The sequence below is a fragment of the Prosopis cineraria genome, unplaced genomic scaffold (assembly GCF_029017545.1).
Source record: "Prosopis cineraria cultivar Desert tree isolate PC_DT_omini unplaced genomic scaffold, ASM2901754v1 PC11, whole genome shotgun sequence".
Lineage (NCBI taxonomy): Eukaryota > Viridiplantae > Streptophyta > Magnoliopsida > Fabales > Fabaceae > Prosopis > Prosopis cineraria.
Window position 1 is genome coordinate 742,529 of NW_026555342.1, and position 72,089 is coordinate 814,617.

General features: G+C 29.3%; 3 protein-coding genes and 1 long non-coding RNA gene across 10 annotated transcripts; all 4 read right to left on the reverse strand.

The window, feature by feature from the left end:
• Nucleotides 1–617: 617 nt before the first annotated feature.
• LOC129287293 (uncharacterized) lies at nt 618–3,570 on the reverse strand. The gene is made up of 2 exons (XR_008587636.1): nt 3,068–3,570; nt 618–920 (listed from the first exon to the last, which is right to left on the reverse strand). It is a non-coding gene; the product is annotated as an uncharacterized LOC129287293 (long non-coding RNA).
• A 5,412-nt stretch (nt 3,571–8,982) lies between these two features.
• Nucleotides 8,983–22,327, reverse strand: LOC129284886 (MADS-box protein JOINTLESS-like). Its single transcript, XM_054920386.1, has 9 exons — nt 22,232–22,327; nt 21,823–22,010; nt 16,970–17,051; nt 14,768–14,826; nt 14,568–14,667; nt 12,020–12,061; nt 10,384–10,422; nt 10,235–10,290; nt 8,983–9,241 (listed from the first exon to the last, which is right to left on the reverse strand). The coding sequence occupies exons 2-9, from the start codon at nt 22,002–22,004 to the stop codon at nt 9,226–9,228; spliced, it is 576 nt and encodes a 191-aa protein (XP_054776361.1). The 5' UTR covers nt 22,005–22,010; nt 22,232–22,327; the 3' UTR covers nt 8,983–9,225.
• A 7,813-nt stretch (nt 22,328–30,140) lies between these two features.
• On the reverse strand, nt 30,141–36,386 carry LOC129285966 (MADS-box protein JOINTLESS-like). Of its 2 annotated transcripts, none has more exons than XM_054921980.1 (9): nt 36,298–36,386; nt 35,482–35,670; nt 34,641–34,716; nt 33,687–33,748; nt 33,489–33,588; nt 32,338–32,379; nt 31,155–31,193; nt 30,935–31,044; nt 30,141–30,321 (listed from the first exon to the last, which is right to left on the reverse strand). In XM_054921980.1, the coding sequence occupies exons 2-9, from the start codon at nt 35,661–35,663 to the stop codon at nt 30,303–30,305; spliced, it is 630 nt and encodes a 209-aa protein (XP_054777955.1). In that variant the 5' UTR covers nt 35,664–35,670; nt 36,298–36,386; the 3' UTR covers nt 30,141–30,302. The 2 variants fall into 2 exon arrangements, with proteins under 2 accessions (XP_054777955.1, XP_054777956.1); XM_054921981.1 differs by having other exon boundaries at nt 35,482–35,673.
• An 8,035-nt stretch (nt 36,387–44,421) lies between these two features.
• On the reverse strand, nt 44,422–51,923 carry LOC129285970 (MADS-box protein JOINTLESS-like). 6 transcript variants are annotated; one of them, XR_008587440.1, is made up of 9 exons: nt 51,761–51,923; nt 51,213–51,255; nt 50,947–51,138; nt 50,111–50,186; nt 49,211–49,272; nt 49,013–49,112; nt 47,337–47,378; nt 45,355–45,613; nt 44,422–44,737 (listed from the first exon to the last, which is right to left on the reverse strand). XR_008587440.1 is itself a non-coding variant. In XM_054921985.1 (6 exons), the coding sequence occupies exons 1-6, from the start codon at nt 51,126–51,128 to the stop codon at nt 45,542–45,544; spliced, it is 534 nt and encodes a 177-aa protein (XP_054777960.1). In that variant the 5' UTR covers nt 51,129–51,923; the 3' UTR covers nt 45,136–45,541. The 6 variants fall into 6 exon arrangements, 1 of the variants encoding a protein (XP_054777960.1); XR_008587439.1 differs by lacking the exon at nt 51,213–51,255; XR_008587438.1 differs by lacking the exon at nt 51,213–51,255 and having other exon boundaries at nt 50,947–51,167.
• Nucleotides 51,924–72,089: the final 20,166 nt, after the last annotated feature.

Here is a 72,089-nt window from a genome sequence, read left to right on the forward strand (position 1 = left end):
TTAGCTTTCAGAAATAAAAGTTCTCAACATTTTTTGTTCCCCCTTTTGCCTTCGGATAGCATATCTTTGTAAATGTTTGTTGTATGTGCAAGTTATTTGCAATTCCCATGCCGCTGTGAAATCTTTTTAGTACTTTTTTTTATAAAATAGACAAGTAAAAAAAAAACTGAGGTGGATCATTTCTTAAACTTGAATAAAGTCCATTTGTTTAGGGAAGTAAAAGCCATAGTAGCATAATTATGCAATCAATAATAACGTATATATACCAAATAATAACCCATCAAGCATAAAAAGTTCTTAGTAACCAAAGTTTTCCACCACACAATAATATATATATCCACATGTATATTCAAGTAATACCTATTTCTTTCTAAGTCTCAACATAGAGATTGAAAAAACTACATTCCAAGTTTAGTACTTAAACCAATATGCTTAATCGTCCCATTCCAATCAAATTCCTCTTCTAACATTTTAACAAATGCCTTATATGTGTTACTTGCCAAACCAGTCAATCACAGCTCTCAAGCTTCAAATCTCTTACCCAAAATCTCAAAACATCAATATTTAAAACTTATCATGCTACCTAGACCCAATTCCCCATCAAGAAACAACTTAAGTTCAAGAAAAATTCAAATCCACATCTATTTTCCTCAAGCATCAACCAAGCAATAATCCAAATTGCAAAATTCACACAAGATCAAATCAACTAGAAGCTCAACTCCTTCTAACCAGCAACTAAGTTTATAATAAAATAAGGATCCTAATTATAACTTATATGGAGCACCTAACCATACTTTCAAAGATAAAATACATAAGTATTCATATTTACGTCAAAAGAAAAGAATTTCAATCAAATCTTCACCCAGCACATCTAAAAGCCCCTTAGGAATCAGCAGGAGAATCAGCATCAGCCAAAATATCTGAGATCAAAATAATTTTACAGTGAATAACATCCCAATTTAATACTTAAGAAAAATAAAGGACTATAACAATGGTGAATTAAATAAAAATAGTAACATACTAAAACTCTTTTGCATAATTCAAAAAGATCATACATAAATACATAAAACAAATATATATTCAATTACAAATGACAGAGTATCAAGTTCAACAATTATTGTCTTCTAATTAAGTTATATAATTCAATCTTTAAAACCATATATGCTCAAACAACAGTTTGTTTAGAAAGAAATAAATAAATAGATAAAAAATTTTTAAAAAAATAAGTTTCCAACAATTCACATTTTTAGTGGGACTCTATCAAAATGATTATGAAGAATGGACACAAAGTCCACAAGGATAAATAACTAACAAGCGTAGACACACAATCTACGAGAGTGTAAATAATCAAGTGTGGTTGGAAATCACGAAACAAGCACAAGCATGAAACCCACAAATAACAAGAGCGGTCATAGGGCTCACGAAACACGCGCAAGTACGATACTCATGAGTTCCAAGCTAGCTAGGATTTAATCACGGCATGCCAAAGGCTAACAAAGCTGCCATTAGCAACCAGCATTTTGAAATCAGTCTCTCAATTTAAACCAAGTATGCAGGGATCTAAAAGGAAAATAAATTCATTTACCCCTTCAAAACATAATCATCATAAAATGATTTCAAATAATCTCCCATGCCTGAATCATAAAATAAATCATTTCTCAAGCCATAAAGTCAAACAATGTCAAGATAATAATTACTTGCGATTACATACTTGAAAAATAACTACAACTCTTTATACAATTTAATATAATGGACATATTTCCAAACATATTAATAATTAATAAATTTAAAATCATAATGATAAATCATTCTTCAACCCATAAATCAATCATTATCAATTTGTTAAAAAATTAAAGATACTCAATCATAGAATATTTCTTTCCTTTCCTTGAAAGCCTAGTATAAATAAAATTCAATTTGAAATAATTAATATTAAAATTTGAAAAAATTAACATTAAAATTTGAAGATCATAATTTAACAATATTTGGTAAAAATAATTTGGCTTATAAATTAATTGAAACACTATTCATTTACCTGAAGGGTTTCAAAATATAACTTGCTTCCAAGTTAATCTTCTAGTGGCAAAGCTTAGCTTTTTAAATTCCTATTGTCCAAGTAACACTATTGTTATTATTTTTTTTTTATAAACTTTATTATTCAATCCAAAATTCCAAAGAGATATCACAAATAAATCTTCCCAAACATTTTTACTTCAAATTTTAACTTCCCTTATGAAAAATAATTAGCTTCCATAACAATTTAGTAACCAATAATACATTCATCCTTCACCTTCAACAAAACCCTTTTCTTTCAAGCATCTTATTGAACATTTTGTAGACACGAACTCTTTAATAAACATTGGTTTTCTTACCCAAATCTTATTCCAATCATTTTTCATAAATTTTTCAATATCAACATTTAAATTAGTCAAACGTCTCCTTCATCATAAATCAACTTTAATACTCAAAGAAAATCATCTCCTAATTCCACATTACCCACGGTAGATAAAAAAAGAAAAAATAAAGAAAGAGAAAATCCATAATCTTAACCAACAATTTCTTAACAACCATATATCCCCAACAAATATTTTCACAATCAAATTCCCTCACAACCTTCAAGCTAAACCCAACTGAATAGAATTTGAATCAATCATGCTTCTCACCATAATTAATAGAATTAAAAAAATTTACAATCAAACAAAATTCTCCTAATGGGCATTCTAACAAACACCTTGCAGACATGAATTTTTTTCAAAATTTAATACTAAGCTTTACTCTTCAAATTTCATCCTAATAATTTCTTCTAAGAATTCTACAGTACCAATACTTGAACAAATCCAACTTGCCTAAATCTCTAGCACCCACACGTTCACAGCACATAGAAGTGGAGCGGAAGGATCAATTCACAACAATTGATTTTTACCAGATGCACAGATTCAGTAAAGAGAGGCAACTTTCACAATTTCAACCATTTCAACACAAACAAGAGGAGAATTTGCAACTTCAAGCGCTAAATCACGCACACACATTCACAAAAATAACCAGGAAAGAGGGTTTGAAGCCTCACAAATCAAACAGCAAAGACAGGGCAGAGAAACAGGAGGAGGGAAACGTCCGACTCCCAAGCTCAACAATGGTAGTTCACAGCGAGCACGGAGAAAAGAAGAAGACAAAGCTCACGACTGCATAGGGGAGGGAAAGACTCGGGATCTGCACCTCAACACGTCACAGCAGAAGTGAGCTTTGCAAGGAGGAAGAACGGAGTAGGGGAGAGCGGATGGATCTCAGCAGCGAGCGAAGCTCCAGCTCCCGTCGACAGTGTGATGAATGGCGGAGGACGGAGGTGGTTGGGTCGAGAGTTTGAAGCTTCTGAGCAACAAATTTCTCTTGCTCTCACACGATCCGGGCGCCAGCTAGAACAAGGAGGAAGAAAGAAGTCACGGTTGCCGGCGTTTGCCCGCAATGGAGGAGGAAGAAGACAGAGATCAATGGAGGAAGGGCTAGGGTTTTAGGTGTTGTTCTCTGCCTCTCTCTCTCTCTCTCTCTCTGCAACTCAGAACGGGATCGAAGATGAAGAAGAATTGAAAAGAATGGGGTGCACATGCTTTCAATTTCCGATGCCTTACCTTCCTCTTTTTTTTTTTTTTAAGGGGTAAAATAGTAATTTGTTAGGGTCTAAAGCTAAAAAATTGATATATTTTCCTTTGGCACTGAGAGGGTTTGAACGCTAAACCTAAACCTAAACATTTACGATAAAAACTACAGAGCTGCAACTCCTCATCGACTCTACTGTCAAAATAACATATAAAAAAATCAAATCACTTAATTATTATAATAATATTTTTTACCTTAAAACTTTAGGTCTTTACATCTTCAATTAGAGGTTTTAGATAAATATTAATATCATTTTTAAATTATTTTTATCTTAAAATTAACATGGACAGCATCATATACTTTCATTTTATGCATAATCAAGGTGATAGGTTATAAATCATTAAAAGAACAAGCTATGAACTATATATACCATTAAAACTATTGTAAGAATTCATTCCATTGGTAGAAAGTTCGAGCCTAAGATTTTTTGGCTCATTACTAAATTCAAAAATAAGTGATCAATTTTTTTCATTGAGTAGAATCTACTAGATGTCAGAGTTTTACATCGGATATCCTTTCATTTACATGCCCCCTTAAGTTCTTCACATTATTTGCATTTGAAAACAACCATTTGAATTTTGATATAATTGAAGATACCATAAGACCTTTATAAAAGCTCTATTTTTTTTATATCATGATACTTCACATTTTAGATACTTCTCTTCTCCTTTAAGCTCTTTTTTGTATAGCACACAATTATTAAGGTAAGTGTGTATCTTTTTATACTTCATACCCATTGGGCACAATCTTTGTGGTATCATAGTAACAATTTGGTAGTATATTTTCTTTAAGAAATGTTATTTGGAGCAACCCTAGTAACCATATAAAACTCTTGTCACTCCACCTAACTCTTGCCTTTAAGGTAACCAATTTTAACACCCAAATAATAGACTAAAATTGGTGCACCTCAAGTGCAGAGGCTTCTCCGCATGCACAAGTTTTTTATACACATGTGCTTGCTCAAAAGCCTCTTCCCCAACTTCACATATGATATCTTCTAATTGATCTGTATCCATATATACTTCATCATTAATATTATCAACTTTCACATATTGAAACAAATTATAGGATTTAATTGTTTACCATACCAAATCCATATAGTATAATTCTTGCAAGTCTCATTGCAAATATAATGCTCTTTTATTTTGACAACATCTAGTCTCTTATCATTCAAGCAATTAACATAAGAACAATAGAACCTTTCACTATTATCAATAGCATTTTTCTTAATAAATTCCAAAAACTTTTTCACCCAGCTATATCATACTCATTGCTTGATCTTCTAGCATTCATCCAACTATAATCCATATGTCACTACCTAAAGAAGAAGAGAACAATTGTGCATGTTATCACCTTCAAACTATTTCAAAAATATAAAATCCTCATTCACCTAAGATTTGAAGTAATTAACGGAAAAGAATAAAGTTAAAAAAATTTCAACAGAGTCTCCCCTAAAAAATGGACTTTCTAAGGCCTTGTAAAAAAAATTTACAAGAGAAAATTTTAGATTCGATAATTTGGACTAAGTCTAATGGACTAGCCTGAACTTACTTGAAAAAAATGTAAGGTTAGGCCCAAAAAATAATTTTTTTTAATTTTTGGACCTATTTAGGCCAAGCCTGAGCCCATACCCGAATAAAAAAATATTTTTATAAAATATAATAAATATTAATTAATTTTTAAATTTTTATGTTATTTTATATCAAAATACCATATATTTGAGTGCATTGCTATAGTTATTTTTTAAAAAATTAAAAATATTAATATTTCATATTTGATTATTTTTAATCAATAAAATATCTCAAAATAATATTTAAAATATATTTTAATATTAATTTTTATATTTTAAGACCGACTTTTTTTAAAAAAGTTTTGATTCCTATAAATCATTTGATACCCTAAAAATATATTCTACATTTCTTATAAAATAAGATAATTAATTTTAAAGTAAAAAATTAAATTAAAATAATTTTAAAAATAAAATTCAGGCATGTATGAATTTTAGGCTCTACTACTATATACACATAATAAATAGAATAATATTCTTGGATAATTCTTTGATTATTGTCAATGTCAAAATTGGTTAAAAATTAAGAATAAACTAGAGTAAATACCTCTTATATATAGGGGTTAAACAATATAAAAATAAAAAAAAATTTAAAAATAATATTTTACTCATAATTAAATGATTTTGTTTTACATGATATAATGATGATTATTTTTTTATACCTTTAAAAATGAAAATTCGCTACAAAAAAATAGCTGATTAATAACAAAATAGTGAAAATTTTGTCACTAAACGGGTTTTATTTGTAGCATAATAATAAATTATTAAATAAATTATATGTAAATGTATATTATAAATAATAAAATAAAATTAAAAATAATTTGTGATGGAATTAGCAACGGAATTATAATAAAAAGCTTTGTGATAGAATTTTTCATCACAAATTCTATCACTAAATTGGAATAATATATCCTAAAAATTTGTGACAGAATTTTCTATTGGTAAATTATTTTGATGGATTAGTGATTGAATAATGATATAATTTTAGATATGGACGGAATTAGCAATGGATTAGTGACAGATTAGAGTTGAAAATTTATTCCATCACTAATTTGCTATTTTTTTGTAGTGAGTACAGTTTATCCAAAAGTTATTAAAAACTTTAAATTAATTGAGGCAATGATTTTAAGTTAGTGGTATAGCCGTGATTGAATTGGATCAACTTAATCATCATTAAAATAATATTATTTAATTAAAATATATAAAATATTTATATATGACCATGATAAGAGCAATTTTTAAACAGCTATGACCTTAATTTATAAGTAAAGGAGACATTCATGAATAAATTATATAAAATATAACAAAATAGTAACATAGTTACTTAAGTACAAGATTGATAAGTTATAATTTATTTTTTCTTTTAAAGTCAAAATAATATTTTATGCTTAACAAAGTTACTTAAAAATTAAAATTGGTTCAAAAATAGAGAAAAATTTTTTAAAAAGTTTTGAGTATTTAAGAAAGCCTGAATAAGCACTCGAAGTTCAAAGATATTAAGGTTGGGCTTAGTCATATGAGCTTTTCATATAAATAGGATATTTTAAACCCGGCCCACCTGAATTACTAGCTTGAGAAAATTCACAATTCTATACTAAATAAATGAGCATCAACTTAAGGCCCAACAACATTCTAGCAGTAATTAATATCATTAACAACTAAATTTGAAGTAATTTAGGGAAAATAATGAAATTAAAAAAATTTAGCACAATCTCCCTTAAAAATTGAACCTCTAAAAATATTTTATAGGCAAAAAATATATAATTTTAATCCTAAACAATATCAACAACAACAATTTAATTACTTGCAACAACCTAGAGCATTAGGCTAGCAACTAACAGCACTCCCCAAACAACTAATATAATATTCAATTATCATCATACTCAACTATCATCTTCATCACACACACACACACACACACACACATAGCCACTAACTAATAAAAGAATTAACAAAAAAATACCATCAAATCAAACTAAGATTAAATTAAATGTAATTAAATTCAACCACACACACACATTAAAAATTAAAATTTAAAAAAAGAAACTGGAGAGCATACTAAAAAAATCTTCAAGAAACCATGAGTGGAGGAGGGGGGCAAGGGGGGAGAAGGAAGGAGGAGGCCAATGTGGGGAAGGAGGGACGATTGAGGGAGGAGGAGAGAAAAGGGGAAATGGGTTTTGGGAGATAGTGAGAGGAGGAGGAGGAAGGAGGACAACATACGGAGGAGAAGGAGGAGATTGACGACGAGCCAAAGGCAACAAAGAATGTCAATGGACTAGGCAAAGAAGGAAGAGAGGTGACACGAAATGATAGAAATGAGAAGATGATGGGTCTAGGCATAATTTTGAATGACTTTTTACATCAGATGGGATGCACAACTACACTTTCTACATTGGATTCTTTCCTACCCAATGTAGAAAGTTCAATTTCTACATTAGTTAAATACCATTTGATATAAAAAGTGATTATTTTTTTATTTTTCAAAAATATAAGCACTTTCTACATCTTGTATGGACAACCTAATGTAAAAACTATCAAATTCTTTGGCACCCAATGTGGAAACATAGTTTCTACCTCAATTGGTCCACACCTGATGGAGAAAGTGAATGGTCAACAGCCAATATTATAAAAATGCCATTGCTTGGACTTTCTATATCATTTTCTTACCAACTGATACAAAAAGTCCCTTATAAAATTCACAATTTGTACTAGAGAAATGTTCCTCTAAACTTCAGTTGTCTTTTACGAGCTTGATTAGCACTAATGTCTCTAATGTAGTTCAATTTTCTTTCATTATCATGTGCTATATAATAGATTTAAAATATAAATGAATAGAGCAAATTGATGGATTCAAAATCTCAAAGAACTTACAAGTTACAATAGCTAAATCTCAACCCTAATATTTGATTCCTTTAAAATCATAGTAAGGATTTAAGGAATAGAAGCAGGATTTGGGGATTCAGGGATTCAGAAGAGTGGAAGAGGGAAGGAGGGAGTAATAAATACTTGAGCAAGGAAGGAGGCTGATAGTTGAGGTGGAAGGAGGAGACATCGAGAAAAAGCCAAAAGAGTTTACATTTGCAAGCTACAACTATGTGAGGTTGCATCCGCATTTTTGAGGCTAACAATAGAGTTGAAGGGAGGAGTCGTGCAACTATAAGTCTGAACTCTGAAGGTAAGCAAGAAATAGGTGATGCCATGATGGCGAAGTCTCTTGAGTCTCGGCTCTTGAAGAAGGAAGAAGAGAAATTGAACAAAAGTCTAAAGAAATTAAGGGTACACAAGTTTGGGTGACTGACTATATCTAATTAAAAATAAACAACATAAGCATATATGAGCAGGTACAGGCCACCCAAGATCTTACCCATTACCCACTTGTTTTTTCCCACACGGGTAGCCACTTGCCCGTACTTGTTTTTCTCCCTTCATGTACAGTTATGGGTTGACTCGTTTTGCAATTAGTCAGGTTGTTTGCAGGTAAAATGTTCACCCTTACTTTTCACCCAATATAATTTTTAAACTAAATTCCAATTCTTTTTGAATTTGTCTTTGTCCAATAATATAATCCAAACATCTAATAATTCTTTGGAATTATTTAATTATATTTTAGACCAAATTAAAATTTTGATAAAATAATCTTTCTATTTGTTGTCACGAGGTAATCTTTCCCAATTTAATGCCTATTAGCCTTTAGAAAACTTTACCCAAAAAAAGAAAATCTTTAAAAATTCATGCCATCTCAATACATTTTCCTTGAACTTTTATTTTCTTCACGAACAATGCAAAACAGCATAATTCAGCTAAACAAACTGGTTTGTCCACCGGCCTTGCAGACCTGGAATAACTAATTAAGTTGAAACAGAGCTGTCCACATATATATAACATTATCAGCCATTATTCATAATTAATCAAGCACTGTATTTTAATTTTCAGTGCAAATTGTTTTGAACATAAAAAAAAATCTGGCATTGCTCTTCTTCCTTCAAAAGCTTTAATTTGATTTAGGGAAAGAGTAACCTGCCATTCAATAAATAAAATAATGATTAATGAAAAGTGATAATCCCAATTGTTTAGCTAGTGTTTAAGTATAGATAAACTCACCCATATAAATCACAAATCATATTCATGTAAGCCACAAGGGCTTAACATCAAAAATTTCATTGTCATGTACAACTATACTAATATGAGGTTAACAAAATCATATCAAATGTTTGTATGTGTAAGTCTAGGAGTTATTCACAAGTTGTAAAAACTGATGTTTAGCTTGAGCTCTAGGCCAATATATTTTCATTCCCTCACCTAATATCCTAGAAGACCTGGGGTATTACTACCACTTGTTTAGACTAACCTGAATTCTTGCTATGTGATATCGTTGTTACCAATGGCGGGTCATAGGTACATTAGGAAATATGAATGCTTTTGACATATTTATTTAACGAAACTGCATATCGCAGACTTGAACTTGAGACCACAGGATAAATTAATTCAACTCTCTCAACTAATTGAACCAAATGCTCCTTAGTATCTAAGACAATTTTTATACAATGCAAAATCAAATAAAACATGTTTTTGAGGGTCTGAAATGATAAAATGTAACTTTTAATCCTTGAATTTTTTCTCAATTTTTGATTCAATTTTTGAACTTGGACTTGAAACAACTCAATCCTTTTAGTTTCTTGAATTGGGACAACTCTGTCATTATAATTGCTTGACTTTAATCAATCACAAATTTCTTGACTTGGAATGATCCAATCATTATAATTTTTGATTTGATACAACTTAATCCCTATAATTCCTTAACTCAATAAATTGCAAGGATTGAATTGCAATAAGTTAAAATTATATTGAAGGACTAAGTTAATAATTGAGAGAAAATTTATAGACTAAAAATTATATTATCCAGATTAAAATAATTAATCTACAATAACTGGAAACCTGGCCTATAATCATGACCATAAAAAAAGTAAGTAATAAAACACAGCTCTCACAGAGGAGGTTATGGCAACTTACCTCATTGTGAGAGAAGTGTCCAATGCCTGGCCTTGTTCATGCTCAAACCATTGGGCCTATTATCAACACAATTTTATTTCCCAGTTTGATACAATTTCCAGATAAGAACTGACGAAAATGAGAAACATAAGAATCTAAAACCTGAGTACCTGATCTAATCTCTCGTTTTCTTCCATGGATTTGATTTCCTGAATTGGAATTAAGTTTAAAAGCATGGAATATGAGATATCATTACCATGAAGACACATTAATAAGAAATTAACAAGAGAATTCATGACAAGAATCTGACCACCTTAATTAGTCTCTGGTTTTCTTTCGTGAGTTTGGCTTCCTTTATTGACATCAAAATGAAACACATTATCAAAACAAAATCAAAGACATGAATGAAGACTCACAATGTACTAAGCCCACGTTGTTCCATTGAAGAAAATATTCCTACAACCATTTCATATCTATTGTTACTTAATGTTATACACAAAGATTAAGAAATCTTTTATTAATGTAAAATATTACTATACATTGACTGAAATGCCCTCATTCAATCCCCTCGTCATATGAAAGAGAATGAGAAATAAGATTAATAGAAGAGAAAGATAATAGGTTAGAAGAAATAGTGGTACTAAGAGATGTACTACCTGCTTGCATCTTGTCATTAATACTCCTTCTGTCTCAATTTATAAGACAGATTTTGACAAAATTATGCATATTAATAAAATTTATTAAACATACTTTACAATCTTATTTTTTTAAAAAAAATATAAATTTTCAAAAATACATCTCATTTAACCTAATTGATGAGACATTGAATATATATATATATATATATTTTTATTTATAATAAGGAGGAAACGGTAGTACTGGAACAAGTATAATTAATAAAATCTTATTTTTTGTCAAAGTATATTGTATTTTGGATCTAGTTGTACTTGATTAGATGATCACTGTTTAGTTTTTGTGCATATTTGAAGTGTTGACTTTGTGTATTTAGAAAAATGTATGAGAGTCTTAGTTTTATATGTGAGTTTATGAAGTTTGAATTTATGTATCTTGGAGTATGTGATTTGTGGTATTTTGCAATCTCTATTAAACAAGAGCTTATTTGAAGGGTTAAAGAAATGATTTTGTTTTTTCTTTTTATGCTGATATGGACTTAACACCGTTAAACCATGAAATAAATGAAGGGAGTGCCTTAGATATTAGGCTAGTAATAAGGACCATGAAATAGTCAAAATGGTGTTACTTTTTGCTAAGATAGACTTAATGCTGTTGAACCCATTAGATGACTAAGTGATGGAAAACTATAAAAATATATTATAAGGACTAAAAATAAAACTTAATTAAAGTATAAAAAAAACCTTGCATGAAAGATAAAAAGAATAAACAAAGTAGCATAAAAAAGTTTAGTGGTTTGTGTTTTTGCTGCACAGGTGAGGAGTTTGAAAAATACATTGAATCCAATTAGAATATATATATATATATATATATAAGATTTTTAGAAGACTTATATGAAAAGATAATTATTCTCTCTCTCTCTGACAATTATATAATACATATATTTCATATTTTTGGTCCTTAATTTTTTTAAATATATACATACATGCATATATATATATTTGCCAACCAAATTTGATTTAAACATCGTATATGTTAGCAAACAATAGAAAAATTAAAATTTCTTAATGCTAATGACCCTAAAGATTATCAATAATTTCTTATTACAATAGAGAGGAAAAGACAAAATGCAGAGGATGCTTTAATTCTACCAAATAAAACATTATTTCTAACCTTTTTCTGAAGAATATTGATCTCCTGCTCAAATACTTCAACCTGAAATGCATGGAATTAATTTCAGTTTTAATTATTACCATGCCGTACACATAATTCCATAAATTGCTTGCTTGGTTTGGATAGAGGGAAGTTTAAAAGTAGGAGGAAAATAGATAGAAGAGAATACTAGGAAGTAAAACTTCTAAAAATAATAATTTTTTATTCCCACTCTCTTTTTTTCCCTCCATCCAAACCAAGAATAAATGAAATAGGAATACATGAAAAAAGTAGAGAAAATGTTGTAATGAATAGCAAAAAGTATCAATCTGCTCTAATTTTATATTATATATTGTCTTTTGTAGGTTTTAGTAGTTTGATCTGGAGTGCCAAAAATTAAATTTTAATTATTACATCTAGAAAATTTTCAGACATTTAATTTCAGTATTTTTAAGAATCAAAGAGCTTTAAAATGATAATGATACTATTTGGCTAGATTATTACATAGTTTAGATTCTTTTTTAAAAAAAAAAATCCATGCGAGATGGCTAAAAAGGACTAGAGAGAGCAATTGACAAGAGTTGGTACATTGTGACAAGAAATCTAGTTTTCAAAAGAGTAAGTGAAAACCACGAGTGGATTAGTAACTCTCAGTTGCCCTAAACCATAGTGGTTGTGTTAACTTTGAACATACAATCAATTAGTTGTATATATCTTGTGCAAATTAAAAATGAATTTGTTAAGTTAATGCTCAACATTGTTATTTGAACATACCGAGTTCTCATGCAGGAACGATATTGTACTCATCACTTTATTATTAATGTAACCTATACACTTATGGTTTTCACACAATCACATTGTGTCGTATTAGGGTAAGCTTATCTATGAGATCCTGTGGTTGGAGGTGAGTTAGGAAACCATGCATTGTTGATGAGCACAAGATAAACCTTCATTTGAGTTCATAAGTTGTACGATAGTTGAAAATTGCGAGCTGCTACCGAGCGAGCATAAGAAAAACCATCATTTTTAATCATGTTTGTTTTTAGTAGGAAAAATTAATCTCTCATCTCTCAAGTAGTATTCTTTAGCAGACATGGCAACAAGACTAATAAACAAAGATAAATCTCATTATTTGATTTGCTCTACCTACTTTTACTATTTTTTGTTATTGCGTCTTAGCTTTAGGCCAAATGAATCACAACTGTAAGGAACCTACATGCTATTTCACAATTTACATGTTTCTACTGATAAATTAATGGGTTCTTTGTTAGCCCACGAAAGTAGCCTAAATATAATAGACCCCAAGAAACGAGTACAAAGAAGGCAATTCAAGTGAACAAATTAAATGTTCCTTTTCTCACAGTTTTCTATGCTTTTGTGGCTTTCTTGTGTATGTCTCCAACCCAACTTCTTTTGAAGAAGCAATAGAAAAATTGGGATCATCACAAGGTGATATGATAGGGGAGATGCAAGACATTCAAAAAAGCCAACAAGGGAGTTGGATGATGTTCTTGAAGGCAAAAAATGTTACAGGGCTCCAATATAATGGGCATTCCAAATGATGAAGTATAACACTAATGAAAGCAATTAAGAGCACAAAGCTCACCTTGTTTCTAGAGAATATTCACAACAAGAAGTGAGGATTTTGAGGAAACTTTTCTCATAGTTTCTCAACTTGAACAAACTGATAGTTTTGCTTTATTTTTGATTTCTTAGTCGTTGCAATTACCTGTGTATTGATGATTTCATGTGAAGTTTGCTTCTTTTTTTGGTACAGGAAGTTTTCTTTTTAAATAGTGAGTTAGAAAAGAGGATCTTTATGTAACATTGCAAAATTCCAAAGGGATTAGCATGAAAATTCATAGGGATCAACATGTAAAGAATTCTACAGTTTTGTGGTTTAATCAGAATCAAACAAAGTTAAGGGAAAGTAGTAGCAAAAATATATAATATCAGAAGTTTTGGTAGAAAAAGGCCACTCAACATCAGCATAGACCAAAAGGGCAAATGATATTTACATGAGATTAAATTACTCATATATGGTTATCCTCATATATCTGAATAATTCCTTTTAGAAAAGATATTTAATTTTAAATTTTTAATATACTAACGATTTCATAAAGTGTATATATATATATATATATATATATATATTAATATATTAATAATTTCACGAAGCAAACCCTACCCTTTATAAACCCTAGTTTTCTAATTCCTTTTCCGCTTAGAAGAAAGAAGAGAAGAAGCAACGATAGCTTTGATAGGAGGCAAAGAAGTGTAAAAAAAACAACAAAAAAAAACTTAGAGAAATGGAGTAAGTTCTCTACATCACTAGCCTTAACTTCTTCTCTCTTATAATTCCACGTGATCTAATCCCTCCTTTATATTAAAAATTCAATATTCAATTTAACCTTTTGAGATCTTCACCATATATAATTTTTATGTCATTTATTTCTCATATTTTATGCTGCTATATTGAAAAACTAAAAAGCCGAGAGATCAAATGCTGATAGTATAAACCATACAAATTAAATAAAAATACTGCTTTAAAAAAGGGAAAAAGACAAACCTTTGCTTTTGAAATTCGATGCAAGCTTCTGCTGAGTAAATCTTCTAGTTTTCTTAGGTCTTTTAAGGACAAGTCTTGTAGTTCTTCTCCATTGAGCCGTCTGTAATTAGATGTAGAACAACATATTTGAATCAACAATAAACAAATTATAGCATCTCTGATTATAAAAAATCTCTAACAGCATATAAATTAATTAATACCTCACTTCAAGAGTCTTATCTCTTAGTTCCTTGTTTAGCTTGAAATATTCACCTTCAACCTGTACAATTTCCCAAAAAAATAACAGAACTACTATATATTCTTTTATATCTCAAAATTTCTAGAAGCCAATATGTAATTTAAAGGCTCTATTCATCACTACAAAAAAATAGTGAATTAGCGGCAGAATTCATTACTAAATTACTGATAGAATTTGGCGACGGAATGTTCTATTGCTAAAATTTTATCATTATTCTGTCACTATTTTAAAAATAATTTATCTACAAAATTTACTGACAGAATATTCTGCTGCTAATTTTTAAGACATCTTATTCTAATTTAGTAACAGAATATGCAACAAAAAATTAATCACAAAGCTTTCTATCATAATTTTGTTACCAATCCTATCACAAATTATTTTTAATTTAATTGTATTTTTTATAATATATATTTATATATAATTTATTATTATGCTATATTAAATAAATAATTTAAAAATTTTATATTAAAAACAATTGAAATTGTACACTTAATTATTCTTATTTAAAAATAAAAATAAAATAAAAGATAATAATAAAAAAATTTAAAAATTTAAATTATTATATATTATATAGATACAAATTATAATATAATATATAATGATAATAAAATACTTTTAAATTTAATATTAAATTGATTATCAAAAATAATTTTTAAAACCAAAATATAATAGATATAATTATTATATATAACTTAATTTTACCATATTAATAAATATAATGTTAAAAAATAAGTAAATTTAAATAATATATTTATTAATATATATGTGTGTGGTTAAATATTACATATTTAATTTATCAATTAAAACTAAAGATTCCTTTAGCTCAACCAGCGATAAGGCGGACACAAAAGCATTGTGGGTGGGAGGTTGTGAGTTTGAGCTTAGTCAAGACACAATTGAAAGTAATAATATTTGACATAGCAGTAACAAATAACGTTATGATGAGGCAGTGGTGAGGTGGTGCTAAAGCGGCACTGGTCCACTGGGTAATGTGGTAATGATATTTTGATCAACCTAAAAATTATCAAGGGAATAAATCCTTTGAACAATTTGCGACGATTCAGAATAGCTTATTCTTATTTAGTGATGAAATTGTATCACTAATTCCACTACTAATTAGCAACGGAAATTGCAAATTTTATTGTTAATGAATTAGTGACAATGTTTTTACTTATGAAAATATTTTGTCGCTAATTATATTGCTAACCCATTTTGAAACAGAATTTTTACTGATTAGCAATGAATAATCAGCTATTTTTCGTAGTGTGTTAGTTATAGATTGAAAATAAAAAGAATAAAATATAAAATGATTTGGTACATGAGAAATTTCTTTTATGTTTAGTTTTTTTAAAGAACGAAGATTGAAGATGATTACCATGGATTATAATATTGTATCCATCTTAGTTTTTTAAGACAAATTTAATTAGGTCAAGTTCCTTTATAACCATCAGGTTCATTTATCCAATCAAATTGTGCCACATGTTTGATTTTTTCCACATCATCACTTAACTCCTAAAGGAAAAAAAATAGTAAATGTATTAATTCTTGAATTGAATAAATGGACCTAATCGTTATTAGGAACTTGACCTAAGCTTTATTCAATCTTTTATATGATGAAAATAAGTATCTTTTGTTTTTATCTAACCAAATAAGGCAATCCGAAATTGTAAATATTATATTTAGATAAAAATAATAAAATTTTGAAATAAACAAGTTAATGCCCAAAAACATTTTCCACTCCCAAGGCAACAAAATCTGCCTGGGTAACTCATAACATCACATTAGAGCAAGAAAATGGTAAATGTGTCTAAACTTCAATTGTTTCATTATATAGTATTTAGTTTATCACACCTTAGAATAAAATAATTACTTTTTTAATGTACTCTAAGAATTTAATTATGTATATAAAATAATTAGAAAAACACAATTATTGATCTCTATAATTTTATCATATTTTGCTTTTAATTCTTGTAGTTTTCAGTTCCTATATTTTCAACAAGATTAGGTGATGTTTGTTGCTTAGGTCTCTATAGTTTCAATATTTTTTAGTAGTTTTAATCCTATAAAAACTTAAAACATTGAAACAAAATTATGAAGACTAAAAATAAAATAAATTTAAACTATTGAACCAATAATTATGTTTTTCCAAATAATTATTTTGTACCTGCAACTCCTGGGATGGCTGGCATGACTTGGCAAGGTTCACATCCGAGTACAAGTTTCTCCTTTCAATAACCTGCCTCATGCTTCAAACATCAAAAATGTTGCAAATTAGTTTCTATTATATTATTATGTTTACTATATTATGGTAACTTAAATAATATTTTTTAATGCAAAGGCAAGTACACATCTTGAGAACAACAACAACAACAAGCCTTATTTCATTAGGTGGGGTCGGCTACATGGATTATATGACGTCATTGTACTCTATCATTTATTAAGTTTTTAGGAATATTTTTATTAAAAGGTTTCGCTCAACAACCTTTAAAAATGTTCTCTTTAGTCTTCCTCTATCATTTTTGACAGAGCTCAAAGTTATATGTTCTACTCTCCTCATAGGTGCTTCTCATGGTTTTCTTTGTACATGTCGGAACCACCTCAAATGACACATATAATATTTTGAAAGGAGAAAATACTTGCATATAACATTACTTACTCTTGGTGAGTTTTGAAATTTAAATCCAGTTTTGTGCATAATTAAACTTTTACAATTGGTTGAACAAGTTGAAATGCTAATTAAGGAAACAAAAAATGAATTATAGCTAGATAGTACACTTCAATTTTATGCACACCCAACTAGAAACTTAAGTCATATTTGGCATAATGAAGAGGTTTAAGCTATCTTAATAAAAAGCTCCTTCCCATGTTTGAGAGAGCTGAGCTTTCCAAAGAGCTATATATTATAACCTACCAAACACACTAAGAGGAATTTTATTATCTCTCTCCTCCATTTTTGAGACTGCTTTATTTCAACCAAACATGACCTTAATGAGTTAATTTTGTGGCTCTATCTTGTTGGTTATAAGTAAATTTACTAAATCAAGTATAGTGTGTTGGTCTCAAATGGAAAATTTATCAAATGAAAGAATATGGTTGGAAGATATACTGAATGATAAGAGACAACCTACTCAGTGGTCCAATTAGAAATTGATTCCACATTTTTATACCTTAAGATAAAAATTAGAGTGAATTTAGATGAATTTTTCTTATATTTCTCCACTAATCTTTCTCTATTCTTTGTCCACCAATAGCTAAAAGGTTCAACATTGCTCCAATCTAGTGGTATAAGACCTCAACCATCTTTGTTATAAAAAGAAATATGCCACGCCATGCATGTCATTGTCTAATTTCCTTGATTTACCAAAGATACTACTTATGGAATTTGGCATGCTTGTGTAAAATTCAATGTTTTAAAAACTAAACCACATCGGCCGATTTAACCGATTAAACTGGAAACTAGCTCTTAGTTTGATTCGGTTGACTCTTCAAAACCGGCTACAAGGGAATTGGTAAATGACCCAAAAAGTCAATCAAAAGCTAGAAAAATTGGTTGGAAACCAGATCGGTTCCCTTAAAAATCGGTCTAAATTATTTAAAAATTTTAAAAAATTAATTTAAAATTAATTAAAACAAAGAATAGCCAAGAGTAATTAATATTAATCATGTATTCATTAACAATATATCATTTTACCAAGCATTTATTAATATTTTTCTTGAAAAATATAAATATTTGTATATATTTCTTATTTAATTATGATACATAAATTAAAATTTATTAATTTAATGTCATCTGGTTCAACTACAGTTTAATCATGATTGAATTAATGAACGTGAACCAGTGACTAGTCCGATTTAATAATCGATCCAGTTTTTAAAACTTTGATAAAATTCTACTATAGTCTATCTTGATCAGCCAGAGATGGTACAAAAATGTTATGAAGAATCTAATTAAAATAAGGGAGAGAGTTACATGTAAATCACATGTAAAAAACAAATTAATTACTTATAGGTCCCAACTATACTTGAAATAAATAATAACTTTTGACATGTAAATATTGAATTTTGACTTGTAAATAAGCTGAAAAAAAATTATTTTTAATTTTCCCCCAAAATAGGGCTTCCTTAAGTACTACACAAAGGGAGGCTATGGATATGATGACAAGAAAAGATTAGCAATCTCTTACTCTCATTCAGCAACTCTTAATTAAATGACGTCATGTTTGCTGCCAGATTATATACTATAGGTGGAAAACTATTTTTACCCAAATTATATGGGATAAATATGATTTATCCTAAATTTTATAAATTTTTATTTGATCAATTAAAATTGGTCATCAAATGTAAATTTAAATGGAAGCCATATTTAATTGGGTGAATTTGAATAAAGCATTCATTTATGCTTATATATGCAATTAGTCATATATCTATGCACCAATTTCTTCCAAAGGGCTTCGCCAAACGTTACAGATAGATGTTTTACTTAGAGATAAATACGTGACAATGTGTAATATAATTTGTCTAAACTGAATCTTAATCCAGCATGCATAGGCTCATTCAAATATAAATAATAACATTTAAATATTTAATTTATCTTAATTCGTAAACAGCCAAAAGATCAGCTTGATCATCATATTTTGGACTCCATCAACTCAATGAACATTAAAGCATTCAACTCATTTAATAAATGAGCCAAGCATTGCACAATAATCAGTTAAGATCAATATATGAAGACAATAAGAGAAACGTCAAGAACTATAACATACAAATATCAATATTTTTTAATATAAGCTGATATATAGCCTTAGAAAATTTTAGGTATCTTCAAAACAAGAATGACCTGACTGTTCTAGTAGCATGTTTTTATAACCTCTTTGGAATGTTTTAATCTAGTTACTCAACAAAAAGAAATCATGAACCAAAAATTAAGTGTGGATCTACCTCTAATATATTAAAGGTATGCCGGATTTGTACTTTACTGCTTAGGAAGTTTAAGTTAATCAAACTAGACGATTCAAATGTTCTGATCTTTTAATATTTTTAATTTTTACGAAAATAATGTACAAATAAACACAATTTTCTACCAGAATTATTGAAAAGTAACTTTAAAAAAAAGTAAAATAAAAATATTAAGATCAGAACAATGTGAAAAAAAAAAAGATAGATGCAGCCTATATGTCTCAAGGATATAGAGAGGAAATGCAGTACTAGTACAGCTTGAATATAGGTTTGAGGCCTTGTTTCTTTTTTATAATCTAAGACAAACAATATTATTCATAACTAATAAATAACATTATTTATGACTTATAAATAGTGTAATCTTTCACAAATTTAGAAAAAACTTCATATATTTACAAAAGACAAATTACATCTTGGAATAAATAAAAACCTATGGATTGCTCAGATACATTTATGAAATTCATTGTTCCTACAGACATCTACACATATATATAATATACTCTCTCCGTTTAAAAATATAAGGTATTTTTAATTGAATTTTATCCTTTAATAAATTAGTTACTTACTTTTAAACTAACACTATTTTTTCATATTTACCCCTATGAAACACCTTACAATAAATATAAAGTTATTCATCAATAGGGATACTAAAAAAAAAGACAATTGTTATATTTTAAAAACTAAAAATGCCTTATATTTTTTTAATGAAGAGAGTATATGAAATTTTCGTTAATTTCTAACCACTATTTTGTAGGATTTGAATCTTTAGAAGTTGATACCACACATGATTTTACATAAACATTCAACAAATTCCATAGCCCGTTCAAAAACTAATGTAAGTTAAGCTGACATTTCCATGCTCAAACTCTATGTCCACTTCAGAATTTATGTAGCAGTAATTAACCTCAAGACATTGCATACATAAGAAGTTGAATTTGCAAGCAAGACAAGCAGTCATGATGAAATTACTCAGTATTTTCAAAGCCAATATGATTAATAATTCTAAGATACACCGATACAGTAACTCGAGCCAAACCCGAACTCACTCAAAAAAAGTTAGATCCAGACTTAATTATATGGGCTTTTTTTAAGAAAATATAATACTTTAAGCTCGATCTAAATAAACTCGGCACGAATTGAGCCCGACTTGAATAAGCCGAACTGTTGGAATTTCCAACTCTATATGTATATAGAGTTGATAATTTTGCCGCTGAAAAAAGTTAGAGTCGAATTTGATTATATGAGCTTTTTTGTACTACTACAAAATACATATTTCGAAGCGTGTCCTTAAGAGTGCTTAATCAAAAAGGCACTTTGAAAAAGTGAGGCAAAACATATCAGAGTGCTTCTTGAAAAAAGTGCTCCTGTATGTTAGGCTTTTCAGAGCACTACTTTAAAAAGCGCTTAGAAAGAGTAAAATAAAGTAAAAAATATTAATGTCCTCAAAGAGCGCTCCTAAAGGACTAATTCTTCCATAGTGCTTTAAAAAGGATTTCAAAAGAGTAAAATTAAAAAATTAAAAAAATATTGATATCTTTTAGGAGCACTCTTTTAAAATAGCACTCCTGAAGGACTAACTCTTTTAGAGTACTCTTTTAAAAAGTATTCTAAATGAGTAAAATAAATAAATTTAAAAAATATTTATATATTTTAAGAGTGTTCTTATATAGGGCTAACCCCTTTGAGTGCTCTTTTAAAAAAACACTTTGAAAGAATAACATAAAAAAATTAAAAAAATATTTATATGGAAGAGCGCTTCTAACAAGTTAACTCTTGCTCTTTGAAAAAATAAATTTGATTTAATTTGAACCCAACACAAATAAATTCGGTCCACATGAATTAATGACTCCACACACACATGAATAAAGACGCACAAAAGCATATGGACGATATCACACTTTTTTTATCAGCATATATATGTATATAAACAGTTCAGGTTTTTTTTTTTTCCCTCACTGTAAGAAAAAGTACAGTGGAAACAATTTGGATCTGAATTATTTGGTCTATCAAGTGGCTCTCAAATGTCGAGAAAAATGAGAGAGAGAGGGAGAGAGAGGATACCTTGTACTAGAGTAATCAAAGAGTTTGCCAGAAGCAGAAAACACGAAGAGTGCAATCTCAGCGTCACAGAGAGTAGAGAGCTCCATGGCCTTCTTGAATAGACCTTTCCTTCTCTTTGAGAAAGCCACTTGCCTCGCTGCTACGTTCTCTATTTTCTCTATCGCTATCTTTCTTCTCGTCATTTCAAACTAAACACACACAGAGTCAAATCAAAATTATGGAAATTAGGGAAATCTACAGAATAATCCAGCCTCATAAAAAGAACAATTATGCAGAATATTATGCTCTGCGCGTAAATCGAGACAGATAATCATATAGAGAGAGAGAGAGAGAGGCCGGATATAACTGCAGATCTATGAAAGGAAAGAGAAAGTAAATAAGAAATGGTGGAAAAGTTCTCAGTTCTTACCAGAATATTCTGTAATGGGATGACTGTGTCGAGCGAGAGAGAGTGCGTCTTGGAGAGGAGAGCAAACGGAACTTCTTAGTGAGATTGAGGAAACTGGGTCCCGCAGGAGACGGCAGACAGGCCTTGCCTGTATTTTTTTTTTTTAAATTTTAAATCTTGCCACCTTATCTTCACTTTTATTTTTTTCCTTTTGAGTAAATTAATTTCATTAATTGCAGCTTTATATGGGCACAGGCATTGCCTTTTAGATAGCCAATCAATACAAGAGAAATCCCTGCCTTGCATGCGATTGGCTTAAAATAAATTATACTATGGTAGTCTCAGTTTTGTAAAGACACGAATTATTTTGTTTTAAATTAAAATTTTTAAACTATTATAAAAAATAAAAAATATTAAAAAATAATATTATATATATTTTTATTTATATCTTTTATTTAAAATTTATTATTTAAAATTTTACTTATTTTTATTTATTATATTTTTATTATATTAGTATTAATGAAATGGATAAAAATATGTTAAAATAAAAATGAAGGAAATATTATTTTATATTTGTGTGTGCGTCGACGTGTACCAGTTTGCTGTTTTCTTTAACTATTCAGACGTGATGGCCCAGATGGCGTTATTATAAATAAGGATATTTATGGGATGTAACAAGATTGAGAAACTCTTATCTCATGTTCCATTCTAAAAAAAAAAATTAGAATTGAATTTTAATCTTGTGTCCTGTCTCGTTTTAAAAGTCATCTCATCCCGTTAGAAATTAGGACGAGACTAGAGTAAGATTGGGATATCTTGCCGTCTCGATAAATCAAATAATATTAGAGAATTATCTAAATAATAGCATTCATTAAAATTTTAAATCATATAATTTATTAAGTTTAAAATTAAAATAATATAAGTACATAAATCACAACAATTTGAGAGTAACAACAATAGGCAAGCCAAGCATAACATAAAATCATTGTTTTTCCACTTTAGTTGAGATGTATTAAGCTAATTACTCTTTCAAAAATAAACTAAAAAATACAATATAAATAGAAGTTATTAAGTATATAGATATAAGAATAAATTATATTAATATAATTAATATACTATAAAAAAAATTTTGTCATATTTATTCTATGTCATTAAAATTATTAATATACAAAATTTAGTTTTATATAATAATTGTAAATATTAAAATTATAATTGATATAATTAATATAAGTATAAATTATATCAGTACAATTAATATATTTAATGTATATTTTTTAAATAAAAAATAATATATATAATATTTGGGACAGGACAGAACGTTCCGATGGTAATTTCATGTCTCGTCTCATCTCGCAAAGTCCTGTTCCGATTGATTTTGAGTCGGGATGAGACTTGTCTTGATATGATAGGGATGATACCGAATCAATCGAGACAGGTATAAGCTAAACATTCCTAATTATAAATAGCTACATGTGGTCCCCACACGGCTGGAGAAAGTTTAATTGTAGATTGGGTTTAGCCTCTTGTAGGAGTAAGTTTAATTATATTTTTCTTTTTCGAATTATAAATAAACTCTATATTTTTATTAAAAAAATGAATAATTAGCAATGTGGTAACATGCGCTCTTGATGGGCCTAAACAGGAAAGTCTCTGCCGCCATAACTATGTCAAACACAATGCAACAATAATCATGTCGTTCACGTTCCGTCGTACTAATTTTTGCTTTCAATCCATTTTGCACGGAATTTTAAATTCAAATTAAAATTAACCAACACACGCAATTGCGCTGTAGTGTACGGATGTTTGTTTAGTTTAGTTTAGAGTGGGGTCAAATTGAACTTGGATAGGACTGATCATTTGCTAGTTAAATTTTAAGAAAAAAATGATTTTAATGCAATGGATTTTTTTCCCCTGAACCAGCAACCACATCCCATAATCAAAAACAGAAAGTAGAAGTAGAAAAGAAAAAACGGTATTAGGAAAAAAAAAAAAAGGTGGCTGGCAACAGCAGAGCTAAAGGACTGATGGAACAAAGAAGACAGAGATAGGAATTCCTAGCCATAGATGCTGCGAGGGGACCAAAATGCAAAATTACATATAGCGGGGGTAAGAATTAAGTTAGCATTTTTTACAAGTGAAAACTAAATAATTTTGGCAAAAATTTTGTGACATCCAAATCCTGCATAAACAAGCCATTAGCAAGGATATTTACCAAGGGAGAAGGGGTTGTAATGCCAATCTTTTCCATACTTTTTTTTCTAAATGTAGGACAATAGTTTTATTATAAAGTATTAGAATTCACTCGAAGTAATGGAAGTTAGTCAAGAGTTTTTTCAAGATTAATAAATTCCTCCACTAAAATTACACAACCCCAATCAAAAAATTTCTTATTTAACAATATGAACTAGTGGAAGATAAATTAGAATGAACCAAAACCTCTATAAGACCATCCTCAAAACAGCAATTCAAACCAAAGTTTAAAGCAAATACCACAGATTGAACAAAGAATATTCGACCAAATCACCTCTTTCACTTAGCCTCTCATTTGAAGATTCCATTAATCCGCTATATGAACTCTCTACATTGATTCTTGTTCTTGACCCAACAATTAGCCATCCAATATGAATCCAGAGAATCTGATGCAATTTAAATAATCAAAGAGTCATAAAACACTATTGCAAACCTAAAAACTCTATCCAACTTATAACACCTCCAACTGAAAAATAGAACCCACCTCAAGCATACTAAAGCAGTCCTCTAATAATACTAGATAAACGCAATTACTTAGACCAAGTTGAAATAGTGCTCATTCTCATACATGCTACAATCAAAAGAATAAGTTCCAACTAAATCCTTTCTGGTGCACCTTCTCTTTTTAAAAGGGAAGATTGCCTCCTTCCTCTAGCCCTTTCAGCGCTTCTAGATGATCCTTTATACCCATATTAGGAATTCTACTTCCCCTAGGTCTGAAAGGTGGATCTCCTCTCTTTCTCTGAAAGAGAAGACTTCCCCCTCTGTTGACACATCCCTAGGTCAGGGATTAGTATGCCCTACTATTACTCAAATCAAAAGTTCTTAACCAATTATTGCTCTTTCGGTTTATTTTATGAGGTTGGATTTATTTCAAGGTTTTGCCTATCCTATTTATTTTATTTCACTCCTTTCCCCGTTAAGCTCTAATTGAGGAATGGCAATATTGTTTTGGCTTGGCCTTCTCTCTTCTCTTTGAAGGTAGTTTCCTATTCATATTTCAATATGTTATATTGCCTATATCTTCCTCTATTTTTAGTTCTCGAGGTTCTCAAGTTTCAATCTTAATGTAATGGATTGGATTTCAACCTTGCTATAATAGAGATATGGGTAAATTGCTTGACAACTATCTAAAAGGAAAGCCATGTCCATATAGTTTTCCTCTCTTACACAGAGCAAACCTTACTCTATGTGCTTTCTTGGGTGGGCTACCATCCTTTTCCATTCTACTACTTTACATCTTAACTTGTCTTTGTCTTTGTCTTTGTGTCTGCTAATTCAATTGATGTTGTGAGGCTGAGAAGGATGGCTCGACATGGATCCCTATTCTTATTTTATTCCTAGTTCTACATTCTTCAATAGAATAAAAAGTAGTTGCCAATCACTTAGTTTTGAGTTCAAATTTTGATTCATTCTAGCTCTAAAAGATGGAATAATAAAAGTTTTTAGTACACATGAGACTTATCTGCACTCTTTGTCTAGTACCCTAGATCATGAAAAATTCCCTTTATGTGAAGAGTATGTAGCTTCTCCCCACCTAGTGGGATAAGGCTTGTTGTTGTATGCCAAGAGTGGCTTCTAACGTATAGGAGAACATTAACCTAAAATAGTCATGCAAGTCTATTCAACAATTCCATATCAACAAGTATAGATTGTAAAGTAAATATGAGAGAAAGAATTACACAATAAAGAATAGGATTCGAAACTATGAACTAATTGAAACATTAGCCTCAGTACATTCAATCCCATATCCTCCATCCATAAGACTCTTGATTAATCAACTCGCATCTAACATCAATCATCACGCCTTGCAATTCAAGAACCAACACCTCTATTATTATTGTGGACCTATTTTTCCTAATCTTCAAATCCAATTTAACTAATACAAAATCAAACAGCACCCAACAAAGATAATCATCTGCCATTTCTATGCAAATAGAGCATCTCCATACTCTACCCACTTGTGGCCCAACCCTAGCGAACAATTAGTTCCAAATATGACGGTTGCCTACCACCTTTAATCTATCAATCCACAATGCTTCAAATTTTTTGCCATTGTGTCCTAATTTATTTCCTCCAAGCATGCACCTAGACCTACACATACACCCCAACCCAAAGCACTAAAGCTTCCACTTGCTCTCTCCTGACATGAGTTAAGAAAAGAGATTTGTCAATCATGTCACTATCACATGGAAAGCCCTTCGAAAAGGAGGGAAAGGGGAAGCCCTGGTAGAGCATGCTCTGCAAGGCTGATGATGACCCACTCTTACAAGGGAAACCATAAGAGAGAAAAACACTAAGAGATAGTCTCTTTCATAATGCTATGGAATTTATGTTTGAAAATTAGGTTACGTTTGGTAACCAAGCTAGAATTGGTTGAAGAGAAATGAAAGTGGAACCAAAATCATGAAGTTGAGTAGTTTGGTATACATCAACTCAAATGTTCAAGAATCTCTATTTAGCCAAAATGCCTTGAATCCAATTTCCATCACTATCATGATGGAATTGGCTTTATTTCACATAATTCTCACCACTACCCTTAATATGTCTCCCTATCACTGTCACTGACAATGCTATGATAAATCAAGCAAAGAGAAGGGCAACAGTGAGAGTTTTTTCCTTTAATTTTGAAAGGGACATTAGGGTCTTTATACATTTTAAATACACTTAATACATAAAATTATATTAAGAATTTATCTAAAAAACAAACATATTTTTAAAACTCAATTCTATTTTACTTCTAACTCTGATTAGATTCTATCAAAAAATTTTCTATCATACCAAACTAGACATAGATCAAAATCTATCTAAATTTAAAGGGGACATTCTCTTAAAGGCTGAGAAACATTAATCTAGGCCATGTAGCTTTTGTTTGTCTATTCCTATTGGTTAACAAACGCTTCCATCTAGCTTTAAGATCACCGATCACCTTATAGCATAACTTATCACAATTAATATTTTCGTGCTTAGAGTAGTCATTATTAATGTATCCTGGCTTACCAAATCACACATATGACTCTCAAAATTTTACAAATTAACTCTTGTTTGAAAATTTATTTTTATCGTTAGTATTAATTTATATTGATATAATGATATGACTTTGATGACATTCTTGTTCGCCTCACACCAATTGTATATACTAATTTATTTAGCTTTAAGTTTAAGTAGCCACTTCGCACACATAAGTTCAAGTTTGATTAAAATCACATTAACTAATTACTCAAAAAAAAAAAATCATACTACATAAGAAAGTATTGGAATAACTTGGAGAAACTTAAATAAAAATTAAATCCAAGAAATAATGCATGTGTTTTACTAAAAATAGCCCTTAGTTTCATTGGGGCCTTCATTAATTACAGCATTGGGTCTACATCCTGCAGTTTCTACTATGTCCCCTGCAAATCTCCTTTATTTTGCAGCCTTGTATATCAATACAACTAGTCTGGAATCATTTTCTTGCTTTTTGTTTTTGTTTTGTTTTTGAAACTCTATATTTTCTTTGAATAATTACTCTTTTGATTTTATTTACAGAATATTTGTCAATTTTTAATGCTTCACTTAATATTTTTACTCTTATTAAATACTTTAAATAAAAATATTAGTAATGAGATTTAACAATATTTATTAAGTACAAAAGTAAAAACTTATTAAATTTTAAGATAAAGTTAATAAAATTTAATATTTTTTAATTTTAATGAAACATATTAAAAGTAACTTTTAAATAGAATCAGATTAAATTTCATCCACATATAATAAACTCACCAACTAAAATGATGTTATATTGTCAATTACACACACACACATTTGAAATTAATAGCGTGGTTCTAAAATTGTGTGTGAATTCTGAAATTCTTCACTAATAAATGATGATTAGGATGGTGGTTGGTAGACCCACGCGGAGTTCTGGCGCAAACCTAAAAATGGGCAAGGCAGATAGGGGAAAGTATTTGTATACATTTAAATTCTAAAATGTTCAATCATCACATCATCATTCATTTCACTTTTAACTTTTTACCTAGAATAATATATTATTTCTACAACACATTAGATTCGTATTTACTACACACTAAATAGACTTTTGCAAGAGGGGCCAAAAATAGGAAAAATATAATAATAGGTCCTCATACTTTGATTATATTTTATTTTAAGTCTCTACAGTTTAATAAGCCTGTAATATTATTCCTAGCTAGTTCCTTTAGTTTAACAAATTTTAGTTCTTGTAGTTTTAAATTTCTTTATTGTCGTGTTTTTAATTTTGTCTTTATCTCTCATGTTAATTCAAATATGCAAGGAAGCTTTTTTGCTCTCTTATCTTCTTTTTTACTCATACTTAATCAATTAATTTTCATATCAAGAAATACGTTAGCAGAGTTACAGTAAAATTAATTCTATCTTATGGCTGTTAGTGCATTTTTAAAATTACAAAGACTAACATTGCAAACGAATCAAACTAAAAAGATTAATTAAGTAAAACTACAAAAATTAAAAATAAAATATAATCAATATATAAGAACCTACTATATATATATTTTCCAAAAACAAAAAACAAAAAGTGAGAGAGAGAGAGAGAGAGGTGAACATGTACACCAATCTAACAATATATTTGAGTCTTTTTCAAGGGAATGAATGAATGAAAGTGGACGGCTACAAGACTTGAATTCTACATTAAAATTATTCATCATGTTTTAAAATTTTGTACTCTAAGTATATGTTTTCAACTATCTCACATATCTTATAGAAATTGTGATATTGTTAAATTTGTCAAAAAAAGGAAACAGTTCAAGATTCTATTTTTACTCTTATTTATTAAATGAATGTAAACATCATAAAACCTCCATTCCTTTTCACGGATCAATTTACAAGATCTCATTAAAAGTCTGAGGCTAAAAAAAAATCATTAGATAATATTACAAACACATTATATTATAGACCAACAACATATTTTAGAAGACACTTTATAATTAGAACTCGGAGGCAGTATTACATCTGAAGTTAATTATGGTGTGTGTCGTACCATGCGCACGTGCATGTGTGTATCTTGTTTGTTTTAATTTGATTGGAAATGTTTAAATATAATTTTTAGTGCTGTATTCTTTGGAAGTCAAGTCAATTCAAAAGTAACATTTATTTTTCTAAATTAATAAACAATTGCTTTATAGTTTGTTTCCTGCAAAGTCTTCTTTGGCCACAAAACAGAAAAGAAGAAAAAAAAAAAGCAAGGAAAAGAAAAATCAAACACTACCAATGAATGCGACGAATGACTAGCATTACTTATAGTTTGGCCAAAAATTGATTATTGAGCCACAATAATTGATTTTTGCAAAATTTATCCAAAATATCCCCAAAGTTAACAATTGATTATTGAGCCAGAATCATATTTTAAAATAAACTTTAAAAGATTGCTTATAAATTTAATTTTACTGTTAAATAATATATTTTATTTTTTAAATAAAGTTTAACAAAATTTAATAATATTAAATACAACTTTATCAATAATTTAATTTTAAAAAGAAATATCTTTTATGATAATTTGTACAGCTAAAATTATTTTCAGTATCCAAACAGATTGCATTATAATTATAATAAAAATCAATCATATTAATCATTTATTTTTATAATTAATTATACCTAACTGAAATTCAAACGAACTCTTACCTCATTGCAATATATAGCCAAAAGAAATTAGTTTGAGAGAGATAATTGTAGTACAATTTTCTCAGCGTGGCCTGATAATAGCCCTCCACACACACATAATGGTTTTTAAGAGACCATTAAATGGATGCTAGAGATTGTGTTTCCCTGCTCATAAGTACAGTTCTCTAAGGAATGAACATTTATGCTTTTATTTGAATAAAGACAACCTGCAACACATCGAAAGCCAAATTCTTGTCAGTGCTATGAAGAATATTACAATGACCACATGAATAAATAAATTAGCGCCAACAAGGTAGAAAATAGAAGCAGTATCTGTTTTTTTTTTAATTTCACAAAATGAATGGATTGTATATTTCTTAGTGTAAAACCTATTCGAAATTTCATTTAAATTATTTTGCAGAATTGTAACCTTCCAGTGTGGTAAACACAGCAAGCAAAGTCTACATATTCAACTCAAACCATAAGCATCAAATGTAGACGGTTCAAATTACATTAAACAAACCTAGAGGATATATTTGAAATTTTAATGTTTTTATTATTTCAAAACGGTAAAATATATGATAAAATAACATTATTGTAACTATGAACTTTGGAAAACAATGCTCAAGTCTAAAAACAAATAAAACTTTTAGAAACCAAAATTTGTCAGGGCAGTAACACAGTAAAACACAGGTAATACAATCCTACTATAGTCCAACATTAATTTAGAGGCTTGATTCAGCTCATTTAAATATATGAAAATTGATTTAATTCTTGCTTTTGTATGGATGAAATATTGATCATTGGTCTTACAACAAAGTAGATAAACTAATTAATTACCCAAGCCTGAGAGACTTATCAGAACTATAGCAGTCTTGAGGAGGATTAATGTCAGATGAACTGCAAACGATGATGGACTCAGAAGACTGCCCTTGTTCATGCACAAGGCTCTGTACATATAAAGCTCAAGTGTATATTTGTGTTACAAGACTTTCAATTCATAACATCTGAAAAGAGAGGCAATAATTTAGAGGATAAGAGTCTGAAAATCTGTGATCACCTGCTTCATTCTTCGGTTTTCTTCCATGAGTTGGATTCCCTGAACATGAAAGTCAAACATATTGCAGTAGCAAAGGTGACTGAGAGTGTACGTGGAACATTGCTAGTGTCATAAAAAGCATCACTTGGGTTTTTCTTGAAATCCGTTATGTATTAGTGAAATCACATTCATTGGTTTGTCAGAATATGGATCTCAATTTTCTCATCATGGGAAATTTTCAAATTTTAGTGTCATAAGTGAAGAGAAGAGTAAGAATCAAATCTCTAAGAATTACTCCGTTTTGTGGAAAACACTACTCCAAAAGGGATTGTCGTAGAACTAATAATTCAAGTACGAATACTCATAAGTGACCCTTTATGTGTATTCCGTTTTGTTCGTATTATAAGACATTGCTTTGGAAATATCATATTAAAAAATACAAGACATATTGAATCTTTTAAGGTGTAATTAATACATTTTTTTCAAAAATACCCTCAATTAAAGATGTAAGAAAAGGAAATATAGAAAGAATCTGTAATTTTAAATACCATTAACTAACTTAATGGAGAGTATAAATTAGTTAAAAGTTTCTTATAATTCTGAATGAAGATTATAAAAAGAGTGGCGTATGCATTAATTTCACATACATTAATTGCTACTGTACAGATAAACTAAAGGAGTAAAGTCAAGTAGTTTTCAAAGTCAACTAGAAATTTCCATCAAGCAGTGGGTAAAATCCTTTGAAGATGACTTAAAATACATGATTGGATTGTAAGTGACAAAACATCCTTGCTACAGCATGCACAATTACTAAGATTCAATCCAAGTTACTATTTTTCAAAGTTAAAAAACAAAAAACAAAAAACAAAAAAGTCAAGTAGTTTTTGATCAAGCTCTTCAATGGTTTTGTTTTCTCCTATTGTTCCTTCTACAATACTGTGAAAGATCCATTTTATGTTTGGAACTACTTCAAGTGACTTAAATGTATTGAATACACTTCAATAAAATTGACATAAAATATTTTCCTGCTTCTTGAAATATAAGTTATATAATGAGATTTCATTTTACGAGCTACTGTACACATCAATGTTGCTTATATATAATCAGTTGATAAAAAGAGAAGTTCATAGACCCTAACTTTCTTTGGCACATGTAGATATAGATATAGCATATCCCAAAATTCTAAGTTTGGCGTAGTATTTACCTTTCTCTTAAGTGCATTGATCTGTTTTAAGATTCTTTCATCCTGAAACAATATATAATCATAGTAAATATGTCAACTCAAGAGCTTGAATGAAATAACAATACAAAATCACAGCTCGTAAAGGTAAAGGATAAGGAAGAAAACATGCCAATTTCTTCACACAGCGAAAGATAACTAGCAGTTATAATCACTAAACTAGATATATTTTTGATGCACAGTAAAGGCATTAATTTTTTTTAAAATGTACAAATATAAAGAAGTTTGATAAGTACCAAAATATAAATTTCCAAAATAGGAAATGTGCACATCATCAGGTAGATTCTACATCAGCAATAATGTAGGTTTAAAGAAATCTACTGAATCTTGTGAAAGAACATTAAAAGATGTTATCTAAAGAGAAGTCATAGGGCAAAATGCAGGAAGCCATATCGTTCATAACTTAGCTTGTGAACAAGATATAGTGACTATTATATTGATGCATGATTGATGAAAAGATATTATATTTCTCCTACATTCAATTCCTAAAATTAAATGAAGAATACAAATTTTATACTCCCTATGATCAAAAAATACAAGGCATTTTTTTTGACGTTAAATATTTAAAAATATAAGGTATTTGAGTTTTTCAATGTATAATTAATGAGTTTTTTTTTTCCAAAAGTACCTTAATAAATAAATCACTCAACCATTAACCTTCAAGTAATCCACCCAATTAAATAAGGGTAAATATAAAAAAATGGTATCAGTTTAAAGATAATTAACTAACTCATTATAAGTATAACTTGGTTAAAAATATCTTATATTTTTAACGGATGGAGTATGACAAAGTATTATTCCTCCTGTCCCAAAATGCAAGTTACTCTAATTTTAATTTTACCCAGACCAATAAAGTTGGTTAAAGTTAATTAATGGAACATCTTGAACTTTACAAAAGTTACTTGAACATTTTGAAATAGCCCTTGTTAAAATGTATTCTCATATTAATGATATATCTCTATTAATATCTTACGTTTTGGGGAAAATTTAAAAAGATGACATTTAATGACATAAAATGACTTACGTTTTCGGATGAAGATGGTAGAATTTTGCTTAGAACTTGACAAACTTTAGAGAGGACGAAGATCAAAGCACAAAAAGGATCAAATTGAAACCTTTGTTTTTGAAACACGGGACAAGCCTCTTTCAAGTCTTTCCTCTAGTGTCTGCAATTCTTCAAGCGTGCATCCTTGAAGCTCTTCCCCGTTCAGCTGCCTGTTGAAATAATTTATAGCGCAAATCATCATGTGTCTTAGGAACATAAAAATCATGTGAACGTTCATGCGTGGTATGTATAGTATAAAGTTGTCTACCTCAATTCACGAGTCTTTTCTGCTACTGCTACCTTGTGCAGTTCCTTCTCATCATCTTCGAGCTTGTACATATTTCAAAAGGAAAAACAAAAAAACAAAAAAAAGGAAAGATACAAAAAGACTTGAGAAGATTAGCCTATTATGATTTCATATCCATTACCTCACATATTATCTTATCATAAATTGATTTCAACATTATGTCACCCCTCAAAGCAATGCTCTTTTTAGCTCTCCTGTGGAGCTAATTCAGGACCTAGGGTTTTCTGTAGGGCAAGTCAGTTTCACTTTTGTTCATAACATTAGCCCCTATTATCCTGGAACCTGATCAAATCTAGAAGGGGAAATATCTTCAAGGGAAGAGAGAGAAGAAAAGGAAGTTATGGACAACAAATTACAAAGAATCAAGAGGGAGGGAATTATAGGTATAATGAACGTAATTTCTTCAGTGAGTTTAATTCTTCCAAAGAATAAGATCTTTTTTTTCTTTTTCTTTTGTTTTTTTTTTGAATTGCTCACAAGTATCCTACTAGTTGAAGTAATCCTATTCAAGGCATGGCTGGACATTAAATGTGAACCTCTCCTAACAAGTATTCAAACCTAGATTTGCCATGTTGTGAGGGACTAACTCCTCCCGCTGGACCCATCCCCCATCACTGAAGCAGATCCTTTTTACCCTCTGGTTCATTTGGTAAGTGTTTGCTTAGTTATTCAGTAGTCATAATTAAGATATTATTTGGGGGGGGGGTTGCGTAAGTCATAATTTAGAGAAACTAGGAGTTAAGCATGTTATCCAAAATAGAAAAAGAAAAGAAAAAAGTCAAGTAAACAGGGTAGGCTGCCGCATATGTTTATTTGTACAAAGCATAAGACATGGTATATTGTTAACAGCTAATAAGTAGTGCAACTTTCTATAAATATAAATATATTGATGATTGATATTAATTCATTGATTACCTGCAGATCAACAGATGGTTTGCCTTGTATTTGAATGGCTGAATGTTGATCATACCTTTCTATTACCTGCTGAATACTGAAACCAACAAAAACAGTAACTCATTTGAGTGTCTTTATCAATTTTATTCCTTGAAATCAGTTAATGCAAAAGATCATATCATTAAGCACAATTTTATACATGTCAAATTAGATAATGAAATTCTTCAGAATCCCAATGGTTTTACTCAGAACCTTCAACTGTGCGGATACTAAACATGATTCAATTACTTCATCAAATCCATAAAAATATTTATTCATTCGTTGACCTTTTAGTTATTACTTAACAGAAACAACAATACTAAAACACTAACACTGCACTTTAAGGTTAGAAATTAATAAATAAACTGAAATCATGTAGATTCTAACTAGTGGTCAGCTTATAATTCTAGCCCTTTGAATTCAATTTATTAAACGAGGAAGATCATGGAGTTATTACAAAAGCTCCTTATCAGCGGTTGAGAAATGCTGCCGTATTATCAGATTAAGAAGTTATACAATAAAATTCAAAACATATAGTCCTAGCTAGCTAGTTTTATAGATCATACAAAGTGAGAGATGCTAAGCGCAAACACACACACACACACATTGATGATGATGATAACGATGATGATGATGATGGGCATTCATACAGTTTCATATTGCATTCTTAAATCACTCACGATAATATTGTGGAAACCTCTCTCTCTCCCCCCCCCCAACAGAATTAAATATCCCCTTGTACATGTGTGTGTGTGTGTGTGTGTGTGTGTTCAAAATGAAATTGAGAGGAAGAGACAAAAAACACACACACACACACAAGAACCTTGAGCTAGCATAATCATAGAGCTTGCCAGTGGAAGAGAAGACCAAGAGAGCAATCTCAGCATCACAGAGAGTTGAGAGTTCTTGTGCCTTCTTGAAGAGACCTTTCCTTCTCTTTGAGAAAGCCACTTGTCTTGCCGTTACACTGTCGATTTTCTTTATCTGTATTTTCCTTCTCGTCATTTCCCCTCTTCTTCATCCGTAACACATGGTTATTAAATACATTAAATTATGCAGTCAAAAAATTAGATATACATATATATCAGCAGAATCCAAGTGGGGGTAAAACTGTACTTGAACTGATAAATGGAGACGCTATTATACATGCAGTAAATCCAGTGGGTTTCACATGAGAAAGATCTACAATAAACTATTATTATTATTATTATTATTATTACTAATATTCTTAACAAAATCCAAGTATCCCACCAAGAACCGACAGATCAGAGATAAGAATCAGGAAAGAAGTGAGAAATTGTTGCTTTTGTTGATAAAAATATAAACTATAGAAAGATTAGTGACCTTGAAAGAATAATAAGAAATAATTGAAAAAAGTCCAATATATCGAACTGAAGAATTTCCAACTCAACAATATCAGTCCAAAGGTCACGACCAAAGCAGGTAAGAGAAACTCAGCTATCAGTTGATGAAAAAGGGAAAGCGAGAAAAGAAAAAAAAAAAATTCGAGTGTTTCGAAATGAACCTCAAACCAAAAGTTACTGAGGGTGAAGACCCAAAAATAAACAAAAACTCCAAATAAAGCATTTTTAGAAGAAGGAAAGTGAAACCGAAGCTCCAGAAAAATAAGGAATCCAACCTGGTAGATATTGAAGAGACTTGTATTATGAATATCGCATCAGACTTCTTCTCTCTTGTTCTTCAGCTTTCGCGGTTCGTACATTAATGGCTTTTCAAAGGAAATTAATGTATATGCTTTTTTTTTTTCCCCCTTTATGGGCAAGTTGATGTTTCCTCCGTAGCCACTATTTTAATTTCATATTCTTCCTTTTTCTGTTCTCTACCATTTCACTGTCGGAGAACTTAAAAAGAAAAAGTAAAAGGGTCCGTTTGGCTTTGCTCACATAACTTTTGTTTATGTTTGTTTATTTCTTTCTACCAAAAAAAAAGTTTGAAAGGAATTATTTAAGAAAAATAATAATAAAATCCTTTTAAATTATGTAAATGATATTTTGATCATTTAAAAATATCATAATTTTCATAAAAATTTTACAAATTTTTTATCATTAAAAAATTAATATACAAGATTAAATTGTCCTTGATTGAAATAAAAATTTCAAGCCTTAGAATATCTACTTTTGAATTTGTGAATTGTTATTGAATTCTTACAATTTTAGAGGAAAAAAAGTTGTGAATATTATAACAAAACTTGTAAATATAAATTGATATTTGCAACACTTGAGAAATATCAAGATTTTAAATATGAATTGGTAAATTACTGTTGAATTTTTGTGAATTTAAGAAAAAAGTTGTGAATCTTAAAACAAAACTTGTAAATAAAAATTGATATTTACAATACTTGAGAAATATTAGAATTTAAAATATGAGCTTGTGAATTGTTGAATTCCCTCAAATTTAAGAATAAAAATTATGAATCTTAAAACAAAACTTATAAATAACAATTGATATTTGCAACACTTAAAAAATATTAAATTTCAAATGCGAACTTGTGAATTGTTATTGACTTCTTATAATTTTAAAAAGAGAAGTAATGAATTTTAAAACAAAACTTGTCTAAGGCTTGGGATTTTTATATAAATTCCTTAATGACAAAAAAGTTTTTAGAGATTTTAAAAGAATTATAACATTTTGAGAGGACAAAATATCATTTATATAATTTAAAGAGGTTTCAATGTCATTTTTTCATTATTTTAATCTTTATTTAATGGCCTAAAAAACAATTTGGACCTTAATTTATAGGTTAGAGGCAATATAAACTCTAAATTCATATTTAATTTATTCTAAACTTTGGGCAATTAAACTTAGAACAATTGTACTCTTATCATTAAATTGACATAAATGTCCATTATATTAGTGTCAAGTTACTCTCTCTCTCCCCTACCCTCATTTATCACTCCTTCCCTACCTTAATGCCTCAACGTTCATTTTGTCCTAACTATCAAACGGGTCCATCTCTTCTTTCTTGGCCAACTCTGTACTCTGGGGTTATGGAATTCAATGTCAATTTTTTTGCTGCTGAAGAATTCAATACCATCATCATGCTTATCCTTGCCATTTCACTCATCATCTTCCTTACCTATTGCTGCCCCGAGTTTATGGAGGACACATGAGCAAGCCAATAGAGGCGAAGTTAAAAAATTTTATTAGGAAAAGCTGAGATAACAAAGCATGTATGTTAATTGAAGAAAAGTAAAATCTATATATATCACTAATAAATATACATCTTTATTTTTTAAATTTTGCTCATTGATTTTTCATGACATAAGAATAATTAAATATCATAACTATAATAAATTTTCAATAATTTCCTTCTCAATATAAACTATTATTAAATTGGTAAAAATTTCATCTTTTCTATCAACATTGAATAATTTAAACACATTTTCAAGATCTAAAATGATGTTCAATCAAAAAAGCTCTATTACTTATTTAGTAAATTTATTATTTAATTCTTTCAATTGATAATTATAGTGAATAAATATATCAACACAATAATGATGCTCAATTGTCACAAATTTTTTATATCGATAAAATCTGATTATGTCATGTAAAAACCATTCATATAATAAATTTCAATAACTTGGTTAATTATTACAGATTTTTTTTTTTAGAAGAACATATATTAATTATAATCTCTTAACTTTTGGATAAGTGATGTTATAGTAGATATCAAGCATATAGCATTCAATATATTTTAGAATTTTGTTGCAATGCTTGACACATTTTGTTAATAATAATTCTCATAATTTCTTTTGTCAAATATAAAATAAAAGAAAGATCAAATAAATAAATACTTTAAGAGTAAGTATAGCATTATCTTGTTAAAAATTAGTAGATCCTATAACAATTATAGCTTCAAGCTACTTAAGTAGTTGGACTATACATAATACATGTGTAAAAGATTACATATAGAATTAAAATAAAAATTTCATATAATGTCTTAAATTTTTTATAATGTGTCAACTTAGAAGGGTTAAAAATATATAATTTCTATATTTTACTAAAAAAAATTAAAAAGTTTGTGACGCTGTATTCCTTGCTGGTTCTCTCCTGACTCTAGCCCTACAAGCCAGCACTGGCAGCTCCTAAATTCAGAGGAGGTCAAGTGTTCACATACAAAGAACAAGAAGGGGCAACGATATTCAGTGAAGAAACGGTAATTTAATTGGCAATGGAAGATTTGGTTTGGAGTACAAGGGAGTGCTCAGTAATGGCACTATGACCGCCATTAAGTTGTTGCACAGAGAGGGGGTGAGATAATAGTGTGACTTGACATGGTGAAAATTGCATATCTGATTCCATTTCTTTAAAAAAAGTAATGAGCATCTGTGCCAATTAAATGGCAAGGAAATTATGCTCCAAATTAAATATTCAAGATTTAGAATGTGTTTAATATGAATTTAGAGTTCGAACTCCTCCTGAGCTGATAATTCAGCATTTAAATTGTCATTTAACCCTATTTAAATGCTTTTTAATTAAAAAATACTTTTTTTGTGTTTATTACTTTTTGGTGTTCCCTCATACCCCTTGATTGTGACGGGAGAGGCTCCCGAGATTCAATTTTTTTATTATCATAGTAATTTTCTTGCATTTATTAGAAATATATAGGATAAAATTGAATTTTACATACATTAAGCAATTTAAATTAAGATGTATAATTAATTTATATAAGAAATAAATAAACAAATAAAAATCATCATATAAAGATACAATGGTCAATTAGTTGTTACCTCACCTCTATTCCCCCTCTTAACTAAACAAAATATCATTAAAAATTCCTCTCTTCCCCTTCCTTCCTTCAAACCAAATACACTCTTAAGCACTAAAAAATTAATTTAAGTATTTAAATTTTCATTGGTCAAAGTATAAATTTAGTCCTTTAACTTTATACAATATTTTATTTTAATCTCTTAATTTTATAAAATGCCCTTTTAATCCTTTAACTCTAATATTGTTAGTTTTATCCTAACAAATGCTTACATTGAACTTTTAAACTTATATAACATAAACTTTTATATATATATATATATATATAACATAAAATTTATATAACATAAACTTATATATATATATATAAAATAACTCTTTCTGTACTCTAACAAGTGTTAATTAGAATTATCCATACACATTTATGTATTTTTTTCTTCATTTTTTATTTTAATAGAAATTAAAGTGTGTGTTGTTTTGTACTTCATTAAAATATAATAAATTTTCAAATTGTCCTTAAATTACTTCTTTGCTCGAAGACACCTAGCCAAGTCAAAGAATGATGATATAAATGTAATTTCTCAACTCTTTCCAAAATACTTAATCTGCCTCATTCTTATTATTTTAATTATTTAGGCTATAATGATTCCCTGAATTTGAATATGTACATGTGCATAGATGAGATTATTTTTATATTACATAAAATATACTAATAGATCTTTTTGACCCCGTGTTTATTAACCTTAACTAAGACTTAGATATATCAATGTACATATTTGCTTGATCTTGATTATTTTTATATTTCACACTTGGGGTTCTTGCAAATCTAGAGTTAAGAAATCCAGTTGCCAACCTTAAATCATGTTCATAATAATTAATAAGATGAAAATAATTAATTCAACTTACACATAGAATGGATAATGGATGTGGTTAGAGGGTCCTAAAAAAAAACAAAGTTAGGGAGCTCAATTCACACCATAATAGTCTCATATCTCAACAATTTTTTTTAAAAAGTAGGCTAGCCTGTATAGCCTACATATTTTAACGATATGGGCCAACCCAACTTGTTTTCCAAAATAGGCTTGTTTTACTATTCCAACCCACAAAAAATTGCAGGCTAGTTAGTTGGGTTGAGCTCTTTTGCTTGGCTCTACCCTTGCCTATGTGATTTTCAAATATCTAAGCATCTTGTTCATAGCTTCCATATGCTTCTTTTGTGGATTACATGCAAATCAACTTACAACTCCTATTGTGAAGGATATATCTTGTGTGGGATAAGTGTATAAGTTTTTTCATCAGTTTCTGGTACTTTTTTTTACTCACAATCTTCTTATCAAGTTTCACTTCTAAATTGTAATTTAGTTTCATTAGAATTTTTGCTAGTCTTGCCCCCAACATTCTAGTCTCTTTGAGTTAATCTAAGGTATATTTTCTTTGACATATACTAATGTTTTTTTATGAGAGAGTTATTTTTATTAAGAACTTAACTGACATTAATTTAAGGGAGAATATCATTGAAGGAACCTTAAAAAATTTAATGTCTAATAAGAACTTTAAACAAATAAATATTAATAATTAACGAGTGAGGTTTAAATTTTAACAAACATTCCATCAACCCTAGTTCTTTTTTATATTAAATTTTTTGTGAATCCTTTATTAATATTCTCGCCTAGTCTAATGTCTTGGGATCTGACCGTCATCCTCCCTTTATATGTTCGTGTCGCAGCGTGTCATCAGTTTGCTGTTTTCTTATACTATTACCATAGACAGCTGCATGTGGTTCCCACGTGGCTGACAATAAGAGGTTCTTACATTTACAGTAATTGGGTTTTTCCTTTTGTAGGAATTAATTTAATTATATTAAATAAGAAAAAGAATATGTGGTCCGTACATGATTTATTTAATAAATTATTAAAAATAAATTAATTATTTTTTCTATGAAAATATATTTTTCCAAAAGTATAAACAGCAAGTATCTTTTTTCAATTATATATAAATTACATATTTATATAAAAAATGAATAATTTAAATAGATCAAATACAAGTACAATGAGTTGAGGGTAAATGAGTTAGCAATGTGGTTATATCACATGTAGCCTTGATGCGCCAAAACAGGATAGGCTCTGTTATCATAACTATGTCAGACGCTTTGCAGTAGTAATCGTGTCATTCATGTTCCCTCGTACTAATTTTGCTTTCAATCTATTTTAACCAGCCTTGACTCAGACACATTTGAACAGAATTTTAAATTTAAATTCAAATTCAAATTATACACACACAATTGTGTGTAGTGTGCGGATGTTTGTTTAGTGTGGAGCATTATTTTAAAATTAGACTGAAATGAATGGTTTGATCGATCGCACCGTCAACTGGACAATGGCATAACGGTTCGACTTTTGTTTCTTAAGAAGAAAAAACCATTCGGAGGATTGAATCAGGCGGTAGAGAAGCGAGTGCCACTATTAGACTGATTGGTCTAATGCTTTTTTAAAAAATGAATCCAAATTTCAAAATTAAATGTCAATATTGAGCGGGGCTAAACCTGAACCAAAAATTGTAAATTCTCAATTAGTATATTTTTTTTAATGATCCACATAATTCTTTTCAGCATAGCTTTTAACAATTTCATCTTTATATTGCTATACATGTTTGAAAATTAGGCTATGTTTGGTAGCCTATAATTGGCCAAATTGAAATGAAAATGAAACCAAAATCATGAAGTTGAGTGGTTTAGTACTCCTTCCATTATAAATTATAAAACACTTTTTGATAAACTTTTAAAAATATAAACTTCTAAAAATATATATCATTTAATATATTAAAAAGAGAAAGGACACAAATTAATTATAGAGAGAGAAAGAATAATATTAAAATTGATGTATTTAATGAAATCTTAATCTACTCAAAGTATCTTATAATTTGAGATAGAAAAACTCCTTTAAAAGTACTTTATAATTTGAGATGGAGGGGATATATATGAATTCGAATTTCCAAAAATGTCTTGAATCTAACTCCATTACTATCATGATGGAATTGGCTAAATTTCAAAGAATTCTCGTCACTATCTTTAATCTCCCCCCCTCTTCCATTACTATTATTGACAGTAGTGGTGATGAATCAAGTAAAGAGAAAGGCAATACTGAGAGATTTTTTTTCCTTTAATTTTGAAAGGGGCATTGGGTTTTTATACATTTTAAATACACATAATAAATAAAATTATATTAAGATTTTATCTACATGTCAAAGATTGTACTTTTAAAACCCAATTCTATTATATTTTCAATTCTAATTTGATTCCATTAAAAACTCTCTCATCATACCAAATGGAGCACATATCTAGATCAAAATCTATTTAAATTTAAAAGGTGCATCTGATTAAAGGCTCAAAAATATTAAATCTAGTTCATGTAGCTTTTGTTTGTCTATTCCTATTGGTTAACAAATGCTTCCATCTAACTTTATGAGATCATTGATCACCTTATTATAACATATATACCTATCACAATTAAGATTGTCTCAAGTGTAAGGGGACAAAGCCTAAGGCATTCCAATTTTAAGTCATTATGCTACTAAAATTGTCTCAAGTGTAAGGGGACATGATTTAAATCATGTTCAATGTGTTTAAGATTTAGAATGTATCAAATATGAATTTAAAATTCAAATTATCCTTGGGCATATAGTTTAGAGTTCAAATTACATACCCAAAATATATTTGTATACATTTAAATTCTAAAATGTTTAATCATCACATCGTCATTCATTTTTTTTAACCTTGAATAATATACTTAAAATTAATTAATTTTATTTGAAAATTTAATAAATTTTTAACTGTGTCCCTATTAAATATATGTATTTTAGTAATATATTTTCTTTTTTCAACATTCAATGGAGAGTAAAAGGAAAAATTTGTAATAAAACTTGAATGATGTAACTTATAAATAAGATAAAAAAATTCTTCTTTCTTTACCCTATAAATAAGACTAAAGGGAGCATGATTTCTACAATACCCTATAGTATAATTCTTCTCTTTAAGAGGTTTTTTTTTCTTCAGGGGGAATGAATTAATGGATGTGGGATGGCTACAAGACTTGGATTCTAAATTAAAATTATTCATCAATTAACATTTTATACTCTAAAATATAAAATATTTTCAACTGTTTCATGTATCTTGTAAAAATATGCAATATTGTTAAATTTGTCCAAAAAAAAAACTCAAGATTCTATTTTTATTCTTATTAATTAAATAAATGTAATTATCATAAAACCTCCATTTTTTTCACGGATCAATCTACAAGATCTCTCATTAAAAGTTTGAGGGTTAAAAAAAATCATTAGATAATATTACAAGCACATTGTATTATGAAAGAATGATAGATAGGTCTTACAAGGACCAATTAATTTATATTAGGTCTCAAGCGTCAAATTTTAAAAATTTACAACTCAATTTCTCAAATTTTCAATTCCATTGTCATGAATTTATAATTTGTATTTCAAATTTTAATAGAAAAAATAAAATTTTTTATTCTTAACTATGTTAAAATTTAAAAAATAAGTTATAAATTCATCATAACGCACTTATAAAATTAAAAGATGAACTTGAAATTTTTAAAATTTGACACTTAAAATATAACTTGAATTAATTAATCATTTTAAAATTTCTTTATCATTCTCCCTTATATTTTATAGACCAGTAATATATTTTAGAAGACACTATAATTAGAACTCGAGGCAAATTTGCAGTTAACTAAGTTGTGTGTCCTACCATGCTCACGTGCATTATCTCTTCTGTTTTAATTTGATTGGAAATGTTTAAATATAATTGTAATTTTTTTCGGTGAGTTGTTTAAATATAATTTTTAGTGCTGTACCCTTTGGGAGCCAAGTCAATTCAAACCGTACATTTTTTTTCTGAATTAATAAACAATTGCTTTATAGTTTGTTTTCTGCAAAGTCTTCTTCGGCCGCAAAAAAGGAAAGGGAAAAAGAGTGAGGAAAAGAAAAGTCCAACACTACCAATAACGCAACAGATGACTAACTATTACTTATCCTATTGCAGTGTTTAGCGAATTAGCCAAAAAAAATTATATATGTGTGTGCGTGTGTGTGTGCGTGTACGTAGAGAGAGAGAGAGAGAGAGAGAGAGAGAGAGAGAGTTGTAGTACAGTTCTCTCAGCTTGACCTGATAGCCCTACGCACACATAAATGATACGTACGTACGTATACGTACGTACATACAAAGAAAATGGTTTTTAAGTGATCATTAAATGGAAGCTAGAGATCGTGTTTCGCTGTTCATAAGTGTAATTCTCTAAGGAAAACAACATTTATGCTTTTATTTGAATGAAGACAACCTGCAGCACATCAACAGCCAAATTCTTGTTAGTGCTATGAAGAATGAACAATAATGGCCACATGAATAAATAAATAAATATATTAATGCCAACAAGGTAGAAAATAGAAGCAGTATCTTTTATTATTATTTCACAAAATGAATGGACTGTATATTTCTGAGTTAAAAACCTATTCAAAATTTAATTTAAATTATTTTTGCAGAATTGAAACCTTCCAGCATGCTAAAACACAGCAACCAAGGTCTATATATTCAATTCAAACCATCAGCATCAAATGTGACGGTCAAATTACATTAAACAAACCTATCTGACATATTTGAAGTTTTAATATTTTTATTATTTCAAAAATGCAAAACACATGATAAAAATAACATTATTGTAATTTACAAAACAATGCTCAAGTCTAAACATAATTAAAACTTCAGACAATCCAAATTTGTCAGAGCAGTAAACAGTAAAACACAATTAATGCTAGCTATCCCACAATAGTCCAACATTTATTTAGAGGCTTGATTCAACTCAATTTAAATATATGAAAATTGATTTAATTCTTGCTTTTGCATGGATGAAATATTAATCATGGGCCTTACAACAAAGTAGATAAACTAATTAATTACCCAAGCCTGAGAGATGTATCAGAACTATCACAGTCTTGAGGAGGATTAATGTCAGATGAACTGCAAATGATGATGGACTCAGAAGACTGCCCTTGTTCATGCACAAGGCTCTGTACATATAAAGCTCTAGTGTATCTTTGTGTTACACGACTTTCATTTCATAACATCTGAAAAAAGAGGCAATAACTTAGAGGATAAGAGTTTGAAAATCTGCGATCACCTGCTTCGTTCTTTGGTTTTCTTCCTTCAGTTGGATTCCCTGTACATGAAAGTCAAACATATTGCAGTAGCAAACGTGACTGAGAGTGTACGCGGAACATTGCTAGTGTCATAAAAAGCATCACTTGGGTTTTTCTTGAAATCCATTATGTATTAGTGAAATCATATGCATTAGTCTGTTAGAATATGGATCTGAATCTTCTCATCATGGGAAATTTTTAAATTATATATAATGTCATGTGTGAAGAGAAGAGTAAGAATCAAATATCTTCGAATAACCCCGTGTTGTGGAATCTACTACTCAAGAAGGGATTCTCAGAGAACTGATCATTCAAGTATGAACATAAGTGGATCTTTGTGTGTATTACGTTTCATTCCCTACATAATATAAGACACTTTTTTTTTTTTGAAGAATCATGTCAAAAAATATAAGGTGCATTGAATCCTTTAAGGTGTAATTAATAAGGTTTTTTTTTCAAGGGCTTTTTAATTGAGGCAACTTATTAAATAAATAAGAGTAAACATAGAAAAAATGTGTCATTTTACATACCATTAATAAATTTAATGGAGAGTATAAATGAGTTAAGTGTCTTATAACGAAGATTATAAAAAGAGTGGCATATGCATTATTTTCACATACATTAATTGAGTTTCCTAATTCCATATTCTTTTGTGCATTTCACATCCATTAATTTGTGTGCCAGCACCTCACTGATTGAGAAGATTCAGATATTGTTTTGTGACTAATTAAATAGAGGCTACATTCACAAAAATGAAGTTATATCTCTAGTCCAATCAAAAGAAGGATGTCTTGCGTTTTAATAGTTTAGGTATTGATTGTCTTTTCTTATGAGGGGAAAGTACCAAATTTATTTAAGAAATTAGAAATGGTGATCCCAAGAAAACAAATGAATGTAATATTCAGTCAACACTCTCTATTTTCATGTTTTCCTTAGTTGGGCTAATCACTAACCCCTATTTGTTTGGAAGGAAATGAAAAGGAGGGAAGAGAAATTCTAATGAATTCGTTTCAAAAGAAATGGATAGGTGGGGTTATAAAATTTTGAGAATTTTGTAAATTAAAAGAGTAAGCAAAATTAATTAAATATTTTAACCCCACTTCTCCATTTTGTTAAAAATCAAACTCATTAGAATCTCACTTTCCCTCCGTTTCCCTCCAACCAAATAAATATATGAGAACAAGGGGAAGGAATGTAATTGCTACTGTATAGATAGACTAAAAGAGTAAAGTCAAGAAGTTTTTTAATCACACTCTTCAATGGTTTTGTTTCCTCCAATTGTAGAAAGTACAAAAAGTGCTTAAAATAAGTTTTAACATTGATCTTATAACCGGTGTAAAAAGTCTGCAGTCAAGACTTTCTACATTGCCTCTTTCTACACCAGTTTTGGTACTAATGTAAAAAGTTATTTTTAACTGGTGTAAATAATATTTTTTGTAGTAAAGATGTACCTTCTGCAATACTGTGAAAGACCCTTTTTAGGTTTGGAACTACTTCAAGTCTAAAATGGATTGAATACACTTCAGTAAAATTCACATAAAAGTTTTTCCTGCTTCTGGAAGTATAATAAGTTATATAATGAGATTTCCTTTTACAAGCTACTGTACCCATCAATATTTAGACACACACAAAGGATTAAGTGGTTATCAGTTGATAAAAATTGAATAAATTCACATAACATTCTTTGGCGCGCGCGCACATATATAGCAGATCCTAAAATTCTAAGTTTGGTGTAGTATTTACCTTTCTCTTAGGTGCATTGATTTGTTTTAAGATTCTTTCATCCTGAAACAATAATCATAGTAAATATGTTAACTCAACAGCTTGAATGCAATGATTACACAAAATCACAGCTGATAAAGGTATAGGATGAGGAAGAAATCAAGCCCATTTCTTCACACAGTGAAAGATGACTAGCAGTAATAATCACTAAACTAGATTTTTTTTTTGTTTGGGTTTCATGGTAAAGGCATTGCTTTTTTTAAAAAAATGTAAAAATATAGATTTTTAAAATAGAAAATGTGCAGATCAGGTAGATTCTACATCAGCAATAATGTAGGTTTAAGGAAATCTACTGAGTCTTGTGAAAGAACATTAAAAGATATTATAGAAAAAAAAGTCATGGGGCAAAATGTAGGAAGCCACATTGTTCATAACATAGCTTGTGAACAAGGTGAGGTAAGTTCTACAAATTTACAAGATACAGTAACTACTGATTCATGATTGATGAAAAGATATTATATTTCTTCTACGTTCAATTCCTAAAGTAAATGAAGAATGAAATTAATAGCATAAAGGAATCCTAACACTCTTAAAGTTTGTGCCTTTAGGGCTGTTTGGTCCACAGGAAATATGAAAAAGGAATGAATAATAACCATAAATTTATTTGGTATGATACTGAAAATGGAAAAAAATTTGTTTTTGATATTTAAATAAAAAAAATCAAACCAATCAAGATGCCCACAAGGGGGAAAAATCTCCATCATAGATCCACAGATGAAGGGTATTAGTGGAAATAGTGTGATTTTATGGAGGATTGATCACGCTTTTATGGAGAATCATCCTTCCACAAGTCTAGTAACGAGTCTTTTCATAGGATTAGGATTCATACAACAAAAAAAATATAAAACACGCGCCATTTTTTGGGAATGCAATCGAGATTTGGGAGTTCAACAATTCAATCAAACAAACCTTTACTGAAGTTCATAAACTTCTCTGCAGAATACTAGTATAATACATTTTCCTTTCTTTGTATACGCAAATACAAACTTTATACTCCCTACATTCAAAAAATACAAGGAAATTTTTCTGATTTTGGATTTTTAAAAATAAAAGACATTTTTTAATTTTTCAATGTGTAATTAATGACTTTTTTTTTTCCAAAAGTACCCTTAATAAAAAAAATCACTAAACCATTCCTTCACCTTTAAGTAATAGACCCTTTTAAATAAAGAAAAATATGAAAAGATAATATCAATTTAAGGATAGTTAAGTAACTTATCAATAGCATAATTTAATTAAAATGTCTTATATTTTTAAACGGAATGAGTATGGCAAAGTATTATTCCTCTTGTCCCAAAATGCAAGTTACTTTAATTTTAATTATTTTACCCAAACCAATAAAGTTGGTTGAAGTTAATTAATTGAACTTCTTGAACTTTTCAAAAGTTACTTGAACATTCCGAAGTAAACCTTATTAAAGTATAATCTCATATTAATGAAATATCTCTTTTAAAATGTCTCACGGGGAAAATCTGAAAAGATAACATTTAATGCCATAGAATGACTTACATTTCGAGTATCCCAAATCTTCTAAAACGTGACTTAAATTTTGGGATGGAGATGTTCGAATTTTCCTTAGAACTTGACAAACGTTAGAGAGGATAAAGATTGAAGCACAAAAAGAATTAAATCGAAACCTTTGTTTTTGAAACACGGGACAAGTCCCTTTCAAGTCTTTCCTCTAGTGTCTGGAATTCTTCAAGTGTGCATCCTTGAAGCTCTTCCTCATTCAGCTGCCTGTTGAATTAATTTATAGTGCAAATCATCATTTGTCTTAGGAACATAATAATCTTGTGAACATTCATGCATGGTATGCATAGTACAAAGTTGTATACCTCAATTCACGAGTCTTTTCTGCTACTACTGCCTTGTGCAGCTCGTTCTCATCACCTTTAAGCTTGTACGTATTTCAAAAAAAAAAAAAACCCAAAGGAAAGATACAAAAGACTTGAGAAGATTAGCGTATCGTGATTTAATATCCATTATTTCATATATTATCATAAATTGATTTCAACATTATGTCACCATCAAAGCAATGCCCTTTTTGGTTCTTCTGTGGAACTAATTCAGGACCTAGGGTTTTTTGTAGGGCAATTCAGTTTCACTTTTGTTCGTAAGATTAGCCCCTATTATCCTGGAACCTGATCAAATCTAGAAGGGGAAAAATCTTCAAGGGGGGGAGAAGAAAAAGAAGTTATGGACAACAAATTACAAAGAATCAAGATGGAGAGATAATTATAGGTATGACGAACTTAATTTCTTTAGTGAGTTTAAGTCTTCCAAAGAAGGAGATCCCCCTCTTATTTGAGGCATAATCAGATATTAAATTTGTACCTCTCCTAATGAGAATCCAAACTTGGGTTCACTATATTGTGAAGGAGTCTACTAGACCTACTCCTGTGGGTGAAGTAAATCTTTTTTTTTCCCTCTGGTTCATTTGATAATAAGCATTTGCTTAGTTATTCAGTAGTCAAATCCCATTGTCAATTAAATAAGAAAGACGGGCGGGGGGGAGTGTGCGCAAGTCATAATTTAGAGAAACTAGCTAGTAGTTAAGTATGTTATCCAAAATAGAAAAGAAAAGAACAAAGTTAAGTAAACAGAGTAGGCCACATATGTTTACTTGCACAAAACATAAGATATGGCATATCGTTGACAGCTAATAAAGTACAACTTTCTATAACTTATATAACTTATATAAATATATTGATGATTGATATTGACTCATTGATTACCTGCACATCAACAGGTGATTTACCTTGTATTTGAATGGCTGAATGTTGATCATACCTTTCAATTACCTGCTGAATACTGAAACCAACAAAAACAGTAACTCATTTGACTGCCTTTATCCATTTTATTCCATGAAATCAATCAATGCAAAAGATCACATAATTAAGAACCGTTTTATATATGTCAAAATAAATAAAGAAATTCTTCAGAATCCCAATGGTTTTTACTCAGCACCTTCAACTGTGCGGATATTAATCATGATTCAATTGCTTCATCAAATCCATAAAAATATTTATTCATTCGTTGACCCCTTAAGTTCTTGCTTAAGAGAAACAGCAGTATTAAAACACATGCATTGCAATTTAAGGTCAGAAGTAAATAAATAAACAAGAATCATGTAGATTCTAACTAGTGGTCAACTTATAATTCTAACCCTTTGAATTCAATTTATTAAAAGAGGAAGATCATGGAGTTAATGACAACAGTTACAAAAGCTTCTTATCAACTAGATGAGAAATGCTGCTGTATTATCAGATTAAGAAGTTATACAATAAAAATCAAAACACATGTTCCTAGGTAGCTACTTCTATAGATCATACAAAGTGAGAGATGCTAAGTGCAGATGCGCACACACATTGAAAATAATAATAATAATGACTACTCATACTGTTTCATATTGCATTCTTAAATCAATCACTATGATATTGTGGAAACTTCTCTCTCTCTCTCTCTCTCTCTGTGCGTGTTTGAGAATTAAATATCCCTTTGTACATATATGTGTGTGTATAAGAATGAAATTAAGAGTAGAGATAACATATATATATATATATATAAGAACCTTGAGTTAGCATAATCAAAGAGCTTGCCAGTGGAAGAGAAGACCAAGAGAGCAATCTCAGCATCACAGAGACTTGAGAGTTCATTTGCCTTCTTGAAGAGACCTTTCCTTCTCTTTGAGAAAGCCACTTGTCTTGCTGTTACACTGTCTATTTTCTTTATCTGTATCTTTCTTCTCGTCATATCCCCTCTTCTTCATCCGTAACACAAGGTTATTATATACTGTAAATTATACAGTCAAAAAATTCCATATACATATACATATACCTGCATATATATTAGCAGAATCAAAGTGGGCGTAACACTGTACCTGAACTGATTAATAGAGAGGGTATTATAAATGCAGTAAATCCAGTGGTTTCACATCACATAGAGAAAGATCTACAATGTATTATTATTACTACGAGTACTATTCTTCACAAAATCCAAGTATCCCACCAAGAACCGACCGATCAGAGATGAGAATCGGGAAAGAAGTGAGAAAATGTTGCTTTTGTTGATAAACATATAAACTACAGAAAGATTAGTGATCTTGGAAGAATAACAAGAAATAATTGAAAAGAGTCCAATAAATCGAGCTAAGGAAGAATTTCCAACTCAACAATATCTTTGCGACCAAATTAGGAAAGAGAAACTCAGCTATCAGTAGATGAAAAACGGAAAGCGAGAAAAGAAAAGAAAAAAAATCGAGTGTTTCAAAATGAACCTCAAACCAAAAGTTACTGAGAAGAACAAAAAATAAATAAAAACTCCAGATAAAGGATTTTCAGAAGAAAGAAAGTGAAACCGAAGCTCCGGAAAATAAGGAATCCAACCTGGTAGATATTGAAGAGACTTGTGTTATGAATTTCGCAGACTTCTCCTCCTCTCTTGTTCTTCAGCTTTCGCGGTTCGTACGTTAATGGCTTTTCTAAGGAAATTAACATATATGCTTTTTTGCCCTTTTTGGCCAAGTTGATGTTTCCTCTGCAGCCACTATTTTAATTTCATACGCTTCCTTTTTCTGTTCTCTAACATTTAATAGTGGCTACAGTGAGGAAGGATATGAACTTAAAATAGTGGCTGCAGAGAACTTAAAAAGAGAAAGTAAAGGGTCTGTTTTCTGATCAGACAACTTTTGTTTTTATTTATTTCTTTCCACCAAAAAGAAGTTTAAAAAGAATTACTTAATCTTTATTTAAAGGCCTAAATGGTAATTTAGACCTTAAATTATATTTAGGCCTTAGATTATAAGTTTAGAAGTAATTTAAATTATAAACTTATGTTTAATATATTTTAAACTCTAAATAATTAAATTTGAATAATTTTTATTTGAACATTAAATTGGCATAAATGTATGTTATTTTTAAAAATGAGACTAGATGAATAATTTTCATGCTTCTCCTTGCCATTTCACTCATCATCTTCCTTCTCCATCGCCTAAAATCCTACCCCAAGTTTATGGAAGAAACATGAGCAGGCCAGCATTAGCAACACTTAAATTCAGAGGAGTTCCAAGGGTTTCAGATACAAAGAGCTAGAAGTGGCAACGGAGGGATTCACTCAAGCAAATGTAATTAGCAATGGAGGATTTGGTTTGGTGTATAAGGGAGTGCTTAGTGATGGCACTTTGACTGCCATTGGGTTGTTGCACAGAGAGCAGGGGAGAGGGATAGTGTAATTTGATGAGGGTAAAAATTGCATATTCGATTCCACTTTTTTTTTTTAAAAAAAAGTAACGAGCATCTATGCCAACTTGACCACTTAGAAAACTTGCTTTAAGTTAATTATTCAAAGTTAAAATGTATTAAATATAAGTTTTAGGTTTAAACTCTTCCTGAATTTATAATTCATTGTTCAAATTATCATTTAACCTTATTTAAATGTTTTTTTATTAAAAAAATGCTTTTTATGTGTTTGTTACCTTTTCATGTTCCCTCATATTCCTTGATTATAATGGGAGAGGCTCCCTATTGTATGTGAAAGTCAATGTAAAATATAAGAAAAATTCAGTTTCATCAGTTATTAATAATATAATAATTCCTTTGTCAGGATGTGTTAGGTAAGGCAATGAACATTTGGCTGCCTGCTATGTTGGGACTCTACTGTTGGCAACAATGGGAGAAGCAAGGAGAGATGAAGATGGGTTGTGATTAGTGTTCTCTTGGTTCCATGACTCCATTTGGATGTTTTTATCATTATCACAAAAAGAGGGTGAGTCAATTTTTTATTGTTCTATTAATTTTCATGCATTTATTAGAAGTATATAGGATAAAATTGAATTTTACAAACATTAAGAAATTTGAATTAAGACGTATAATTAATTTATGTAAGAGATAAATGAAAAATAAAAATCACTATATAAGGATATAATGAAAATTAGTTATTATCTCACCTCCCTTACTTATCTTAACCAAACAAAAGATTATTAAAGATCCCTCCTCTCCCCTCTAACAAAATGAAATAAAGTAATATAAAAACCCACCCTCCCCTCCCCTCTTCACTAGCAAGCAGACACACCCTTAAGCAATAGAAAAGTAGCTTAGGTATTTAAATTTATACGCTAAAGTATATTTTTAATTTTTCAACTTTATATATCTTTTTAGTCATTAATTCCAATACTGTTACTTTTAAATGATTTTTTTATGTCAAACATTATTATTTTTTTAAAAAATCAAATTTAATATATCAACATTTAAAAATATCTTGTCAATATTTTAAAGTTTTATGTAAAAGATTTTTGTTATAAAATTAACGGTGTCAGGGTTAAAAGACTAAAAAGATACTTTATAAAATTAAAATATCAAAATAAAATCTTATATTAAGTTAAAGGACTAAAAATATAATTTAGCCAAATTTATATATTTCAAGTATTTCAAGTTAGCTTCCAATAAAACCGAGACATGGTAGTGTTCCCACTGTGAAATTAAATAAACTAGGTAAATGCATATAAAACAAAATACATTCAGTAGATATGTGAATTTCAAGTGTATGAGGGGGCAAAAAAAGCAAAAAGTTTAACTTGTCACAAGTGGTAATTTATCAATAACACAGTTAATTTTTTTGTAAATTTTATATAATCAATATATTAATATATAGTTTAAAATTTAAAAGAATCATACTATTCATAAAATTTAAATCATGCAACTTAGTTCAAACTTTATAGGAATACATTATTAGAAAAATAGACTCGTTAAATTCCATTTTAGCAAGGGACAAATTCATAGCTAAAAAAAGGTTCGCTAAATTTAAAGAGGGTTCATATTTTCCTTACTAATTAGCGAGGGATTTAAAGAGAGATTCAATCCCTCACTAATTTTTAGCGAGGATTCAAAATTTGATAACTTTAGCGAGGGATTAGTGTTGATAACTTAACAAATTCCCCACTAAATATGCCTATATTTAAAAATGGTGATACAACATCATTCACCATGTGTGCTTCAAATTATGACATGTCACTAACAATCTTGTGCCTCATCAACTGCATTGTCATCTGCCATCTCGTGCCCTGTATGTGATAACTCATAACAATTCACGTTGCGCCATGTTACTTACTCCTTATTATGTCATATATTCATTATGTTTATACTAAAGTTAAGACTTGTGATCTCATACCTTTTAAGCCTTGTGCTCTCCTTCTTTGTCAATTAAACTGAAAAGCACTTGTAATTGTTATATGAGAAATTAAATATATATTATTTAACTACATAAATATATCAAATAATATATTACAAAAATACACACATATATACATATTAAATTTTATTTTCAATTATTAATACATTAAACATATTTACATTTTATTTAAATTATTATTTATATTATATTTTTAATAAAATATTATTTTTCAATGAAAATCAACTTAAAATAAAGAAAATATTAAATATTAAATAATTTTATTATAAATATTTTAGTTAATTTTTAAATTTATTTTTTATTTTTAAATAAACATAATTAAATATATAATCAAAAGTCATCACTAAAGTTTAAATTTTTTTTTTTGCATTAATTAGTTAGGGATAGAATCTCTCACTAATTATCTTATTTTTCTAAGAATATATATACGTAAGAGGCATGGCCCCAGATGATTATTGATAGAGGAAATTATCTTAAAAGACAATAATTTAAGTTGTTCTGGGCAAAAAATAATTTAAGTAGGGCATTATGGAGCATTTCTTTTTCGGGAACTGCAATGTGAGTATTTTTATTATAAATTACATGTTAAATTTTATATCAAAATTATTTTAATTTCAGGAGCAAAGTTTCCCATGCAGAAAGTTGAAAAGATGAAATGTAGAGTATCACTAAAGGATATACATGGAAAATGGAATCAATTTTCATACATTAATTAATTTAATCATTTTTTTGACATGTGTCCATTAGTATAATTAAGGATAGAGAGAGTATAACTCTCAATGTGTGTGTAAGTTTGAAGCAAAAACATGTAGTGGTATTATGCTATGTAGCATTAAAATATTTGTAGAATGACAAACGATGGTACTAAAAGTATGGATGCGTTGGCCAAAAAAAAATAATAGAGAGAGAAGTATGAATACACCATATAATTATTTTCTATTAAGTTTTCACATTTTAGAAACATTAAATGATTTTTTTTTATGGAAAGACTCAATGTTATATTTTTACACAAGTTAAGTGCTTGAGTAAATTATTTTGATATTTTTAAATAAAATTTACTGCTACTAAAACAAAAATGAATATAACCATAAGCTGACAATTAATTTCGTGTTTAAATAGAGATTTAGAAAGAGAGAAGAGAATATTCATAAAGTAAGAAAAGAGATTATTCTCATTTTTAATGTGTTGAATACAACTGAAATATCCCCTATTTATAGGCACAGATGTAATCAACTATCATAAATAAAATATAAAATAATAATAACTAAAAGATATTAGAATAACCTAAAAATATCAAAGTAATCGAAAGATATAGACATTCACATAATATCTTAAATTTCATAACTCTCCCCCTTGGATGTCCATAAAAGGTATTGTGTCTTATTAAAATTTTTAGAGAAAACCCAATGAAACAAAATCCTAGTGAAGGAAAAAAAAGTATACAATATACTTTTAACATTGCCCTATTAAAGACCTTGCCATGAAAAATCCAATGAGAAAAAATATGATCAAAGAAACAAGAGTACAATATATATAAGCTTCCCCTCATGACTAGATCAGTCAATATTCTTAAACCTGTGAACTCCAATGTTGTATATAAACTTCTCAAAAGTTGAAGTAGCAAGTGCTTTAGTCAACAAATATGTTAAATTATTACTGGAAAGAATTTGTTGAATTTAGATTTCTGAATATCATGTGTGAAGAAGAATTTTGGTGAGATATGCTTTGTTCTATCTCCCTTAATATGTCATTCTTTCGACTGAGCAACACATGTTGCATTATTTGCACATATGATTGGTGGGGTGATTTTTTTAGAAGAAAGACCACAGGTGCTTTGAATGTGATAGACCACATATTTTAACCAGATGCATTCTCAGCTTACTTCATGCATTGCTGAATTTTTTGCATGTTTAGAAGATGCGGCTGCTATAATCTGTTTCATAGATCACCACAAAATAGTAGTGTTGCCATAAGTAAACAAGTAGCCCCTTTGAGATCGACCATTATGAGCATCTGATATGAATCCTACATTTGCATAACTCATTAAATTTGTTTGATTTTATTAGAATATGATAAAGCCATATCCTTAGTACCTCCAAGTAACCTAGAATATGTTTAACTCCATTCCAATCTTTTGTTGTTCATGAAAAACTATATATTGCTAATAGATTAACAACATATCATACATCAGGTCCTTTATGATAAGCAAGATACATTAGCATTCCAATAGCATTAAGATATGGTAATTTTGGAGCAAGTAGTTCTTAATCATTTTCTTGAAACTTAAAAGGATCTTTGCTCTTGTCTAAAGATCTAGCAGTTGTTGGATTGCTTAAATGATGTGTTTAGTCCATATAAAATCGCTTATAGACCCCGTTTTATGTATGCTTCTTGGTACACAAAAATATCACCATTTAAATATTCAATTTGTAATCCAAGGAAAAATTTTTGTCCTTCTTAAGTTCTTTACCTCAAATTCTTACTTTAAGCAATTCGTAGAAAGCTTTGTAGGAGTTCTAATAATATTTATGTCATTAACACAAACAAAGATTATTTCATACTCATTTCAAGATCTTTAACGAAAATGCAAAGACAAATATGATTATTATTATATCCTTTCTTTATCAAATATTCAGTAAGGCAATTGTACTACATGTGCCTAAATTATTTTAATCCATAAAGGGATTTATTTAACTTGATTGAGCATTATTCTTGACAACCTTGATTGTTTGCTTCTAGAAATTTGAATCCTTTTTAGGATTTTCATGTAAATATCATTATCAAGGGAGCCATTTATATAGAGAGGTGTCATAGCTTGGAAACTTCTAAGAGGTTCAGTTTCACATCTCCCACCTCTGTCTCTCTTTCTCCATTTGCTATTCCACTTTTGTCATCCATGTTTGAGTTGTTGCTGGAGTGAGACCAAGTCATTAGAGCTAGAAAGTTCTACTCATGAGTCCTTTCTTTCCCAGCTCAACTGTGAGCTTTGTGCTATGCTTCATTGGTCTGTGCTCTTTGTTTCAGTTGCCTCTCTGTTTTCTACTTTGTCTCTGTCCGTATTATTATGTTCGGGCTGTGGGGAATAAACCAAGTTGCTAGAGCTGTTGTTGGCACTATTGAGAGCTGGGTCTGCTGCTACTGATGTGGTTTTCCTCCTTGCTTGTACGCCATGATCCATTCTTCTTCTCCCCTGTTCAGTTGTAAGTTTTGCTTTTCTCTTTCCTATATGTGCGTTGCCAATTGCTGGAAGTAAGGGAGCTTCAAGTTGCTTTCTCTTGGTTAGTATATGTGTGATTTGATTATTGAAGTTGAAAAAAGAAAATTTGGCTCCCTTGTTACTGTGGCTATACGTGCATGAGGAGGAAGGAGAATTTTAATTTAAATAGTAATTGCAAGTGTAGAAGGAAAGAGATGATGTTGTAGCTTGAAGTTCTATTTAAAAAATAAGTGGATTATTAATATTGTAAGAGTTAAGGAATGCTGAACTCTAGAATGAAAAATTTATCTTAGCTTGGTAATTATGCCATAACTATTCAATAAAATGATTAGTAAGAAAAGTATGTTAGTTTGGAAGCAATTGAATTATGAATCGATTTGTAAACTTTTAAAGAAATTTGATTATGAGCTTACATGTAGTTATTTGAAGATTTAGAGTTTGCTTGATTGTTGGTAAATTATTGGATGTTTTTAAAATGAAGAGATAGAAGTAATGCACCTTAGGTATTTGGTGCGAAGATTAAGAGAGGATTGTGTCTCAAGAAAGAAAAATAATAATAATGAATAGGCATAGTTAAAACAAGTTGGAGTAGACTAGTGATATGAATAATACTTGGACAAACTTTGAATTTTGGTTGTGGAATTTGTAAATGATGGTGCGTGGTTGAGATTATGTAATAAATTAAAAATTTATTAAAATTGTATTTATTTTTATCCTTATAGGATGTGCATAAGAGTAAGACCCTAACATGAATTAAAAGAAAAATATCTTTGAGAATTGAAACTTCGACAAGTAAGTGAATAGCATCCTTTTTAATTTATTTTTATTTTTAATAGACTTTTATTAAAATATTTTACTCTTATGAATTACATTAGTTTTGAAAATTATAAAATATTGATTATGGATAATTAGACGATGATATGAGCATTTATTTTCTCAAGAAATATATTTTAAAGATTTATGAAATGATTTTATTTATTAAACTCCAGAAATGTTTGGTTATCCAATTAACACAAGCTTGAACAATAATTATGACACATTATTTTCAACAAGTATTATATTAAAATTTGAAATAACTCATGCAAGTTGGGTATTGAAAATGTAAATTGTCTTTCAAAAGTGATTATTTTTCTCAAATGTTTGAAGCATGATTATTAAAAGGACTCTAAATAGAACACTATTACTAACATCAGTTTCGTTAACTCATAGCACATTGTGGTTAAAAATTAGCTAGTTTGTCTCGAAGGTTTTATTCCCATATTTGTTATTCGTGGGTTTTACACCCGTGTTTGATTTTGCGCCTTGAGCCACCTTTGATTAGTATTACTCTTGTGAACTGTATATCCATGTTTGTTTTGTGGCGTCAGCTGTGTTTAATTATTTACTTCCGTGATCTGTGTGTCTACGCTTATCTTTGTGGCATAAGTTACGTTTGGTTATTTATCCTTATGGATTATGTATCCATGTTTGTTAATTGTTTTGTTGAGTTCTCATAATTCTTAATTTCGGTTAATAGGTGTTTCCAACATTTCAATGGTTTTGGTTAGCAAGTATATCATTTTGATATATGTGTGAATAAATTGTTTTCTTTAAGCATGACAAGCTAAATTACTTTCAAATTTTCTCTTATTTTATGATTATGATTATGATTTACATACTTATAAGTTTATTATGTTGAATTATCATCCTTTCAATTAGTTTACATTATTATTTGGGTTTATTAATTTAATTCTTTTAAATTCTACTTTGCAAATGCTATTCATTGAAAAAATTTATTTTTGGTCTCAAATTTATTAGCTGACAACGATCCCATCATTAACCTCTAAAAGTGATCCCATCATTAACCTCTAAAGAATAATACAGTTACATTGGGTGAAAATTTTGTTTGCTATTGTTACTTTTTTATGAAAATATTTAAGTGGTATGTATTTTGATTTAGAAGAAAGACTAATTGCTCCACACAAATTGTTATTAAGACTTTATTTTGATATTTGTGTTGTTTGTTGGTTAAAACGAGCTAAGCTCCTAACTGATACTGTATTTTGTAAAATTTTATTGTATAATTTTTGAGAGATCCTATTTATAAGGGAGGTTCTATCAAAATTTTTACAAAAATATTAAAACTTTTTAATGACAATTAGTATTAGAATTGTAAGAACTTTCATACTATTTGATTCTATTTTTGAAAGACGAAAATGAATTTTTATTTTTAGACTTACCGAAATGTGCAAAATGGATCACACATGTGCCAGTCACCCTCTACTTTTGGGGCGTGACATAGACCAAATTAAACTTTTGATAAAATAATCTTTCTATTATTGTCATGAGGTAATCTTTTCCACTTTAGTACCTATTATCCTTTAGAAAGCTTTACCAAAAAAAAAATCTTTGAAAATTCATGCCAACTACATTTTCCTTGAACTTTATTTTCTTCATGAATAATGCAAAATAGCATAATTCAGCTGAACAAGCTAGTTTGTCCTCCCACCTTACCGACCTAGAATAACTAATTAAGTTGAAACAGAGCTATCCACATATATATAACATTGTCAGCCATTATTCATAATTAATCAAGCACTATACTTTAATTTTTAGCGCAGAATTTTTTTTAAACAAAAAAAAATTATGGCATTGCTCTTCTTCCCTGAGAAGCTTTAATTTGATTCACGGAAAGAGTAACCTACCATTCAATAAATAAAATGACGATTAATGAAAAGTAATAATCCTAATTGTTTAGTGTTTAAGCATAGATAAACTCACCCATATGAATCGCAAATCATATTCATGTAAGCCACAAGGGCTTAACATCAAAAAGTTCATTGTCATGTACAACTATATTAATATGAGGTTAACAAAATTGTATCAAATGTTTGCATGTGTAAGTGTAGGAGTTGTTCAAAAGTCGTAAAAAGTGATGTTTAGCTTGAGCTCCAAGCCAATATATCTTCATTCCCTCAGCTAGTATCATAAAAAACTTGGGATATTACTACCATTTGTCTAGATAATCCAAATCCTTACTGTGTGATACCATTGTTACTGATGGTGGGTTATAGGTACCTTAGGGAATATGGATATTTTTGACATATTTATTTTACGAGATTGCATATCCTAGACTCGAACTTGAGACCTTAGGATAAATTAATTCAACTCTCTTAACTAATTAAACCAAGTGCTCCTTAGTATCCAAGATAATTTTTATACAATGCACAATTAAATAATACATGTTTTTGAGGAGCTAAAATGAGAAAATTTAACTTTTGGTCCTTGAATTTGTTCTCAATTATTGATTCAATTCTTGAACATGGACTTTAAAAAGCTCAATCCTTTTAGTTTCTTGAATTGGGATGGCTATGTCATTATAATTGCTTGACTCTAATCAGCCATAAATTTCTTGACTTGGAACAATCCAATCATTATAATTTTTGATTTGATACAACTTAATCTCTATAATTCTTTTGCAAGGATTGAATTGTAATGAGTTAAAATTATATTGAAGGACTAAATTAATAATTGAGAGAAAATTTATAGACTAAAAATTATACTATCTGGATTAAAATAATTAATCTACAATAACTGGAAACCCGGCTTACAATCATGTCCATAAAAAAAAGAAGCAAGTAATAAAACACAGCTCTTATAAAGGAGGTTATGGCAACTTACCTCATTGTGAGAGAACTGTCTAATGCCTGGCCTTGTCCATGCTCAAACCATTGGGCCTATTATCAACACAATTTTATTTCCTAGTTTGATATAATTTCTAGATAAGAACTGAAGAAAACGAGAAACATAAAATCTAAAACCTAAGTACCTGATATAATCTCTCGTTTTCTTCCATGGATTTGATTTCCTGAATTGGAATTAAGTTTAAAAACATGGAAAATGAGACTTTATCACTATGAAGACACATTAATAAGAAATTAATGAGAGAATTAATGACAAGAATCTGACCACCTTAATTATCTCTGGTTTTCTTCTGTGAGTTTGGCTTCCTTTACTGACATCAAAATGAAACACATTATCAAAACAAAATTAGAGACATGAATAAAGACTCACAACATACTAAGCCCAGGTTGTTCCATTGAAGAAAATATTCCTACAATCATTTCATATTTATTGTTACTTAATGTTATACACAAAGATTAAGAAATCTTTTATTAATGTAAAACATTACTATACGTTGACTGAAATGCCCTCATTCAATCCCCTCATCGTATGAAAGAGAATGAGAAATAAGATTAATTGAAGAGAAAGATGATAGGTTAGAAGAAACAGCGGTACTAAGAGATGTACTACCCTGCTCCCATTTTGTCATTAATACTCTTTTCGTCTCAATTTATAAGATAGATTTTGACAAAATTACGCATACTAATAAAATGTATTAAATATAATTTACAATTTTATTTTTTAAAAATACATAAATTTTCAAAAATACATCTCATTTAATCTAACCTTATTTGTGAGACATTGAATAGAGATATATATATATATATATATATACATATTTATAATAAGGAGGAAAGGGTAGTACTGGAACAAGTATAATTAATAAAATTTTATTTTTATTAAAGTATCTTGTATTTTAGATCTAATTATACTTGATTAGATGTCCAATGTGTAGTTTTTGTGCATATTTAAAGCGCTGACTTTGTGTATTAGAAAAATGAATGAGATTCTTAGTTTTATATGTGAGTTTATGAAGTTTGAATTTTTGTGTCTTGGAGCATGTGATTTGTGGTATTTTGTAATCTTTATTAAACAAGGGCTTATTTGAATGGTCAAAGAAATGATTTTTTTTTCTTTTTTTTATATGGACTTAACATCGTTAAATCATGAAGTAAATGAAGGGATGCCTTAGATATTACGCTAGTAATAAGGACCATGCAATAGTCAAAATGGTGTTACTTTTTATTGAGATAGACTTAATGTTGTTAAACCCATTAGATGACTAAGTGATGAAAAACCATAAAAATATATTATAAAGACTAAAAATAAAACGTAATTAAAGTATCAAGAAAAACTTTAGATGAAAGATAAAAAGTATAGAAGGAGTAGCTAGTGGTTTGTGTTTTTGTTGGAGGGGTGATGAGTTTGATAAATACATTCAATCCAATTAGAATATATATATATATATATATATCTATGTATGTATATAAAATATTTTTAGAAGACTTATAAGAAAAGATAATTATTCTCTATCTATGACAATTATATGATCTATATATTTCATATTTTTGGTCCTTAATTTTTTTTAAATATATATATATATATATATTCCAAAAAAGTTAATTTAAACATCTTATATGTTAGCAAACACTAGAAAAATTATAATTTCTTCATGTTAATGACCCTAGAGATTATCAATAATTTCTTATTATAATAGAGAGGAAAAGACAAAATGCATAGGATGCTTTAATTCTGCCAAATAAACATTACTTCTAACCTTTTTTTGAAGAATATTGATCTCCTGCTCATATATTTCAACCTGAAATGCATGCAATCAATTTCAGTTTTAATTATTACCATGCCATACACATAGTTCCATAAATTGCTTGCTTGGTTTGGATAGAGGGAAGTTTAAAAGTGGGAGGAAAATAGATAGAAGAGAATACTAGGAAGTAAAACTTCTAAAAATAATAATTTTTTATTCCCTCCTTTCTTTTTTTTTCCTCCATCCAAACCAAGAATAAATGAAATAGGAATACATGAAAAAAGTAGAGACAATGTTGTAATGAATAGCAAAAAGTATCAATCCGCTCTAATTTTATATTATATATTGTCCTTTGTAGGTTTTAGTAGTTTGATCTGGAGTGCCAAAAGTTAAATTTTAATTATTACATCTAGAAAATTTTCAAACATTTAATTTCAGTATTTTTAAGAATCAAAGAGCTTTAAAATGATAATGATACTATTTGGCTAGATTAATGCATAGTTTAGATTCTTTTAAAAAAAAAATCCATGTGAGATGGCTAAAAAGGACTAGAGAGAGTAATTGACAAGAGTTGGTACATTGTGACAAGAAATCTAGTTTTCAAAAGAGTAAGTGAAAACCACAAGCGGATTAGTAACTCTCAGTTGCCCTTAACCGTAGTGGTTGTGTTAACTTTGAACATGCAATCAATTAGTTGTATATATCTTGTGCAAATTAAAAATGAATGTGTTAAGTTAATGCTCAACATTGTTATTTGAACATACCGAGTTCTCATGCGGGAACGATATTGTACTCATCACCTTATTATTAATGTAACCTATACACTTATGGTATTCACATAATCACATTGTGTCCTATTAGGGTAAGCTAGATCCTGTGGTTGGAGGTGAATTAGGAAACCATGCATTCTTGATGAGCACAAGATAAACCTTCATTTGAGTTCATAAGTTTTACGATAGTTGAAAATTGCGAGTTGCTACCTAGGGAGCATAAGAAAAACCATCATTTTTAATCATGTTTTTTTTAATAGGAAAAATTAATCTCTCATCTCTCCAGTAGTATTCTTTAGCAGACATGGCAGCAAGACTAATGAACCAAGATAAATCTCATTATTTGATTTGCTCTACCTACTTTTACTATTTTTTGTTATTGCGTCTTAGCTTTAGGCTAAATGAATCACAACTGTAAGGAAACTACATGCTATTTCATAATTTACATGTTATTTCTACTGATAAATCAATGGGTTTTTTGTTAGCCCACGAAAGTAGGCTAAATATAATAGACCCCAAGAAACGAGTACAAAGAAGACATTTCAAGTGAACAAATTAAATGTTCCTTTTCTCACAGTTTTCTATGCTTTTTGTGGCTTTTTTGTGTATATCTCTACCCCAACTTCTTGTGAAGAAGCAATAGAAAAATTGGGATCATCACAAGGTGATATGAGAGAGGAGATGCAAGACATTCAAAAAAGCCAACATGGGAGTTGGATGATGTTCTTGAAGGCAAAAAATGTTATAGGGCTCCAATGGGCATTCCAAATGATGAAGTATTACACTAATGGAAGAAATTAAGAGCACAAAGCTCACCTTGTTTCTAGAGGATACTCACAACAAGAAGGTGTGGATTTTGAGGAGACTTTTCCCATAGTTTCTCAACTTGAACAAATTGAGAGTTTTGCTTTATTTTTGGTTTCTTAGTCGTTGCAATTACCTGTGCATTAATGATTTCATGCGAAGTTTGCTTCTTTTTTTTTGGCACAGGAAGTTTGCTTTTTAAATAGTGAGTTAGAGAAGAGGATGCTTATGTAACATCGCAAAATTCCAAAGGGACTACCATGAAAATTCATAGGGATCAACAGGTAAAGAATTCTACAGTTTTGTGGTTTAATCAGAATCAAGCAAAGTTAAGGGAAAATAGTAGCAAAAACATATAATATCAGAAGTTTTGGTAGAAAAAGGCCACTCAACATCAGCATAGACCAAAAGGGCAAATGATATTTACAAGAGATTAAATTACCCATATATGGTTATCCTCATGTATCTGAATAATTGCTTTTAGAAAAGATATTTAATTTTAAATTTTTCATATACTAACGATTTCATAAAGTATATATATTAATACATTAATCATTTCACAAAGCAAACCCTACCCATTATAAACCCTAGTTTTCTAATTCCTTTTCCGCTTAGAAGAAAGAAGAGAAGAAGCAACGATAGCTTTGATAGGAGGCAAAGTGTAAAAAAACAAAAAACAAAAAAAACCAAGAGAAATGGGGTAAGTTCTCTACATCACTAGCCCTAACTTCTCTCTTATAGTTCCCCGTGATCTAATCCCTCCTTTATATTGAAAATTCAATATTCAATTTAACCAATTGAGATCTTCACCATATATAATTTTTACTTCATTTATTTCTCATATTCTATGTTGCTACATTGAAAAACTAAAAAGCGGAGATATCAAATGGTGATAATCTAAACCATACAAATTAAATCAAAATAGTGCTCTAAAAAAGGGAAAAAGACAAACCTTTCCTTTTGAAATTCGATGCAAGCTTGTGCTGAGTAAATCTTCTAGTTTTCTTAGTTCTTTTAAGGACAAGTCTTGTAGTTCTTCTCCATTGAGCCGTCTTTAATTAGATGTAGAACAACATGTTTGAATCAACAATAAACAAATTATAGCATCTCTGATTATAAAAAATATCTAACAGCATATAAATTAATTAATACCTCACTTCGAGAGTTTTATCTCTTAGTTCCTTGTTTAGCTTGAAATATTCACCTTCAACCTGTACAACACCCAAAAAAATAAAAGAACTACTATCTATTCTTTTATATCCCAAAATTTCTAGAAGCCAATATATAATTTAAAGGCCGTGTTCATCACTACAAAAAAAATAGTAAATTAGCAACGAAATTCATCACAAAATTGTTGATAGAATTTAGCGGTGGAATGTTCTATTGCAAAAATTCTGTCATTATTCCGTTACTAATCTAAAAATAATTCATCTATAAAATTTACTGACAAAATATTCCGTTGCTATTTTTAGGACATCTTATTCTAAGTTAGTGACAGAATATGCGACAAAAAATTAATCACAAAGCTTTCTGTCATGATTTCGTTGCCAATTCTATCACAAATTATTTAATTTTATTTTATTTTTATAATATATATTTATATATAATTTATTTAATAATTTATTATTATGCTATATTAAATAAATAATTTAAAAAATTTACATTAATAATAATTGAAATTGTATAGTTAATTACTCTTATTTAAAAATAAAAATAAAATAAAAGATATTAACAAAAAATTTAAAAATTTGAAATATTATATATTATATAGATACAAATTAGAATATAATATATAATGATAATAAAATATTTTAAAATTTAATATTAAATTTATATTGAAAATAATTTTTTAAAATAAAATATAATAGATATAATTATTATATATAAATTAATTTTACCATATTAATAAATATAATGTTAAAAAAATAAGTAAATTTAAATAATATATTTATTAATATATATGTGAGTGGTTAAATATTACATATTTAATTTATTAATTAAGACTAAATATTCCTTTAGCTCAACCAACAATAAGGTGGGCACAAAGGCATGTGAGTGGGATATTGTGAGTTTGAGCTTAGTAAGGACACAATTAAAAGTAATAATAAGTAATAATATTTGACTTAGCAGTGACAAATAACATGGTGGTGAGGTGATGGTGAGGTGGTGCTAAAGTGGCACTGATCCACTAGGTAATGTGGCAATGATATTTTGATCAGCCTAAAATTTATCAATAGAATAAATCCTTTAAACAATTTGTGATGGATTTAGAGCAACTTATTCTTATTTAGTGACAAAAATTTTCTATCACTAATTTCATCATTAATTTCACTATTAATTAACAACAGAATTGCAAATTTCATTGCTAATGAATTATTAATGATGTTTTTACCTATGTAAATATTTTGTTGCTAATTATATTGCTAACCCATTTTGTAACAAAATTTTTACTGAATAGTGATGGAATAATCAGCTATTTTTTGTATTGTCTTAGTTATATATTGAAATAAGAAGAATAAAGTATAAAATGATTTGGTACATGAGAAATTTCTTTTATGTTTAATTTTTTTAAAGAACGAAGATCGAAGATGATTACCATGGATTATAATATTGTACCCATCTTAGTTTTTTAAGACAAATTTAATTAGGTCAAGTTCCTTTATGACCATCAGGTTCATTTATCCAATCAAATTGTGCCACGTGTTTTATTTTTTCCACATCATCACTTAACTCCTAAAGGAAAAAAAAATAGTAAATGCATAAATTCTTGAATTGAATAAATGGACCTAATCGTTATTAGGAACTTGACCTAAGTTTTATTCAATTTTTTATATGATGAAAATAAGTATCTTTTGTTTTATCTAACCAAATAAGGCAATAATACCCGAAATTGTAAATATTATATTTAGACAAAAATAATAAAATTTCAAAATAAACAAGTTAATGCCCAAAAACATTTTCCACTCCCGAGGCAACAAAATCTGCTTGGGTAACTCATAACATTATATTAGAGCAAGAAAATGGTAAATGTGTCTAAACTTCATTTGTTTGCTTTGGAGAGTATCCATAAGGCATTTAACCAAAAATTAACTCACAACTAGAGGAATATTTTCAGTGACTCACTTGTTCAATCCAAACAATAATTCAGATAGTAAATTTAAATACATTTTCAAATTCAAAAAATTACATTTTAGTGTACTCTAAGCATTTTCATAATATAGTATATAGTCTATCATACCCTAGAATAAAATAATTACTTTTTTAATGTACTCCAAGAATTTAATTATTATATAAAATAATTAGAAAAACATAATTATTGATCCCTATAATTTTATTATATTTTGTTTTTAGTTCTTATAGTTTTCAGTTCCTATATTTTCAACAAGATTAGGTAATGTTTGTTGCTCAGGTCTCTATACTTTCAATATTTTTTAGTAGTTTTAATCCCTATAAGAACTTAAAACATTGAAACAAAATTATAGAGACTAAAAATAAAATAAATTTAAACTATTGAACCAATAATTATGTTTTTCCAAATAATTATTTTATACCTGCACCTCTTGGGATGGCTAGCATGACTTGGCAAGGTTCACATCCGAGTACAAGTTTCTCCTTTCAATAACCTGCCTCATGCTTTAAACAACAAAAATGTTGCAAATTAGTTCGTATTATATTATTATGTTTACTATATTATGGTACCTTAAATAATATTTATTTAATGCAAAGGCAAGTACACATCTTGAGAATAACAACAACAACAAGCTTTATCCCATTAGGTGGGGTCGGGTACATGGATTATATAACGCCATTGTGCTCTATCATTTATTAAATTTTTAAGAATATTGTTAATTAAAAGATTTCGTTCAACAATCTCCAAAAATGTTCTCTTCGGTCTTTGTTAACCTCTAAAAGTTCATGTTATTTCATCACATTTTTCTTATATTCTAATCCATTTTAGTTCAATTGTATATGTTTTTATTTTCCAAATTAGGAAAATGTGCATTTTGTTTTGGACTTGGTGTTTTTAGCTTTAATTTGATATTTTTAGCCTAATTTCATGTTATTTTGATTGAAGTTTTGATTAGAAGCATTTCTAGAGCTTTGTGGAGGTTTTTAAAAGGCTTTTGGATGAAGAAATCAAGAGCAAAATGAATGATTTTCGTTAGCTGTAAAAACAGTGCAGAATTACCAAAGACATCCTAAAGTCGTGACTTTCGTTCGTGACTTTCGCCGCTGTCAGAAAAACGTTGCGTTTCATTTATCAAAAATTAGTTAGTTAGGATACATATAAGCTAAGAGCTCGACCCAGAACGAAATTCTTCAGACTTTTAAACACTTTTGGAGTTTGGTTGTGTTAGGGTTTAGGCATTAGAAGAGTTAGGATCAAGAGATTGAAGCTTTGAAGATATTTGGAGCTCATTTTCTTCGATTTTTCTATTCCTCTTTCCTTCCCTCTCTTGTAACCTGAAATGGGTCCACTCATTTTGTATATTTGTAGCTTGTGGATAATTATGAGTAGCTAAACCCTTTGTTCTAGGATTATTTAGAACCCTTGTATGGATTAACACTATATTTCTCCTCTCTTTTTGTGATTAATGATATATATGTGTTTATTTTACTCTTTTCGTAATGCTTCTACTTGATTGGCCACCATTTAGATGTTGGGTTTACTTAATTGATGCTTGAGAGGGTTAGGTTGAGTGTAGAACTTGGGTAAAATTGTGTAAGAACTTGATATTTGCATGTTGAATGGATGATTTTGCTAGTAAGATAGAGATATACTTGCTAGCCTTACACAGCCACATTATGGTTGGTATTCAAAATTGAGTTTTATTAATTATAACAGGAGATTGGGTAATTAATTTAACTAAACCCTTGTTTATGACTTGAGAGAGCTTGTCCAAGTATTTTTAGAACCCTAGGTTAGCACTTATTTTTATTAAAAGCATTTCTGAGAGGAGATAATTTTGGTGTCATGAAATGCAAGAGGGATAAATAATCTTAGGTCATAAATTGTGTTGGAAGTTTATGAATCACTCACTTTTCTTTATTTCCTAGTGTTAGTTTCATTTGCAAAATCATTTTTACTTAACTATATGTAGCTCAACTTGATTGAATTTGCTTAGTCTTTTACTTGATCATTATTTTTGAATAAATCCTCGAGGGAATGATACTTTACTTTCATTATATTATTTGTTACGACCCGTACACTTACGATGAGCAATAAGTTTTTGGCGCCGTTGCCTGGAATTTTCTTTTAAAAATATTTTTATCAACCTTAGACTAGTAATATTAGATTTTGCTTGAGCTTTGTAGATATTAGTTCTAGATTTTTTATTTTGCCTGTATTTAGTGCTTTTGTTTTAGTTTGATACTTCTTGGGTTGTTTCTTCTTCAGGTACCCATTTGGCATATGCAAGCCATAGGCCCTGAAGGATTGGAAGTGATACTTGAAGGATTGACAATCTTTGAAGAAGCTGAGTCTCCTAATTATGAAAGAACTCCTGAAACTCAATTGGGAAACATGACAGAAGACCAATATGACACCGCCTCAGTCAATGACTTTGTTAACTAAAATCTGAGAGGTACTCAATCTTGTATTCAAATGCTAAAGTTTCAAGTACATACTTTTGAGATCAAGCTTGCCATGATCACAATGCTTCAAATGAATGGTGTGTTTCATGGTCTATTCAATGAAGATGCTAACAAGAACTTGATATCTTTTGTGGAAGCATATGATTCTTTCAGACAAAACGGGGTGCCTAAAGATGTCTTGCGCATGCGGTTATTTCCAATTTCTCTACAAGACAAGGCTAAAGAATGGTTCAACAATCTTCCTGAAGTTTTATTGGTTTATGGGAGGATCTTAAGAATAAATTTAGAGCTCGATTCTTCTCTGATGATAAAATAATGGAAGCAAGAGATGAATTTATTAGCTTTAAGCAATATCCAGATGAGCATCTCTATGCAACTTGGGAGAGATACAAGATGTTGATGAAGAAATGCCCTAATCATGGGGTGGACAAATGAGTAGTGATTCAGATTTTCTGTAATTGTCTAAATCCATCTTCTAAGGCCATGGTTAATTCTATCACAAATAAGGGATATTGAAATGTGCCTGTCAATAATGTTTTTGGCCTCTTAGATCAATTGTCTACGAACAACACTCAAAACACGGATAGAAGGAATACATTAATGGTGACTAGTGCTAAAGATGATTCTTATTCCCAAATTGTATCCATCTTGAATGCAATGAATAAGCATTTTGATGTATTGGAATCTCAAATGCAAAGGGAAAATTCTCATAATGTGCATGCTGTCTAGGCCATTCCAACTGTGTGCAATCAATGCAATGATATTCACATGCCCGATCAATATCCTCTTTATATGACCACTGAGTCTGTCAACTATATGGGCAAGTTTCAAAACTCTCATAACAACCCTTACTCTCAAACCTATAACTCAGGATGGAGGAATCATCTTAATTTTTCATGGAGTTAAGGGAATTCTTCAAATCAACCTTCACCCTCTAATGTCAAGCCAATTCACCCTCCAAGTTTTCAAGCTCTACTAAAGCCAATGCTAGTTAAGGAAGAGGAGTCTAGAATGAAAAAGATGTTAGCACAAATCTTGAGTAATCAAGAGTCTGCAAGAGTTGAAACTAAGACAACTCTTACTCATTATGATATTGTAATTAAGTATCTTGAAGTACAAATGGGACAATTGGCTTCACAAATGAATGCTATGTCAAGAAGAAATCTCCCTAGTGACACCATTTCAAATCCTAAAAGGGATGGTAAGGAGGAGTGTAAAGTAATCACTTTGAGAAGTGGGATGCAATACCGAAAGTTCTTGTGCCAAGTGCAAGTAATATAAGTAGTGGTGCTATTAAGGTGGTTGTTGATGATGAAGTGATCAATGAAGAAATTGTGGTTGAAGAGTGTGACAACTCAAAAAAGAATTAAGAAGAGAAAGAGAATGAAGATTAAAGCCAAAAAGGTTGGTGATAAAAAAAGCAACAAGAGGCCAAGCCAAAATATGTGCAAAGGCTTAGGAAGCAATAAGAAGATGGCCAATTTAGAAAGTTTCTTGATATGTTCAAGCAATTGCATATCAACATTTCTTTTGTGGAAGCTTTGGAGCAAATGCCCAAATATGCTAAGTTCATAATAGATGTGCTCTCTAAAAAGAGAAGGTTCAATAAGTTTGAGATGTTTGCTCTAACCAAGAGTTGTACGGATATCATTAAGCAACTACCTCAAAAGTTGAAGGATCCTGGTAGCTTCTCAATTCCGTGTCATATTGGAAAT

Coding starts and splice junctions, on each gene's coding strand:
- LOC129285970 (XM_054921985.1), bottom strand. CDS start 51,128: ATGACGAGAAGAAAGATACAGATAAAGAAAATAGACAGTGTAACAGCA. Junction 50,187..50,946: donor TTTGATTATGCTAACTCAAG/GTTCTTATATAT, acceptor TGTTGGTTTCAG/TATTCAGCAGGTAATTGAAA. Junction 49,273..50,110: donor AATCACCTGTTGATGTGCAG/GTAATCAATGAG, acceptor AATACGTACAAG/CTTAAAGGTGATGAGAACGA.
- LOC129285966 (XM_054921980.1), bottom strand. CDS start 35,663: ATGACGAGAAGGAAAATACAGATAAAGAAAATCGACAGTGTAACGGCA. Junction 33,589..33,686: donor GAAAAGACTCGTGAATTGAG/GTAGACAACTTT, acceptor TTATTTCAACAG/GCAGCTGAACGGGGAAGAGC. Junction 31,045..31,154: donor AAAACCGAAGAATGAAGCAG/GTGATCACAGAT, acceptor TTATATGTACAG/AGCCTTGTGCATGAACAAGG.
- LOC129284886 (XM_054920386.1), bottom strand. CDS start 22,004: ATGACGAGAAGAAAGATAGCGATAGAGAAAATAGAGAACGTAGCAGCG. Junction 14,827..16,969: donor AGCCATCCCAGGAGTTGCAG/GTACAAAATAAT, acceptor GAAATTGTACAG/GTTGAAGGTGAATATTTCAA. Junction 10,291..10,383: donor AAAACGAGAGATTAGATCAG/GTACTCAGGTTT, acceptor TGTTGATAATAG/GCCCAATGGTTTGAGCATGA.